The sequence below is a fragment of the Schistocerca piceifrons genome, chromosome X (genome assembly GCF_021461385.2).
Source record: "Schistocerca piceifrons isolate TAMUIC-IGC-003096 chromosome X, iqSchPice1.1, whole genome shotgun sequence".
Classification (NCBI taxonomy): Eukaryota; Metazoa; Arthropoda; class Insecta; order Orthoptera; family Acrididae; genus Schistocerca; species Schistocerca piceifrons.
Window position 1 is genome coordinate 171,027,878 of NC_060149.1, and position 72,089 is coordinate 171,099,966.

At 43.5% G+C, this 72,089-nt stretch overlaps 1 protein-coding gene and 1 pseudogene across 1 annotated transcript; both read left to right on the top strand.

Annotated features, from left to right (window-relative positions):
- The first annotated feature begins 25,506 nt into the window (after positions 1-25,506).
- LOC124723180 (neuropeptide SIFamide) lies at positions 25,507-34,213 on the top strand. Its single transcript, XM_047248374.1, has 4 exons — positions 25,507-25,542; positions 28,342-28,483; positions 33,149-33,225; positions 34,118-34,213. The coding sequence occupies exons 2-4, from the start codon at positions 28,342-28,344 to the stop codon at positions 34,124-34,126; spliced, it is 228 nt and encodes a 75-aa protein (XP_047104330.1). The 5' UTR covers positions 25,507-25,542; the 3' UTR covers positions 34,127-34,213.
- Positions 34,214-39,626: 5,413 nt separating this feature from the next.
- On the top strand, positions 39,627-39,744 carry LOC124724000 (annotated as a pseudogene).
- The last annotated feature ends 32,345 nt before the right edge of the window (positions 39,745-72,089 follow it).

A 72,089-nucleotide genomic window follows, 5' to 3' on the forward strand; every position in this document is an offset into this window, starting at 1 on the left:
GTGGCGTGGAAGAAATGAGACCTCGGTAGGTCGCTGCAGGCAGTTGCCACCACATCTGCACACACAAGCTACTTAATCCCCCTAAATTCCAGGGAGCGGGACGGTGAACCCTGACGCCACGTCCAATCACATTCCAGGTGTGTTCAGATCTGGCGAGTTGGGGGGCCAGCACATCAACTGGAACTCGGCACTGTGTTCCTTGAACTACTCCATTACAATCCTGGCCTTCTGGCAAGCTGAAAAGTGCCACTGCCTTCGGGAAATATGATCGTCATGTAGGGGTGACTCTGGTCTGCAACCAATGTACGAAACTCCTTGGATGTCATGGTGCCTTGTTCGAGCTCCACTCCGCCCATGGACGCGCACGTGAATGTTCCCCAGAGCATACTGGAGCTGCCGGCGGCTTGTCTCCGTCCCGCAGTACAGGTTTCAAGGGGCTGTTCCCCTGGAAGACAACAAATGCGTGCCCTCCCATCGGCATGATTAAGAAGGTATTGGGATTCATCAGACCATGCAACGCTCTGCCACTGCGCCAACGTCCAGTGCCGATGGTTACGTGTCCATTTCAGTCGTAATTGCCGATGTCGTGGTGTTAACATTGATATACGCATGGATCGTCGCCTGCTGCGGCCCATAGGTAGGAGTATTCTGTGCACTGTGTGTTCAGACTCACTTGTACTTTGGGCAGCATTAAAGCCTGATGTTAGTTCCAAAATGTTCAAATGTGTGTGAAATCTTCTGGGACTTAACTGCTAAGGTCATCATTCCCTAAACTTACACACTACTTAACCTAAATTATCCTAAGGACAAACACACACACCCATGCCCGAGGGAGGACTCGAACCTCCGCCGGGACCAGCCTCACAGTCCATGACTGCAGCGCCTAAGAGAGCTCGGCTAATCCCGCGCGGCGATGTTAGTTCCGACACAGTTCGCCGCCTGTCCTGTTTTACCAGTCTGCCCAGCCTACGACGTCCATCTGTAATGACGGGTGGCTGCCTAACCCCACGACGTCTGGATGTGTTTTCCCTTTGGTTTCGCCACGTGTTGCAGATACCACAGCACTATTCTAACACCCGACAAGTTCAAATGGTTCAAATGGCTCTGAGCACTATGGGACTTAACTTATGAGGTCATCAGTCCCCTACAACTTAGAACTACTTAAACCTAACTAACCTAAGGACATCACACACATCCATGCCCGAGGCAGGATTCGAACCTGCGACCGTAGCGGTGGCGCGGTTCCCGACTGTAGCGCCTAGAACCGCTCTGCCACTCCGGCCGGCACCCGACAAGTCGTAGGTTTCCGAAATACTCGTGCCGAGCCTTCGGGCCATCACAATCCCTTGGTCAGACTCAGGTAAATCGCGCGTCTCCCCCATTTTACACACGGACAGCACGTTCACTGGTACTACATGTACCGTGCGTGTGTCTGACTAGCAACTATTCCTCGCCAGGTGACGCTGCTATCGCCTGAACGTGTTTATATCGATAGTATGTCGGTGTCCATAATGTTCTGGCTGATCAGTGTACTTCAAAGTGGTTCAAATGGCTCTGAGCACTATGGGACTTAACATCTATGGTCATCAGTCCCCTAGAACTTAGAACTACTTAAACCTAACTAACCTAAGGACGTCACACAACACCCAGCCATCACGAGGCAGAGAAAATCCCTGACCCCGCCGGGAATCGAACCCGGGATCCCGGGCGCGGGAAGCGAGAACGCTACCGCACGACCACGAGCTGCGGGCGATCAGTGTACTTACAAGATGTCTAATGACGAAGACAGTTTCACAACCCTGGAACAACTCTGTGTTTGTTCTACTTCACAAGGAAAGAGACAGTCATGACCAATCAAAGTATAGGCCTATCTCCCTGCTTTAAAAGACATATACTGTAACGTGTTCGCCAAATTCATCTCCCAGTAAAATATTGGTTTTAGCTCAAACAAAGGAACAACCTGGCTGAAGAAGTGGGTATAGTAAAACTGATAATTTGCATGTCGTGAACGAAATTATAGAGCAGAGCAATGAATATGAGTTACAACTTTGCCTGTGATATAACTGTGGTCCATTTATCTTAAGCAACCCAATTAACTTTCTGTCCATAAGCAAAATAAGGAATGTATCAAGCCAGTGTTGTTTATCTACCAGGGAGACATTAACTAGAATGATTGCCTTTGTTGTAACTGCGAAGACGCGAACAGTAGAACGAGTCTTTTTAAGTAGCACCCTATATTTTTATTCAGTAATTCACTTACTTTCCTCAAGATCTGTTCAACAACGGATCACATTGTAATATTCACTTAAACATGATGTTGCGTTCAATAACTAATGCAACAAATTTTTTCTGAAAGCAAGTTGATTTTATTCAGGATTCCGATACACCATATTATTACTCACTCTTTTGGCTACAAAACCCAATTTTTCAACATTATCTTCGTTCAATGCGACAAACTTACACCGCCTTACTGGGTGGCCCTGTATGCCCGCATGATACCACTCTACTGGTCGACGTCGGAGCCAACATCTTACTGCATCAACAATCTCCCCATCATTCGCGTGCTGCTTCCCGCGCAGTACATCCTTCATTAGGTCAAACAGATGGAAGTCTTCTGTTAGATAGCGAGGAACCCAGCAGGACTTTGAGCACCTCAACTGGTGGATTGGTGTGTCAGCACTACCAACAGAGACATCCAGTTGTGGAGCGAGATGTTTGACTGCGATCAGTCGATCATCTAGATTGAGAGTGTCCGCACTGTCCAACATTGCAGGAATCACAGCTATGTGCGGCCGGCCGGCACGCTGGAGATTGGACAGGTTTGCGCGACTTTGTTTTGTCGTGATGACACGCGCATCGCCCAGAGACTCACCCTGATTTTGTTCACTGACAGGTCACCGTAGACATTCTACAAGCGCCTCTGAATATCTGCGATGCTCTTGTTTTCAATCAAAAGAAACTCAATAACAGGTCTCGGCCTGGAACACACCTCCATTGCAGACGCCATACTGAAGGGTACGAATAGCGCCGCCACATGATGGAACTTCATGAAACTGTAGAGAATTGAAGCGGGGCCGGCCGCTGTGGCCGAGCGGTTCTAGACGCTTCAGTCCGGAACCGCGCGGCTGCTACGGTCGCAGGTTCGAATCCTGCCTCGGGCATGGATGTGTGTGATGTCCTTAGGTTAGTTAGGTTTAAGTAGATCTGAGTCTAGGGGACTGATGATCTGAGATGTTAAGTCCCATAGTGCTTAGAGCCATTTGAACCATTTGAATTGAAGCAGGAATATTCCACGATTTCCCCCAACAAATTCTACCTTTTTCAACCAAAACTGGTCAAGAAAAATAATGTGTTGCATTACCTATTGAACGCCCTTGCTATTAAAAATGTAGCCTAAAATTCTCCTGTAGTAGCACACATTGTAGGTACCCAAGGTGAGGTAACTGATTAACTTGCTGAAGTTGACAGTAAACAAATGGAAACACAAAGAAAATACTCACCAGTCATTCACTCTAATTTATTTTGACCACCCCCAAATGAGTAACATTTCTACCTTCTCTTCGCTGCTGCATATTATACTCACACATACCTTCAGCTGAAGACAGCTGACTAAATGACACGTGTGGATTTTTCTTGTTTCCATTTGTTTACTCTAAACAATCATTTTCCCTCAATGCCAACAAAATCTGTACTGACAGCAACGATAGTGAGAAATTAGGAATTGGAAGGGGAGTCATGTTCCCATAAATATTCTTAGCTGCCTTAGAGAAAGTTTTCGTATCCTTAAAGAGACAAACCGAAATGGGACTGCGTGCCTATGGAACATATCGAGTCTAAGACATAAAGGAATTAAAGACATTGGCTGCGAATGGGCATTGATTTAAATCAATGGGAAAAGTTGAAAATCTGCGGTCCACTGGGATTGGAACCGTGGTCTCCTGCTTACTAGGCAGATGTTCTGAGCAATAAGACATCTTTTTCTTTCTTTTTTAAAGGAACCTTCCTGGCGCACTAAGGGAGGGGTGGAAGCATAGTGGCAGTTGTTGCAAACCGAGGCCTGCCCACCATCTCCCGTTCCCTCCCTCCCCAGGAATCAAGAAAAGTGTAGGGAACGTGGTGTAGAGGTACAAAGATACAAAGAACATCAACGATTTATTTATTTGCCAATTTTCCTTTTTTTAAAATTGTCATTAATAGCACGAGGAAACGTGTGGCAAGGAGGAGGGAGCGGCAAGTCGCCAGATTGGTGGTTAGTGGTTTGGGGAAGGAGATCAGACAGCGTGGACATCGGTCTCATCGGATTAGGGAAGGATGGGGAAGGAAGTCGGCCGTGCCCTTTCAGAGGAACCATCCCGGCATTTGCCTGGAGTGATTTAGGGAAATCACGGAAAACCCAAATCAGGATGGCCGGGCGCGGGATTGAACCGCAAGTCGCCAGACTCGGTGAGACTATCGACGCATTGTTTTTCGGAGAACATCCCGATGACCAGAGTGGAAAAAGCGTGGCTCAACTCCTCAGTGCAGTAACACCCCAACTATGGGGTGGGTTAAGAAAGACACTACAAAGGAAATTGGAAAAAAGTTGTCTATATTTGGGATTGCAGACAATTGCAGAATGGCGTTCATTAAGAAAGTGCCAAAAATCAAGGACATTTTCCTCGCCGTCAGCAAACAAGTACTGAACCTCGTCTCCACAAATGCACTTCACTAAGTTCGTCTTCGTTTATGGGAAGTACCCTGAGTCCGGCAAGAGAAGCAGCTGAGAAGGTGTGTGACAAGGACTCGTACAGGTAATTAGGGCCAGAATCTGTCGCACCAAGAACCAGACACCTATCGCCAATGCACACCAAGCCGTGCTTTTCCATGTCCAAAATATCACAGGTGACAAACAACGGTGTGTCTGCAAAGTGAATCCCTTGGAGGCGTGACCGGCATACTTGCTTCTCATTAACCATAAGGCACCATGCAGACTGAACGTCAGTGAGACGACAAGGAGCGCACACCGATCGCCAGACGGCACGCCAACCGGCGTGGGGATGCTTCTTTCAACCACATTTGGGGACCTGTACTGCGAAAGATAGCCATAGGTCGCCATCGTGAATGTTAGCTGCGTTGGCAGTATCACAGTGTGGATATAACTCAGTTCGAGGAAAAAATGGCGGAAATAAAAGAAGAGCAGCAGGACGTCCGAAAGCTGGGTAGGGGCTGAGAGAGAGCGTGGTGTAAGGGCCACCATCAACAGGCTGGTAAGGCATGTAGGATAAGGGTGCCACAGTACCATTTGAGAGGCGACGAAATGGGCTGTCGCTCTGTCAGGGATATGATGCAAGCCTAAACCGCCTAAACGTCGGAAGGGTGAGGGTTTCGTGCCTTATCTAAAACATCAAGCCATGGGTAACATATGAACCCAATGCCACTAGCATGCGGCGGGCCATGGAGGTGGAATAGGAAATGTCTGAGGAACGTGGGGGATACATGACGCCAGATGTACATTTACATATTGTGTCTGTTGCAGAAGATCGAGGGGTCATTTACGATGATCTAGGAGCCCAACTCGTAATGGAGACAGTAGGTGCCGGCAGTTAAGGGCAATCGTGCGCCACAGATCACATGCAAAATTGAGTCCTAAGTATCGAATAGTAGCAGCTACACGCCATGAAGCAGGGCGCCGAAGGAAGCCCCACACCTGTAGCCATGGTGTTCGATTAGCCAGTGACTCCCTGATCTCAGCACCGCTACGAAGAACGATGATGAGATCGTCTGCACAAGCAGTGTGGTTGAGTTCGTGGCCACCGAGAAACATCCCAGACAGGTGTTGACCGAGGCCGTATAGCAACGGTTCCGTGACGAAAGCATACAACAGTGCAGAGTATAGACAGCCTCGACACACTCAACGACAGATGAAGACACGCATTACGACGTCGATGGTAGTATCACAGTATCCCATATGGTGGAGCACACCTTGTAGGTAACCATGATCAATCCGATCGAACGCCTGGCTGAAGTGAAGAGCTGCAAAAAGTCCAGGCACACGACGATCGTGAACAAGAGAGACTATGTCACGATAGCGACAGAGGGCAGTGCGGATGTTACTAGCACCTCCCGAAGTTTGATCGGGGGACACTAGATACCGGAATGTCTGTTTAAGTCGTGCAGCCAACAGCTGGGTAAAGATGTTCATGCCACTGTTGAGCAATGTCAGTGGGCAATAACAACATATTTGTGAAGTACCCCGACCCTTGTGGATGAGAAAGAAGAGACCATCGAGGAAACCATCTGGGATCTGTATGAGATGCGACGTAAGGTCTCGACAAATTTCCGTACTCACTGGCACCATGGGGGGAAGAAATGTCTGATAAAAATCCAGTTGGAGGCCATCAGGGCCTGCCTGGATAGCATCATGGGCTTCGTCTTCTGTGAAGTCAGTAAGCAGATCCACCATTGCATCCCCAGGAACAGAACCAAAGGAGAGTCGGGGCACCGCGCTAATATTGACAGGGTGGAGAAATTGTGCAGGGTACAGTTTAACACACTGTGCATGGAGGGCAGACCGTATATCGCATTGGGTATCGAAGCGCCGCTTATTATCAGTCGTAGCAACATTAATCAAAGTCCTCCGATGCTAGTGCCATTCCAGATGAGGCATAAATGGACGCTTCTGTGCCAACACGTAGTTTTTGTGAGCTCTGACCATACCTCCTTCAAGGTGATGACGAGACAGTGGTGTGAGCTGTGTCTTGGCACAATTCACCACCGCCTCGCGTTCTGGCGAATACGGCATCATAGTACATTCCAAGAGAATGGTGAAACAGAAATCCTGGGTGCGTCGTCACCATGCTGTGACCTCCCTTTCATAATCAGTCAAGGCCTTGTGGAGGACAGGCTTTGTGCAGATCACTCACCACGACAGGGCCATGTGGTCTCGATGAGCTGGCGGCAGTGTGGTGAAATAAGATAGATTGTGCTCAGTTTCCTTAGTCCCCAGCCATGCCACACCCTTTGGCGGCAGAGTTTGATGGCACAGATGTGTCATGGTCAGAGAGCACAATGGGCCAGAATTCAGCAGCCTGCACTCCACCGACAATACCGCGGGAGATATAAACACAACTGAGACGACTGGAAGAATGGGTAGTGAAATATGTAACCCGGACGATCACCATGAACATACTCCCAAGAGTCCACAAGATTGAGGTGCTGTTGAATTTCCACTAGCACCAGGCATGGAGAATGACGCGGCCGTTGCTCTTTGGGCGCCTTGGTGGGGTTAAAATCGCCTCCCATGACCAATGCGTCCTGCTGATCCAGGAAAAGAAGCGTGACTGCCTCGGAGAAGAAAGCAGAAGGTTCGCGACCGCTACCCAAACCAGATGGTGCATAGACATCGATGATGCTGACGCCCCAAAAGATGAGAGCCATACCTCTGGCACCAGGGGATAGGCAACTGTATCAACGAGGATACCGTCATGTAAGAGGATCGCCACCCCACTACCAGTAGGGGAAGCATGGGAGACATGCGCAATAAAGCCATGGGAGCACAGCAGGTTGCAGCATACACCTTGTAAAGGAAGGCAACGTCAACGTCTGCAACATGCAGCATTTCATGGAGTAAAGCAAAGTTTCAGCGTGGGCGAATGGTATTGACATTGACTGTGAGTATGCGATAAGTTTGAAAAACTGCCATCGCCAGGAAGATGGGCGATCCAAACACAGGGGAAGAACAGGGTGTTAGGTCTCTGTGGAAGGGCCTGTCTCTTTGACGGGGGAGGAGCCGACCCCACTGAGGGGGTTCCATCACTCTGTACACATCCGGAACGTCCATCCTCAGCATCGACGTCACCCGCTAAGGTGACAGATGTCACAATGGGCTCGTTCAGTGGAACACTACCAGACGTGGGCCACAGGTAAAGTCAGACACAGAAAAGGAGGTGACCGCATCAGACACAGGCGGGGGAATATCGGTGTCAGTAGGTGGATGTTGACTAGAGGTGGAGGTGGGGAAAGACGTCGCGTTGTCCGGTGTCAGAGCGTCAGAGGACAGCACATCATCAGTAGGAGGGTCGTCATCCTGTGCACACATCCGATCGAGGCAGTCATCAGAACGGGTACAGCGTTGTCTCTTCCGTTTTCTCGGTGAGTGATGCTTCCTAACATATAGTTCTGTGTCGGATGGCGGGCGGCTGTCGTACGACATGTGTCCAGACGGCAGAAAAGCGGAGGTCGGTGCAGCTCTGTGACCACCAACCATGAGGTCGGGACAGACGACTTTAGTCAGTTGACGGCGATCGTCCACTCCTACGGCAGTATAGGAGAGAAAGGCCGAACGTCCATCGCGTCGTCGTGAGGAGTCGACGCCGGTGGCGACTGATTCAGAGTTTGCGACAGGCAGCTCCGCCACAGACGCGTAAGACAGACGTCACACAGTTGGCGCCGCAGGAAGAGTGACGCCTCGTATCGTATCTTTAGAACATCTTCCACGTTTCAGCAACATGACTGACGACGTTTCCGTAAGGTACAAAGGCGGTCACCACAACATCCGAAGGCGCCTCAAACGGGAGTTCGAATACCCTCAAAGTTCGGAGGCCATAACCCGCGTGATCAACCGCGACAACCCCTATACTCCCGTCAGAGTATCGGAACCTGAAATAGTTAGCATGGCGCCGCACAACATCGGCGCACAGCTTGAAACGCCACAGGTTTACGCTTCATTTAACTAACTGATTAATTTCTACATGTTTAATAATTCATTTTACGCCGAGAGCGTCCTTTCAATGTTTCGTCTAGCTAATTAACCTCTGGATTCAAGAATGCTTCCGTGCATATTTTTTCTTCTATTGGTGTCACACCTCCTCTCTCATCCTTTGATCCCGTGATGTATGTGGATGGATAAACGTAATTTTGCATGGAATATATAATAATCTGGGTTAGTCAAAGGTGGTAGCAGTAGGGTAGTTTAGCACCAACATTACAACGTGAGCAGATTCGGCAGAGAGTTCGTGATTCCAAAGATAGTGGGGATGAGCAGGGCAGAGTTTGTGAGGTTGGTTCTCACTGAGGTCCTACCCCCACCACCAGCTTTTTTGAACGGTTGGCGGTTGGTCCTGGAACGCGCCATGTTAGGACTCTGGGGCCACCGATTGAACGAGATGGTCGCAGGGGTGCGGCGCTCGTCATGGATGGTGAGAAATGTTATTCATAATGTAGGTTTTTTGGGGTAACATTGATTATGAAACATGTTCGGGTGTGAATTAATACCGGGAAACGTTCAGCGACATTTTATTTGTAGAAATTTTTCAGGTTAATGTGTTTCAACTAGCGGATTTGGGCGCGAGGTGATTGAAGGCATGAACCAACGGTTCTTGTTCTTATGTCAATAGCGGATAGGGTCATTAAGGCTTCATTTGTTGCATAGTTTAGTTCTGGATACAAGCAATATAAATTTTTCGTGATTCAACGGTTTATTTTAGTCGTTTCTTTGTTGTCGAACTTGGCTACGTGTTGCCAGCATTCAAAACGGTAGCCACTGGATTTGCCTTTCGTTAATCATAGCATGAATAATGTGGAGTCATGAAGCCTAGGCTGGTTTGCTCACGTTGCATTGCGGTTGCATAATACGCGGTTTCAACATGAACTTATCCATATGGTACTGCATGTGTAGTAACCCAAGTAATGTTTGAGAGAGTGAAAGGTGATATCCTTCCCTTCTCAGCGCGTTAAATAGGTGTGACAATAACTAAATGGTGTCAAGTGGCCACCATTCAGTAACATTCATTATTACCCATTTTAATCATTAGTAGATGTAACTGGCAACGAAGTGTTGTCTATGTTTCCGGTATGACGAGATGCAAGGGATAGTGAGGGCTTCATGAAGGTTTTGTCACTGAGAGTGGTCGTTTTCTTAAATATAATAGATTTCATGTGTGTTTTGTCACAGAGGGTAATAGTTTTCTTAAATATTATCGAAATAAATCAGAATGATAACTGAAATTCCCTCTTAGCGTTATTCAGTATCCTTCATTCACACCACTGAGATAATGACTATATTCTATGAATTTTCAATCCAGGCATATCTATTGTATGCATTATGCACTTTATGCGACTAACTGAATTCATAGTATATATATATAAAAAAAGAAAGTCTTACAGACCCTAATGTGCACGTATTGTTCCATGGCCATTCACCGATGTTGCGTTATCCGTTGCTTCATTTTAAATTAGAATACTATCTTTTCTAGCGGGTTTGATTACCCGTATCTCAATTTATCGGGCCTAATTGAAAGAATTAGACACATAGCGGTAGAAATGGGAACCATGGAGCACTGCGTCCGCTTATATTAAAGGGAGATACTTCTTACAGCCGGCCGAAGTGGCCGCGCGGTTCTGGCGCTGCAGTCTGGAACCGCGAGACCGCTACGGTCGCAGGTTCGAATCCTGCCTCGGGCATGGATGTGTGTGATGTCCTTAGGTTAGTTAGGTTTAACTAGTTCTAAGTTCTAGGGGACTAATGACCTCAGCAGTTGAGTCCCATAGTGCTCAGAGCCATTTGAACCATTTGAACCATACTTCTTACACGAAAAATAATCAGCATAACAAACAAGGGTTTCAAGCTCTTCATTCGCCAGCTTTATGTACACAGTGGTACTAAGAGTCGAAAAATGAATTCCGAGAACATCTTGCAGCGGGAGACGCATTTCGTTCCGTATGAACCGCTCTACTTCGGGTGTGTTTGCCTCACCACCGCCTAAAAGAGACTGAAACGGTGGCCATGGCAACTCCAGGCAGTACCCTAACACGTCCCCCGTCAGACCCATATTCTCATCTCATTCACACATTACTAACGTACTTCCTCTTGCCAATTTTCTCATTACTCATGGCATTTCGACGGTTTCCGTAGAGTTCGAGCCTTGTATGTATCCGTACTAAAAACATCATTAGTGGCCCTCGGTTGAATTGTATGTACTGGGTGATCAAAAAGTCAGTATAAATTTGATAACTGAATAAATCACGGAATAATGTAGATAGAGAGGTACAAATTGACACACATGCTTGGAATGACATGGGGTTTTATTAGAACAAAAAAGAAAAATACCAATTCTGATCAGAATAGCAATAATTAGCATAACAAAGTAAGACAAAGCAAAGATGATGTTCTTTACAGGAAATGCTCAATATGTCCACCATCATTCCTCAACAATAGCTGTAGTTCTGTAGTCGAGGAATAATGTTGTGAACAGCGCTGTAAAGCATGTCCGGAGTTATGGTGAGGCATTGGCGTCGGATGTTGTCTTTCAGCATCCCTAGAGATGTCGGTCGATCACGATACACTTGCGGACTTCAGGTAACCCCAAAGCCAATAATCGCACGGACTGAGGTCTGGGGACCTGGGAGGCCAAGCATGACGAAAGAGTTGGCTGAGCACACGATCATCACCAAACGACGCGCGCAAGAGATCTTACACGCGTCTAGCAATATAGGGTGGAGCGCCATACTGCATAAACATCGTACGTTTCAGCAGGTGTTTATCAGCCAGGCTGGGGATGACGCGAGTCTGTAACATATCGGCGTACCTCTCACCCGTCACGGTAGCAGTTACAAAACCAGAATCACGCATTTCCTCGAAGAAAAAAGGCCCGATAACGGTTGATGTGGTAAATCCAACCCATACCGTGACTTTCTCGTCGTGCAATGGAGTTTCCACGACAGTTCTAGGATTTTCGGTAGCCCAAATTCTGCAGTTGTGGGCGTTGACAGACCCTCGGAGCGTGAAATGAGCTTCGTCGGTCCACAACACGTTACTCAACCAATCGTCATCTTCCGCCATCTTTTGAAACGCCCACACCGCAAATGCCCTCCGCTTCACTAAATCGCCAAGTAACAGTTCATGATGCCGATGGATTTTGTACGGATATCATCGGAGGGTACGCTTCAGTGCCAACCAAACAGTAGTGTATGGAATGCCGGTGCGACTTGAGACTGCACGAGCGCTGACTTCCTCGTGCATAGACGAACCCCCTACAGTCTCCATTTCTTCCTGAACTGTCTCAGCAGCATTACGCCTTGTGCTCGGTCGGCCACTACGGGGTCTATCGTCTAAACAACCCGTGGCTTCGAACTTCGAAATCATTCTCGCCACAGCTGCATTTGTCAACGGACCTTTACCCGTTCGAATCCCTTTCCTATGGCAATAGGGTAGTAACGCTGAACTAGCACATTCCCCATTCTGATAATACAGCTTCACTAAAAGCGCCTACATTATTCCGTGGTTTATTAACCTTTCAAATTTATACTGACTTTTTGATCACCCGGTATATATGGTGTCTGTTCTTTAGGACATAATTCAGACGAGGACGACTAATGGTCTCTTTAGTGCGGATGCACATCTGGCTGGAACTCTTACGGGAATCGACGAAATGCCGCGAATAGTGACAATAATGGATAAGGGGCACTACATTAACACTGTATGCGTAAGTTGAGAATTTTGGTCTAACGGGAGGCATGCTAGGGCAGTCCCTGCAGTTGTAAGGCGATGTCTCGACTCTCCTTTGGTTCTGTTTCTGAGGATGCAATGGAGGATCTGCTGGCCCTGATGGCCTCCGACTGGAGTATTATCAGACGTTTCGTCCCCTAATGGCGTCGGTGTGGACGGAAATTTGTCGTGATCTTACGCTGCCTCTCATACGGGTCCCAGATGGTTTCCTCGATGGGCTCTTCTTTTTCATCCACAAGGCTTGGAGTACTTCACGGATATGCAGTTACTGCCCATTCACATTGCTCAACAGTGACATGAAGATCTTTACCCATCTGTTGGCTGCATGGCTTAAACAGACAGTCCGGTATGTGGTGTTCTCCGATTAAACTTCTTTGAGAGGTTCTAGTAAAGAAAAGTGCTGTGACGAGTGTCTTCAACACGTGGCGAAACCAAAGTGAAACCACCTCCAGACGTCGTGAGGTTTGGCTACCCCCTCTCATTACATATGTTGGGCATCGTAGGTTGGGCAGACTGGTAAAATAGGACAGGTTGCGAACTGTGGCAAATTAGGTGAGTTGTATGTGCAGATGTGGTGTCAACTGCCTCCAGCGACTTTTTAATCCTTCCCGTTATTTTTTGGATTTTTCTATCAGCGTATAAACAGATGTTCGGTCTGTTTATCATCCCCATGAAATGCTTGCTTGGTGTGTGAACAAATTTGTCCACGAACACAGTAATGTATTGGTACACTATCTTATAAACAGGAAATTCGGGAAGTTTCTCTTGTATCACCAATCACTCTATTTTCTCATCTTATCAATAACGAAATCCTCATAAAGCACTCCGTCTTTAGGACACAAGTGGCCCATTGGGACCATCCGACCGCCTGGTCATCCTGAGATGAGGATGCGGATAGGAGGGGCGTGTGGTCAGCACACCGCTCTCCCGGTCGTTATGATGGATTTCTTTGACCGGAGCCGCTACTATTCAGTCGAATAGCTCCTCAGTTTGCATCAGAGGGCAGCCAAATCCTCATACCACGTGTGGTTCCAGTAATCTCCACATACAGTAATAAATTCACTGACTGTCATGTCAGTATTTATGAGCATTTGATAAACATGTTTTAAATTCATATTATCCTGTTTGAAAGCGCTAGTAAGGTCCGCGTTATCCCTTGCCAACTGCTACAGGAACTTATACTATATTTGATTCAAATAAAAGACATCAACTTCCATATGGCATCCGAAACAAAAATATTTCGGTATTTGATCCTGATTTCCCACTGCAACATCGTTAAATATGAATACACTGTCAGGCTTAACTTTTTCAGGTGATGGGATATCACTGCTTTCGCTGAATGTCTGGTAGGTTACACTGGGTAAAATCTCTTGTAATAGCTGATATTTGGACTGAAACAATGTTTTTGGAAATATATACATATGCTGGAAGTGGATCTCTTCACGATGTGTTAGCTATGACATGACAATGTTAGCCCTGGCACAGTCAGATGGGCCAATAATTACAGTCCGTATATTACTGGGAAAAAGTGATCCATTCTTCTTCTTCTTCTTCTTCTTCTTCCAGTTTTCGGTGCCATTTCAGGACCAGTCGGTCACTAAGAGGTCATTACGGTGGGGATGTTTCGTCCACTTGGTAATGCTGATGACCATGCTTTTACATTAGAATACAAAGTATTTTATAGAAGAATAAAAATACATACAGGAAGGTCTTACACTTTTGTCTTTATTTGTAGGCTATTACGTACAGGGTTATTACAAATGATTGAAGCGATTTCACAGCTCTACAATAACTTTGTTATTTGAGATATTTTCACAATGCTTTGCACACACATACAAAAACTCAAAAAGTTTTTTTAGGCATTCACAAATGTTCGATATGTGCCCCTTTAGTGATTCGGCAGACATCAAGCCGATAATCAAGTTCCTCCCACACTCGGCGCAGCATGTCCCCATCAATGAGTTCGAAAGCATCGTTGATGCGAGCTCGCAGTTCTGGCACGTTTCTTGGTAGAGGAGGTTTAAACACTGAATCTTTCACATAACCCCACAGAAAGAAATCGCAGGGGGTTGAGAGCGTTGAGGCCATGACATGAATTGCTGATCATGATTTCCACCACGACCGATCCATCGGTTTTCCAATCTCCTGTTTAAGAAATGCCGAACATCATGATGGAAGTGCGGTGGAGCACCATCCTGTTGAAAGATGAAGTCGGCGCTGTCGGTCTCCAGTTGTGGCATGAGCCAATTTTCCAGCATGTCCAGATACACGTGTCCTGTAACGTTTTTTTCGCAGAAGAAAAATGGGCCGTAAACTTTAAACCTTGAGATTGCACAAAACACGTTAACTTTTGGTGAATTGCGAATTTGCTGCACGAATGCGTGGGGATTCTCTACCGCCCAGATTCGCACATTGTGTCTGTTCGCTTCACCATTAAGAAAAAATGTTGCTTCATCACTGAAAACAAGTTTCGCACTGAACGCACATTCTTCCATGAGCTGTTGCAACCGCGCCGAAAATTCAAAACGTTTGACTTTGTCATCGGGTGTCAGGCTTGTAGCAATTGTAAACGGTAAGGCTTCTGCTTTAGCCTTTTCCGTAAGATTTTCCAAACCGTCGGCTGTGGTACGTTTAGCTCCCTGCTTGCTTTATTCGTCGACTTCCGCGGGCTACGCGTGAAACTTGCCCGCACGCGTTCAACCGTTTCTTCGCTCACTGCAGGCCGACCCGTTGATTTCCCCTTACAGAGGCATCCAGCAGCTTTAAACTGCTCATACCATCGCCGAATGGAGTTAGCAGTTGGTGAATCTTTGTTGAACTTCGTCCTGAAGTGTCGTTGCACTGTTATGACTGACTGATGTGAGGGCATTTCAAGCACGACATACGCTTTCTCGGCTCCTGTCGCCAATTTGTCTCACTGCGCTCTCGAGCGCTCTGGCGGCAGAAACTTGAAGTGCGGCTTCAGCCGAACAAAACTTTATGAGTTTTTCTACGTATCTGTAGTGTGTCGTGACCATATGTCAATGAATGAAGCTACAGTGAATTTATGAAATCGCTTCAATCATTTGTAATAGCCCTGTATAGCAGGATGTATAACATCTATACTAATAACAAATCAATAATACCGTCGTGTCTATATGTTAGTCTTTGAACACTCTAATCCCAAAAACCTAGAGACGAATTTTCATGAGGTTTTCACTGGGAACTTGAGCATAGTTCAAAATCGGGCTGCAGAAAGAAAAGACATTCATATTTACACATATTATAAAAATGTATGTACGTATGTATGTTCCACATTTCCTCCAAAACCACTTGACCGATTACAACCATATGGCTGTAATTTTTCAAAAGAAAAAGAAGATATCGCGATTTAAAATCTACACCAAAGCTTTATTTTCTGTCCGTCTGAACACACTAATCTTGAAAACTACTATATGGATTTTTATGGGGTTCCCACTTGTAGCTTCAGCTTAGCTAGAGACACTGTATAGGCTACATTTCTTCAAAATCGGGCTGCAGAAAGAAAAGACATTCATATTTACACATATTATAAAAATGTATGTACGTATGTATGTTCCACATTTCCTCCAAAACCACTTGACCGATTACAACCAGACTTGGTACACATGTCACTGTCAGGAAAGATTCGCTGTGGGGAAAAAAATGGGTGGGGGTGAAAAATAGGTGTAGGCCATAATGCACAAATACATAGATTTTATTCATCCAGTGTTTAAGAGTGGGAGGATTAGTGAGTTGCAACAAACTTTACACATGATTTCAAATCCTTACGAAATTTTTTCTCGCTGACACTCTCGCCCCTCCCCTCCCCCACCCACATAATGATGAAAGGAAAAAAGTTTATCGCTTACTTCGCTCACACTGTTTATTTTCGGATCAGGCATGACGTTTCAGATTATTACTTCTTTGCTACTAACTGTATTCGTGACATACTTTGCAGGCAGTATCCACATAGAGCACTGAATGTACCTGCTAATAATATCTATCTACGATACATAATTCGGGGTACATAACGTCATAAACAATTATATGCGTGAAAAACTGCCGCATCATGCCTGACGTTTAAATTTACTATAACTAACCCGGTAAACCGATTTTGATGAAATTTTGTAAGGAAAATATGTTGAACCCTGAGGAAAAACATAGCCTACCTTAGAAATGCATAGTACAAGATACTTATTGATTTGAAGAACGTTACGCGAATTAAGGAAAAATATTTACTTTGCGACAAAGCTGTTTGATCTTTGACTTTTGAACTTTAACATACTTGCGAAAATTCTTTTCTTGGTGATTTGTGCTATGTGAAACGTTTCAAAGGAATGAACACAATGTTTATACAATCTTCATTATGTTTATACCATAGTTCCGCACTATTTGTTGCATAATGTACATGTTTAGTAATGTATAGCTACTATGTGCACATCCACTATTTGAGAACGAGAGGATTTAGTGAGTTGCAACAAATTTTTAAACATAATGTCAAATCTTTACGAAACTTTTTACAACTGATAAACTCCGCAAAATGATGAAAAGAGAAAAGTTTTTCACTTACTACATCTTCGCTGTCCATGCAGTAAAACTGTCGCATCACGCAACATGTCATGGCGTTTAGATTTATTGCTTCTTTACCCCTAACTCTATCCGCAACACATTCAGCAGACAGTATCCACATATTCTGCTGAAAGCTGAATGTACGCACAAAATTATATCTCTTTATGACTCGCAGTTCAGGAGATATGAGAGAAGGAGGAGGTGGACAGAAAGAGGGCGTGGATGAGATGGACAGAAAAAGGGAAGAGGAGGAGATGGACAGGGAGAGGGAGGAGAGTAGATGGACAGAGAAAGGAAAGAGGAGGACATGGACCGAGAGAGGGGGAGTAGCAGATGAACAGAGGGAAGGGCAAGAGCAGTTGGATAGAGGGTAGGGGTGAAGGATGTGGACAGAGAGAAGAGAGAGAAGGAAATGGACAGAGTGGATGACAGAGGAGATGGGCAGAGAGAGGGAGAAAGAGGAGATTGACTAACAGAACTGAAATAAATACATACAAGAGGAGCACCAGGTACTCAGCTAATACTTAAGTAAACGCGTATTCTACGCCTACATCTGGCTCAGTTCGTTCATACATTTCTATGTATATTGATGCACAGCATGAATCATGTATTTGAGCGATCCTTTCTTCTGGTGGATGAATGGTTTGGTGTACAAACTCCAACGAATTGCTCCATATTCTCTCATAGAATAAATACTCATATACCTGCCAGCTCAGCCAAATGTGTAGATCATGTTGGATCACTTAACTGGTAAACATTAGATTTTTAAAAGTATGTTCCTGTAGATGAGTTCACTCTCTCTTATTAAACAGTTTAACTGTTAATGGGAGCCGGCCAGAGTGGCCGAGCGGTTCTAGGCGCTACAGTCTGGAACCGTGCGACCGCTACGGTCGCAGGTTCGAATCCTGCCTCGGGCATGGATGTGTGTGATGTCCTTAGGTTAGTTAGGTTTAAGTAGTTCTAAGTTCTATGGGACTGATGACCTCAGAAGTTAAGTCCCATACAGCTCAGAGCCATTTGAACCAATTTGTTAATGGGAAGTTTCTTGCACTGATCGTATTAGCACCTAGTATCACTGAGGGAGATTGAGCATTTCCTTGGAGGATGGAAGCAATTTACACTGAAGTACTGCATAGGTAAATCCACTCGTCCAGGGATAATATGACTCAGTATCACTATATCAAGAATTTTAGAAAGCCACCACTGGGTATAACTCATTATTCAAGATCATTCCCACGCTGATGCATTTACTGCCACTGCTGTTCTTATTCATTATCATCACTAATATTTACATTATGACTAACTTTCAGCAGGGAGTGTTGCTATGCGTTACGACATATTTAGCTTTCGAGAGGTCTTACATGACAGGGTGAATGATTTGTCTATCCAGCAATGTATGGAACTCTAAAAAAATTGATTTATATCGTCTTTGTTTTTTCAGGTATTAAAGAATAAAATATACTAAGCTCTACAATTAGTTCGTTCCTATCGCTCATGCCACAGTGAACGAGGTAATAATCCTTCATGCTAAACCTGATAAATATAGAGTGAGAGTGCTCGTTGTTAGCTTGTGTGAGGGCAGTGAATGTATACTGTAAGTTCTGAGTATTGATGCATCGACCTGTACTTTGAATACATCCATTAACTTACTCCTAAAGGAGAACGATGATTTCACAGCGTTGCTGTGTTCAAGAAACCTGCTTAGCCCATACATCCTAAATATTCTGGAACTAATTATCCATGAATATACCACAGCGCTTAAGCTAGAGGACAACAGATACGACAAGAAGGAAGAGAAAGATGATGTTTATTACCTGTTCAAGTGGCTTAAATTTGAAAACGTTTGCACACTGCTTTTAAACATTTATAAGAAGCTTATACAAATGCGTTGTAGTTTGAGTACAGTTGACTATTATTTGTTTCAGACACAACTTACATCACTTTTGTGTGGTAATTTACACAGATACCTGTATCATCTGTAAGAAGTCTAAAGCTACAACCATGTCATTCATAATATTCACCATTAACAGCAGGGGTACCATCAGACTTCCCTTGGGTACGCCTGAAATTATTCCACATATGTCATTGACTGTACATCCAAGATAACATTCTGCGTACCTCCTAGCAACAAATCCTCAATTCAGCCGTAGATTTCGTTAGATAGCCGATATTCTCGTGATTTTGTTCATAAGCATTGGTGTGGTGCTATGTTAAATGCTTTTCGAAAGTTAAGAAATACTTAATCTATCCGTTAGCTTTAGTCCATGGCTTTCGGAGTTTCATGTAAGGAAAGCGTGAGTTGGATTTCGCATGATCGCTGTTTTCGGAATCCGTACTGCTTGGACGAAGGGATCAAATGGCTCTGAGCACTATGGAACTTAACATCTGAGGTCATCAGTACCCTAGACTTAGAACTACTTAAACATAACTAAACTAAGGACATCACACACATCCATGCCCGAGGCAGGATTGGAACCTGCGACCGTAGCAGCAGCACGGTTCCGGACTGAAGCGCCGAGAACCGCTCGGCCATGACCACCGGCACGATGGGATCATTTTGTTGCAGATACCTAATTACGTTCGAGCTCTGAATATGTTTTCGGATTGTACAACAGATGGATATTAATGATACTGGACGGTAGTTTTGTGGAACACTTCTTGTACCCTAATTATAGACAGATGTGACTTGTGATTTCTTCCAACTGCTGGACACAGTTTTTTCATTGACGGATCTACGGCGTACGATAGTTAAAAGAGAAACTAACTCAGTCGCAAAATCTCTATAGAATGTGATAGATATTTCATCAGGCCTATGAGCCTTGTTCAGTTTTAGGGATTTCACATTTTTCTCACCACTGCTGACACTAATGTCTTTGCAGTGAGGGCTACATTCCTGTATCTTCCATTGTAAAGTTCAGCCTTTCTATTTTAACTTTACTACCCTCAATTTCAGTTACTCTATCATCCATTTGTGTCTGGATACGAACTTTGGTGCAGCTGACAGCCTTTGCATGTGACGAGAATTTCTCTTGGTTTTATAGAAATCTGCTATGGTTTCCGTTAAAGTCTTCTCACATCGCGGTTCTGATAGCCAAACGCTTTTCATTTAGTATCTGTCTACCGATAACCTTATGTTTGTTTTGCATCTATTGTGCAGTGTTGCTCTTTCTAGAGAAGTTTCGTTACAGAAACTCCATACGATGAGCTCTTACACTCTGTACGTTTCTATGCAGTGCTTGGTCAGTTGTTTATCGAAACCAGTGCCACTGTTCCTCCACAAGCTCATGTCCAGAGCTAAAGGTTTCTAGTTGTCCCCTGAGATATGATACTACTGCCTCTTTATTTACTTCACTGAAGATTTACGTTGTGTTACTTGCGCTTTGGACTTTGGCACTCACTGTTGCTACAGCCACCTCATGCTGATTGATACTAGTTTCATTGTGGACTTCCTTAAATGGATCAGATCTATTGTTTGTCATTAACTGTAAAATAGCCGGCCGGTGTGGCCGAGAGGTTCTAGGCGCTTCAGTCTGGAACCGCGCCACCGCTACGGTCGCAGGTTCGATTCCTGCCTCGGGCATGGATGTGTGTGATTCTGTTGGAGGAATAGGCGAGAAACATTTCCCCCCTCTGAAAAAAATTAATTTCTTATTTCTTGAAATAAGGGTAATTTCGTCTCTACTCGCCACTGAGTCCTATGGAGTACTAACTATGACTTCTCACAGTTTCATGGTGCGTTTTCGAGTTCTGGCACAATGAATGGTTCCAGTTTTGAAAAAAAGAAATGGAACTGTGAACTCTAATGGAAACCCGGAAACAATCGGTCAGGCAATGACACAAGAAAATCCTCAGAAATCACTGTTACAAGTTGTTATTTTGTGTACTATCGAACATTGTCGCTGTTTACAATGTACCACAATAGTGAAGAGCAAGTTGAGACGAACAGTTTGATACGGGACACTTGTGGTCTGGCCGGCCGGTGTGACCGAGCGGTTCTAGGCGCTTCAGTCTGGATCCGCGCGACCGCTACGGTCGCAGCTTCGAATCCTGCAACGGGCATGGATGTGTGTGATGTTCTTAGGTTAGTTAGGTTTAAGTAGTTCTAAGTTCTAGGGGACTGATGACCTCAGATGTTAAGTCCCATGGTGCTCAGAGCCATTTTTGAACTTTTGGTCTATAAAGTCGTGAAACTACGTCAGATTGGCCTATAAAAACTACGTACGCTACAGCGCATGCGCGTCGAGCGAGTTTTTCATCATTCTCGCGCTCTCTTTGCACAAACCATTAGTTCTAGAGAAAGAAAATGAATAGGACCTTTTTCGTAGGAAATTTAATATAGTTTAGTTTTGTTCTGCGACACGTATTCCTGTTGTTGTTGTTGTTGTGGTCTTCAGTCCTGAGACTGGTTTGATGCAGCTCTCCATGCTACTCTATCCTGTGCAAGCTTTTTCATCTCCCAGTACCTACTGCAACCTACATCCTTCTGAATCTGCTTAGTGTATTCCTGGAGGGTGCGATTTTCGAGTTATGCAGGAAAAACGTAGAGAAGTGATATTACACGTGTTCTATTTCGGAAACCATTCGGAGTAGGGCATACGTCCATGTGAAGTTTTTTGTTCAGAATCGCTAATACTATCACCCATCAAAGCATGTACCTTTCCTCCTGACTCACCCTGTATAATGTCAAAAAATACGATAGTTCCTTGGAGTTGGTTGTTGACTCCTATAGTGCAGGCGAACTCAAAATGCGTATCTCTGAATAGGCTCCACAAGAATTTTATCTGGAAATGCATACTATGAAAAAAGGGCTTTTTGATGGAGGTCTATGTAAAAGGTGCGAACATATCCTGATCCATGTGACACGTCGTAGCGTGTCATTTGCTGGCACTTATCTAAGTTTAAATCTCAAAATGTTTGCGGCCTACAGCAATCGTATGGAACGATGATTATGCATTTCCCACGTGCCGTATTCTCTTTAAATACAGCAGTCAACCGCTGGACAGAATTCAGCATCAAGTACGCTACATCGGACTTACTTCTTATGTAAACACCCTGTCTCATCAATTTTTATAATTAATTTTATTATTAATAAGGAAACGAAATGGAACTTTACGAGTTAAGGGTGTATGTGATGTTATTTCAGTTATTACAATGTCGAGTAAAGTTTACAAAATACTGATTCGGTTCGGTAGGGTGTCATCAAGCCGTCGACCCTCTCCTGAGGTAAGCTGGTCCACAACGCTTGTAACTGATCCTTGATATCCTGAATAATGACACAGACAGAGATAAAGCTTCACAAATGTTCCATCCGGGGCACATATGGGGATAATGCTGCAATCGGAGGACCTCAACACCACTCAGACAGTTCGTGCCATTAGTGGACGAGCATTGTCATGTTGAAAAATGACAACACGATACTGTCGCCTGAGAGGTGACACATGAGGAATCATGAAGTCTGTGACGTACCGTTGTGTCACCAGAGTTTCCCCAATCATCACCAGCCGTGATCTGAAGTCATACTCGATGACTCACCACACAATTTACCCAGGATTAACATCGCTGTGCCTCTCTAAAACATCGGAAGAATGGGACCTCTTCCCAGGTCGAAGCCACCCTCACCGTCCAGGGAAGTCTGCACTACGGCGATTCATCGCTGACCACACTGCGAAACTATTTATCAGCAGTTGAGGCTTCCAGATCACGGCACCACTCCAAAGGCAGCCGTTTGTATTGTGATGTTGACGGCAACCTACACACGGGACGTTAATTCCCTAGTAGGGCTGCCGCTGGTCTTGACCATTAGTGTAGGATGGCACAGAATGTTGCACACTGTCCATTACTTGTTCTCGAATGGGGGGCGCAGATGTGAAGGGGTTACGATGTGCGTGGTGTACAACACGGCAATCTTCGCTTGTGGTGGTTAAGACGTGGTCGATGAGAACCCTGACGACGAATAATTTGGAAATTTGTGGTGAGTTCCTATGGGACCAAACTGCTGAGGTCATGGGTCCTTAGGCTTACACACTATTTAATCTAACTTAAACTAACTTACGCTAAGGACAACACGCACAACCATGCCCGAGGGAGGACTCGAACCTCCGACGGGGGAGACGACGAATATGCCTGCCTCACGTTGCCACGCAATGCAACGTTGAGCACCTGTCATATCTGAATGCCATACAAATCAGGATATTGTACGATTCGACCAGCCGGCCAACTGAAGACCCACAATGACGTCCCTTTAAAACTGTGTTAGGTGCTGATAACTCGACCTCAGACGAATAGGCGGCATCCCCGTGTCCTTCGTAGTGATGAATCAACATCTGAGGCTGTGCACCCCATTACATACTCTACCAGGCTTAGTAGTAACACTAAAACCGAGAAAAAATAATGCACTCTGGTGGCCGTTTAACATGTCCCAGAGAGTTGTAACTCTAATCATTTACATGCAAGCCGATGGTGTGTATGTGTATAAAGTTAAATTTACATCCAGCCATGTCTTTTGGATGCTCCCCGTTTTTTGTCAGGTTGTGTATGTACGAGGGTTGCCCAGAAAGCAATGCAAACTCATTTCTTTTTTTTCTCAGCCGAAAACAATGCTACGAATGCGAAACGTTACGTATGTATTATTTGAAATGTCCCGATTGAGCGCGCCAAGCTTCCATCACAACCGACAGATAGCGTCGCTGCAGGCAGTTTCAAAATGGCGTCTGTAGGTGATGAATTTCTCACTGCAGAGAAAGTAACTGTGGGGAATATTCACAAACGCTTGTTCAAAGTCATCAGAAGGCTGTTCGACGGAGCTCCACGATTTGCAGCGGTCGGGGAGACCATCCACGGCTATCACACCTGGCCTAACCCCCTCGGACTTCCACTTGTTTGGGCCATTAAGGGACGCTGTTCGTGGAAGAAATTTTGAAGACGATGAGGAGGTGATTCATACAGTGGAGCACTGGCTCCGCCACTAGGGCAAGGGTTCGTACCGACAGGGCATACACGCCCTTGTTTCGCGCTGAAAGAAGGCTGTACAACGGGATGGAGATTATATGGAGACCGCTACAGTCGCAGGTTCGAATCCTGCCTCGGGCATGGATGTGTGTGATGTCCTTAGGTTAGTTAGGTTTAAGTAGTTCTAAGTTCTAGGGGACTGATGACCTCCGATGTTAAGTCCTATAGTGCTCAGAGCCATTTTTAGATTACTTGGAAAAATAGGGTGTGTAAATAAAACATCATTCTTTCGAGTATATAATTCTCATTATGTTCAATAAAGAACTGTTGAAGAAAAAATGCAGTGCATTACTTTCTGGGCAACCGTCGTATAATCTTTAGTGAGAAAGAGAACGGTCTGAAAAAATTTAAAATATGTTGTGAAGAAATGAAAAAGAATACAGCTAAATAAAAAACTCATGATACAAAATTCGCCTAATTCGAGTTAAAAAGAGGAGTGATTTTAGAGGACGGTAAAGCATGTATAATATTTACACCTGAAGATCTTTTACATTACATTCATTCCATTGGTTGCAGTCCATGGGTCCCCGAGAAAGGATTATCTGTGATAAAGAAAGAGGTCAAGAGTGTAAAATTTATTTAAGAGCGATACCTTGAAACAACAGATTATGTAATATTATATTATACTGGTAATATTAATTAAAAAAGAACTCTAAACATTCAGCCGCGCAGGATTAGCCGAGCATTCTAAGGCGCTGCAGCATGGACTGTGCGGCTGGTCCTGGCGGAGGTTCGAGTCCTCCCTCGGGCATGGGTGTGTGTGTTTGTCCTTAGGATAATTTAGGTTAAGAAGTGTGTAAGCTTAGGGACTGATGACCTTAGCAGTTAAGTCCCATAAGATTTCACACACATTTTTTCTAAACATTCATATTAAGAGTTTCTGTGAAGATAGGATAGATAAATTGAGGAAATTACCCAACAGAAAGTCCTTTAATTCTATGTAAAACTCCCTAATATTATCCATAAGGCATTTAATATGCTTTGTCAGGTTACTGAATACGTGTGTAGCCACGTGTCTGTTTCTGTCTATACTTTTGTTAAGTCCTTGAAGTCTTTGTAGAAGTTAGTTTTGGTCATACAGTTATATGCATGCTTTGCGCCATCTGTTGAGCAAAGAAATATTGCTTACGACAAAGGACATGCATGAACATATGTATGAATCTGAAATGAACCTGATGATTTTCGTTTTTCATAGTGTGTGACTTCAGTTTGCTCCAACTTCTGATCACTGTTTTTTTTTTTTTTTTTTTTTTTTTTTTTTTCGCAGCGTGGGAGCTATAATGCTTTATCTGTGCCCGCACCCTGCGGTTGGTCGGCGGGAAAATTGCGCACCCAGGAGGCGCCGAAGGAAATAGTCTCCTATAATCGAATGAAGTGTGCCATCAGCCGGCGTGTATAAAAGCTGGAGGGCTGCGGCCGATGGTCAGTCAACAGCCAGTCGCCGCTGCAAACACCCACCAGCCGACAACTCGCCAGCCGTGGTAAGCAGCAGGTTGTCCGACTTCGCTCGAGTCGAACACATTTCAGGATATCTAACACTTACTGGAAACTTCACCCTTTTCATAGTTTTGTGAGTGTACAGTGATCCAACACCAAGCAGTATTACATTCTCCTGCTACTAGAGTCTCTGAGTAACAAACTCTTACGCCTCCTTTAAAACTTCGTCTGTTGTGCCTGATAAGATACATTCAAAGTTGTTCGCTCAGGATCACCTGTTGATATGAACTTCCTTTTCTCCTTTAGTACAGAAATATACTTCTATATTACGGAAACAGTTAAAAAAAGGAAGATTAGAGTTTAACGTCCCGTCGACCAAGATACTGAGCACAAGCTCTGAGTAGGAAAGGGTGGGGGAGGAAATCGGCCACTCCGGCATTTGCCTTAAACAATTTAGGGAAATCATGCAAAACCTAAATCTGGATAACAGGACGGGGATTTTTAACCGTCAACTCACCTAGTATAAGTCCAGTTGCTAACCATTGCACCACATCGCTCGGTGAAACAGCTAATGTCTTCTTGTTGACTTTTCCGGTTTCACAGAAATTTTCGACGTCTTGAGTTTAATTTCTGAATCTTTGCCAGATGCTACGTAAATATATGAGACAGGGTTCTTCTCTAGCTCTCTGAACAGCTGAAATCATCATACATTTTCAACAGTATAGATTTTGCTCCGTTAGACAGTAGGTACTCTCAACTACATTAAAATTTTGGACGTATTCAGTCGACGGTTGACGGGAACTCTGTTCCGTTAAATTTCGAAGTTAGCTGCCCTAGTGATCTTCAGATTAGCAATCATCTTAGTGAGCAACGAAAACCATCAGTTACTAGCTACGAAAAGATAAAGTCTAACTGAATCATGTGACGCTTCGTGTAGCCTCTAAAGCTTTTTGACTGATCTGGTCTCACGTTAATAAAATACCTTTATGTATATTCTGCAGTATTTGAGATTTACGATCCGTATTTGGCATGGCGCTGTCCTAGATCGCCAAACTTATGAATTTTGGTACAGGAATTGTTACTGCAGTGAAAACAGAAATCTCTCAGTTCGATCAGGCTGATACTTGTCGATGACCCGCGGAGACCCAGTGGACGTATGTCTCAAATCTTCCACGATTCCATTCTGTCGTGCTCATTCAGCAGTTACATGTTGCCTTCTGATGTTGGGACACGCAGCATTACCGAAGGGGAGATCTGTTGCACGTATCACTCAGTACCTGATTCCCTTGCAGTATAGTTATACTTTTCAAACTTAATGTTCAACAGCAAATCGCAACAATGTTTGATTCAACCAGCTAGAAATCAGCTGTATGATTCATGGTCGATTGCATGGGAATGATTGTGCCCAACGACCGTGATGTAATCCATGACGGAAAGATCAGCATCGGTCGTACTATTATATGTCTTTTTTATATAGATCTGTAAATAGCAGCATCAGTTGGATTAATGTTTGTACATGCCTAAGTTATATTGGAGTATGTGTTGTTATAATTACGTCGAGTCTGCATGACTACCTATAACGCACTGACGATAATTGCACTGTTAGCTGAAATCAAGATCTGCAATAAAAAGAAAGATGTTGACCCTCTTTCTGCTCAGCTGCATGATTGTTGAAAGAATGACCTGGGCATGCGAGTGCAGGGCTGACAAGGAATTATGAAGCACGTTAATCGGTTTCACTGAACCGGAAAGTGAAAAAGGCACCAGCCGATTACTATCAGAACACCATTACCTTACTCGGTCTCTAAGATACTAGAAATCTACGTAACACTGCAGTGGACGTTTCTGCCGCGTCAAGATACAACTAAATATTGCGTATTTCCAGCCACAAAAGACCGGTCGAAATGTGTGTACTTTTGGAGTGGCTTTTTATGTCAACCAGGTGACAAAAATGGAAAGATTCTGAAATGTAGAACATTTTGGCCACTGAAATATGTTTGTAACTAAATGACAGTATCATTTTTAATGGTGTGGCTTTGCTAATTGTCTTGTAACCCCGAGACTTTGTAAAACCACTGACGTCATTAGTGTGTCCTTTTAGTAACTAGGGGTTCATTTTTGCAGAAAGTTCCTACATTAACATTAATATCCATAGTGTTCAAGCCACAGCGAATTTCATGGCAGAGGGTACTTCCCGTTGTAGCCCATATTAGAGTTTCTTCCTGCTCCATTAGCGTATCGAGCGTGGGAAGAATGACAACTTAAACGCCTCTGTGCGCACCATGATTAGTCTAATCTTATTTTCGTGGTCCCTGCGGAACCGGTACGCTTGATCTGTAGTATATTCCTAAATTCCTCACGTAACACTGGTACCTGAAACTTTGAAAGCAGGGTTTCGCGGTATACTTGGCGTCTATCTTTATGTGTCTGCCAGTTCAGTTTTCTCAGCATTCCCTGAGGCCAAACAAACCTCTCACCGTTCATGCGCTCTTCTTTGTATATGCTCTTCACATTTGAGCAATATTCTAGGATAAAACACACGAATGCTTTGTAAGCAATCTCCTTTGCCGACTGATTACATTTTCCCATTATGTTGCCAATGAATCGAAGTCAGCCACTTGCTATGAATATGACTGAGCCTATGTGATCATTTCATTTCCCATAAGCAGAAATTGCTAATCAAAAGTATTTGTATGACTCGACTGATGCCAATTGTGACTCTATAGTAAGTTTTAGAGTGCTGCTAAGAAAACTGGGGCGTGCATATTGTTTTTGCGCTCTGTCTTACTTTTATGTTGAATCAAGTACAGAGAGCCGGTAGCTGGAGCCCTGGTGTGTTTCAGATGCAGAGTCCAGTGTGCAGCCGACTGTTGGTGGCCGTTGTGGTGGCGCTTTTGGTGTTTGCGGGCACAGCCTCCGCCGCCGCAGCAACTTTCCGCAGACCACCTTTCAACGGCAGCATATTCGGCAAGAGAAACTCCGTTGGTCAGTAATAATTTCTAACACGTACCTTTCCCCAAACCTGCTAGTCCGTGCGCATAAAGAATCGTTCGCTGGGATCTAACTTCATAACCAGCCAGTGATAACATTCCATTGAAACAAAGGCAATTGATAGTAGCGCAAGGCACGTGAAGTAGGGGGGGGGGGGTAATGAAGTACGAAGGAAAGTTTAGGAGCCTAATAAAGAATAAAATTTATGTAAGCAGTTGTTTTATCTCGAAGTTTGCTTAGCTCGAGGGATTAGCAACATGACTTTGATGAAATGGAGTGGCGTTGGTAGTCGATGGTAAAAGAACGTTTGAGGGTAGAGGTGGGTGCGATTTTCTTGCAAACCAAGCAAATACCTCGAAAGTCATACGTCATTCTAATGGAAAAAATTGCTTGAGATGGTGGTAGCGCTTTGACTGGCGTCAAAATGAAAAGAAAAGCTAGCACCAAAAGTATATGATCGGTCTTTCAGAGTGTGATAACCAACACTGATCGACACCACACGAGCGAGTCGGTATTACAAAAACTCACACAGAAAGGAGAAGACCGTTTGGAGGTTGATTGTAGCGTGTATGACCAGTTTTAGACCACAATGCTCAACGAATTTTCTTTGCTTCACTTCGTCAATTTGATCCGGAGGCAAGTAACGAAGATTAAGTTTTAACGTCCCACCCACTACGAGTCATTACAAACGGAGCAAACGCTCAGATTGGGGAAGGAAATCGGCCGCCTCCTGGTATTTTCCCTAAGCGAGTTAGAGAGACCGAGCGAGGTGGCGCAGTGGTTAGACACTGGACTCGCATTCGGGAGGACGACGGTTCAATTCCGCGTCCGGCCATCCTGATTTAGGTTTTCCGTGATTTCCCTAAATCGCTCCAGGCAAATGCCGGGATGGTTCCTTTCAAAGGGTACGGCCGACATCCTTCCCCGTTCTTCCCTAATCCGATGAGACCGATGACCTTGCTGTCTGGTCTCCTTCCCCAAAACAACCAACCGAGTTAGAGAGAACACGAGAAGCATAAATATGGATGGGGATTCGAATCGACGTCCTAACGAATGCGGATGTAGTGTCGCGCCCATGTGCCACCTCGTTAGATAATTTGAGCCGCAACCTTCTATGTTTGTGTACACATAGTTCAAGAGAAGGCTACTATCTACGTACCATCCTTCTTTAGCCCTCAGAGTCTGTAGGGCGGACGTGAAAGATAGCAGGAATCCAACTCGAATCTGTTCAATTTTTGTAATGGCTGATAACTGTCAGTTGTCAGAATGGAACCCACTTTTATATTTGGTTCTCAGCGATTTAAAAGAAAAGACTGGCTGTTGCAAAATTCTATAGCTACAGAGGACTTGCGGAAAATTTTTAATATGAGTCCAACATTCATACAATGCAATTACTTTCCTGACACGATCGGAAACATGTGTCAGACTACAGGCTTCGAGGATCATAATCTAGAGACGGTTCTTAAACCAGCTGTCAATTGCTGTTGAAGATACTGAGACATTTTTTGCCCCCGCGGAAATTAGTAAACCGTGACATTGTGGAGCAACGTTACAGACGTGTACACTTTACAGTCACATTAAAGTGATCATGCATGAAAAGCCTGAGTAACCAAATTTTGCAGCGCGAGACGTGCATGGAGAGAGTCAGTGAGGCTCTGAAAGGTACCGTTTGGGATGTGTAGCCATATCGACTTCAATGTCGTGGCCAACTGCGCTAGATTTCTCGGTTCAGGAGCCACGGTGTGAACATCCCGATCGAGATGGTCCCACAGATTTTCGATTGAGTTTAAATCCAGGGAGTGTGGTGTGCAGGGGAGTACGATTAACTCATCCCGGTGCTTTTTGAGCCACGTATGTACATCACGTGCTGTGCGAGACGTTGCATGTTATCGTGCCGAGGTAAAACAAACGGAATGTAGGGGTGGACATGGCCCCAAGGATAGATGCATACATGTGTTGACCGAGTCTGCCTTCCAGAATGACAAGATCACCCACGGAATGCCACAAAAACATTCCACAGACAACAACGCTCCGTCCTCCAGTCTGGACCCTTGCGACAATTGTTGCAGGGTGTTTGCTTTCAGACGTTTCACGCCGTACGCGCCAATGGCCATCTATCCGATGGAGCATAAAATTGAATGGACGACCAGTTGCGGTATTCCCGTGCAAATTCCAGCCTTCCTCGCCATTGAACAGCAGTCAGCATGGGTGCTTGAGCCAGGCGCCTACTGCGGAGGCCATTAACAGCAATGTTCGCTGAACGGTCGTTGAGGAGACACGTTTGGTAGCCACTTAGCTTATCTGGGTGGTCAGTTGCACGTCTACACATCTCTGCAGCTGTCGTTCACCACTGTCATCTATGACCCTTGGTGCACCACAGCTGCCTCAGAACGGTTTTGGATAGCACCATTTTGCCATGCACGATATACTTTCACCACTGCGACAACAGAGCAGTTTATAAGTGTGACTAGCCGTTGCGGAAATAAATTAAAAAAAAAAATTGCTCTGAGCACTATGGGACTTAACTTCTAAGGTCATCAGTCCCCTGGAACTTAGAACTACTTAAACCTAACCAACCTAAGGACATCACACACATCCATGCCCGAGGCAGGATTCAAACCTGCTACCGTAGCGGTCGCGCGGTTCCAGACTGAAGCACCTAGAACCGCTCGTCCACCCCGGCCGGCAATAAATTTCACCATTGGCCCGAAATCCAATGATCATGACCTTTTGGACGTCAGATAAATTGCTCCATTCACGCATTACGACAAAAACTGTACTGTTTTCCGCGACCCTCCGACACGGTTTATATACTCTCCACAGATAGTGCTACTATAGCGACTCATAAAGATGTAGAAGATCGTATTTGGTAGTTTAGATAAAAGACAAGTGCTGTCTAGTATTAGAGCAGGACACGATAGGAGAGATAATGCTAAGGTAATTTCTGTAACAAGCTGACAGAATCCAGGCTTGAAGTCAGGTAAGGTAGGTATAGTCATCCTCTCACAAACGCTTTATTTTTGCTTGAATAGTTCTTTGATCTAGTTTTAAAGCTAGGAAGTCCACGCCGGTGGTTTGTTGCTGTAGATTTTACGGAAAATGGGAACGCAGCGAAACAACAATGAAACTTTGTCGAAACTTTCTAGAATTATTCCATAAAAAATCGCTAAATTTTGCAGCGGCCTATGTTGATGAAACTGTTTCACGAAAAGAAGTAGCCGTCTTAGGGACTCAGCAGACGATTATCTGCGCCAACAGATGGTTCTGTACAACATCAAACCAACCGAAATGCTAAACCTTTACTCTAAATGTATTCGTAAAACATCAAGTCTTAGAGTGCCACACTACGCAGGAGGTAGAGTCTAGATGTTTAGTTATCTGAGCTCTGAAAAATTCCTATGCTACCTAAGGTGAAACTTAGGTCGCTGCACAGTTTAAGACAGAAAAAAATAAAAAAGAGAATTTGTTCATTAATGGTAGCATTAGTTTCTAACGCCATTTATCTTCTATTGAAAAAGCGTATGACCTTACATACTATGCAACTGTATAACTGACTTGTAGATCGGCACAGCATGTGGCTTGGTAGATCCATGGAAATGGAAATACCGTGTGGCTAGGGCCTCCCGTCGGGTGGACCGTTCGCCTGGTGCAAGTCTGTCGAGTTGAAGCCACTTCGGCGACTTGCATGTCGATGGGGATGAAATGATTATGATAAGGACACCACAACACCCAGTCCCTGAGCGGAGAAAATCTCCGACCCAGCCGGGAATCGAATATGGGCCGTTAGGTATGCCACTGAGTCGCGCTGACCAGTCAGCTACCAGGGGCGGGCGGTAGATCAATGAGTAAGTGTGACACTACAAAGCTTCAGAATTCAACCTTCAGTCGGTCCTACGATTTTTTCTGGCAGTAATGGATTCTTTTCCCCTAGCGAAGTTCTGCATAGGTGAAAAATGCTAAGTTATATTGTGGTTCCGAGCCCACTTTAAACAGTAATAGTAATTCCGTCAACAACTGCCTGTGTATGTCAGTTCGGACTTGAATAGGATCATGCCTAGTTATGCCACGAGCCGCCCTTTGAGTTGAGGATAGATTTACCTTTTTACAACACTGTATCCCTTCTCGGCCATCCTGATGAATTTCTTCGAAATACTACAGTCCTTTATAAAAGGCTACAATAAGCAGTTACTGCCAAATGAGATGTTAGTGAACATTCGAATCGTAAACAGGCACACTGACGATAAAAAGCAGTTTCCTTTTATTTTTCTAACTTTGGCAGTGATCTCACGTAGTCGCAAGAGTTGGCAGAGTCATATATTTGAGGCGTGCAAAACAGTGAATATTAACTTCTATTGAATTTCAGTACCAACTACAACGATTAAACTTACTTCAGTATAGAGGCTGACAGTTCAGAACGTTTCCTTTGCCTTGTGCGTTGTAACATTCAACCTGCATTTTCTGCTTAGTTCATTACAGGATTTATATTAAGAATTAATGAATGCCGAATCGAGTATCTATGAATAAAGTTCAAAAGGAGCACTTAGTGGGGTTGCAAATTCTCATTCGAAACAAGAGTGTGACGTACATTTAGATCGGCGCTCTTTTTTTTGCCACCGTAATTGACAGAGTGAACTGATAATACGTGTCTGTCTTTTGCAGAATACACTGGCAGTTCAACAGCCGTGTCTGCCGTATGTGAGATCGCAGCAGAAGCCTGCGCAGCTTGGCTGAACAACGTAAGTAAATCAGATAACACACCATTCTTAACAAAGTTCGATATGACATAGTAAAACTCAATATATTTTTCTCTGCAATTATTAGTATTTGTTGAAGCTCTGTGCGACACTATAGTTTTAGACATTCCGTCGTATCATAGCTTGTAGTATTCAGACATAAATTTTTGAAAACATTCGTAGCAGTTTTAATTTTTCACTGTGATTTTATGTTATCATGGCAGTTTATAAAAATAGCCTCATAATTCTCTCAAGGACAATTGCGCCCTATGGTCAAATAGAAGCCAACAAGTTGCCACTAGCTACGTAGTTAGAAATACTTTTGTATTGTCAGATATTAGACGTTCTTCTTTACTATGTATCCCACTAGTTAACGGACACTATAAAAATGTTTTTTAAGTCTTCAAATTTTACATAGTACATTTATTGTCTTTTGTGTAATACCTCTGTTACTTGTAATCTACACGTATTGCACATATATGGGCAGATAAATTGGTATTGTCATTATTATTGTTTTTTTGCCGATTTATTTTCGGTATAGTTGGTTGGTTGGTTTGGGGAAGGAGACCAGACAGCGTGGTCATCGGTCTCATCGGATTGGGGAAGGATGGGGAAGGAAGTCGGCCGTGCCCTTTCAGAGGAACCATCCCGGCATTTGCCTGGAGTGATTTAGGGAAATCACGGAAAACCTAAATCAGGATGGCCGGACGCGGGATTGAACCGTCGTCCTTCCGAATGCGAGTCCAGTGTTTTTCGGTATAGACCAACAGATGTAACATACATTCGGTGTATAAGTGCAGTTTCATAAAACATGTTTTTCTCTTCGACAAACACTACTATAATGATTAAGAGAAAAAGTGTGCTATTTTAACATTTAATTTTTTTTCTATTTCAGGAAAAGTGAGGATGCCACACCGGACTGCGTGACTAATGTTTAGCTATGTAATCTGAACTTATAGTACTTCAAATAAACTGCTTTCTGCATAGTGAAGATAAGTGTTTTTTAACTACCCTGATGAAATACATCTTTCCCTTGTTCTCCTATCATACCCACGTACAGGTTTTAAACAGCGTTTTAGAAGTAACTGGATGAGATTAAAACACAAAGTTCACATGAGAACTGCAGGCAGTTGCCGTGGTTTTATGATGAAAAATAATGGATGTTAAAGAACTATAGGCAAAGCTACAGAATATCTGTAGTACACACACACACACACACACACACACACACAGAGTGACACAACAGAGGTAAGGCGATTTATGTATCAAAAAGCGTTTATGTTATAGTTTTACTGAATTCCTTGGGAATGCAGTTATTGTTCATGTACTAGAAACACATCCCATGCTATTCTTCTTGTCCATTGGCAGGACTGTATCATAAAAAACCAGCAGTCCTCTCTCAACCACAACACGAGTGAGATATGATGATGTTTGGTTTGTGGGGCGCTCAACTCCGAGGTCATCAGCACCCGTACAAAGTCCCAATTTTTTCACAGTCCAGTTTTGTACACAGTCCAATATATTCACTGCCACGAATGATGATGATGTGAAATGAAGAGGACAACACAAACACCCAGTGCCCGGGCAGAGAAAATCCCCAACTCGGCCGGGAATCGAACACAGGACTCCGTGATCAATATCCTCCGTTATTCCTATTTGATCAACACGACTGAATGACTGGGGGGGGGGTCTGTTCTCAAATGGTACATTATTATAGATATCTGCCTCATACACAAAAAGTCTGAGATTATTATTAATATAAACCACAACGTCATTAAGGGCGAAGTAATTTGATGGAGCTACATACATAATTTGAAGTGTCAAACAATGATGATGTTTCTAAGCGCCGAACACCATGTATGAGCAGCAATTAGTGCACCTAGGGGTACAACAGACCTTTACTACCACTTAACCCGCCCCTACATTCTAGAAAATCTCTTGTTCTCGTACTTGTTTCTTAAAAGGTACTGTTTTAAGCCAGCTGCCTATTGGCAAGAATTTTGTGTTATGCAGGGACTACTGCTGCTGTTAAGATCTTAAGACCATAGACCGGTTTGATGCATCTCTCTGTGTTAGTCTACACTGTGCTGTCCTCTTCACCCTTGCATAACTACTACAACCTGTATACATTTGAACTTGCTTACTGTAGTCAAACTTGGTCTCCATTTACAACTTTTATTCCCATCCTTCCGTCCATTACCGAATTGATGACTGCTTCATGGCTCGGGATACGTCTTAGCAACCGATCAATTTAATCAAGTTGCATACGAAGTTTTTTCTTCCCGGCCCGATTCAGTACCTCGTCTTTAGTTTCACATCCAATGTTCAACAGCCATCTGTATCACCACGTTTCAAAAGTTTCTGTAATCTTCTTGCCTGATTTGTTTTGTCACCCACGTCTCACTGACGCAAATTGCTACACTCCAGACAAAAAATCTTCAGAAAATACCCCCAATTCTTCAATTTACACTCAGTTTCAACAAATTCCTTTGTTTTCAGAAATACTTAAGTTTCTACACCAGGCTGCATTTTACGTCCTCTCTACTTCGGCCATCATCAGTTCTTTTGGTGCTCAAATACGGAAACACTCTACTAGTTTTAGTGTCTCATTGTCTCTACTAATACTGTTAGCATCGCCAGATTTAATTCGAATACATTCCAATGTTCTTGTTTTCCTTTGTTGATATTTATCTTATAATTTCTTTTTGAAGGCAGTGTCTACTCAGTTCATCTGCTCTTCCACGTCTTTTGCCGCCTCTGGCAGAATTACAGTGTCATCGAGAAAGCTCAAAGTTTTCATTTCTTCTCCCTGAACTTGAATTCCTTTCCCAATTATTTGCTTGGTTTCCTTTAATTCTTGCCCCAGTTTTTATAACTGCAGTCTGGTTTCTATATAAGTTGTACACAGACTTTCACTCCCTGTGTTTTAACTTGCTGCGTTAAGAATTTCAAAGAACGTATTCCAGACAACATTTACTTAACCTGAAAACGCTATAGATACAGGTTTCCCTTTCTTCAACCTATCTTCTAACACAAGTCACAGGGTCAGTTTTGCCTTGCGTAATCCTGCCATTTCTCCGGAGCCAAAAACGATTTTCTATCAGTTTTTGCAACCTATAAATAATTTGTGTCATTATAGTGCAAATGTGACTTACTAAACTGACATTTCAGTAATATTCCCATCGGTCAGCACTTTCCTTCTTTGGAAATGGAATTATTACATTCTTCTTTGAGTCTGAGGCTACTTCGTCTGTCTTATATATCTTGCACATGAGGTGCAATAGTTTTGTCATGATTGACTCTCCCAAGGATCTCAATAATTTGAGAGAATGTCGTCTATACCTTGTTTTGAATTTCGTCTTTCAGTGTCATGTCAAATTTTTGTCGCAGTATTATATCTTCCATCTCATCTTCATCAACTTCCAATTCCCCTAATACACACCTGGAAATTGAAATAAGAACACCGTGAATTCATTGTCCCAGGAAGGGGAAACTTTATTGACACATTCCTGGGGTCAGATACATCACATGATCACACTGACAGAACCACAGGCATATACACACAGGCAACAGAGCATGCACAATGTCGGCACTAGTACAGTGTATATCCACCTTTCGCAGCAATGCAGGCTGCTATTCTCCCATGGAGACGATCGTAGAGATGCTGGATGTAGTCCTGTGGAACGGCTTGCCATGCCATTTCCAGCTGGCGCCTCAGTTGGACCAGCGTTCGTGCTGGACGTGCAGACCGCGTGAGACGACGCTTCATCCAGTCCCAAACATGCTCAATGGGGGACAGATCCGGATATCTTGCTGGCCAGGGTAGTTGACTTACACCTTCTAGAGCACGTTGGGTGGCACGGGATACATGCGGACGTGTATTGTCCTGTTGGAACAGCAAGTTCCCTTGCCGGTCTAGGAATGGTAGAACGATGGGTTCGATGACGGTTTGGATGTACCGTGCACTATTCAGTGTCCCCTCGACGATCACCATGATGCCGGGTGTTGGCCCTGTGTGGCTCGGTCGTATGCAGTCCTGATTGTGGCGCTCACCTGCACGGCGCCAAACACGCATACGACCATCATTGGCACCAAGGCAGAAGCGACTCTCATCGCTGAAGACGACACGTCTCCATTCGTCCCTCCATTCACGCCTGTCGCGACACCACTGGAGGCGGGCTGCACGATATTGGGGCGTGAGCGGAAGACGGCCTAACGGCGTGCGGGACCGTGGCCCAGCTTCATGGAGACGGTTGAGAATGGTCCTCGCCGATACCCCAGGAGCAACAGTGTCCCTAATTTGCTGGGAAGTGGCGGTGCGGTCCCCTACGGCACTGCGTAGGATCCTACGGTCTTGGCGTGCATCCGTGCGTCGCTGCGGTCCGGTCCCAGGTCGACGGGCACGTGCACCTTCCGCCGACCACTGGCGACAACATCGATGTACTGTGGAGACCTCACGCCCCACGTGTTGAGCAATTCGGCGGTACGTCCACCCGGCCTCCCGCATGCCCACTATACGCCCTCGCTCAAAGTCCGTCAACTGCACATGCGGTTCACGTCCACGCTGTCGCGGCATGGTACCAGTGTTAAAGACTGCGATGGAGCTCCGTATGCCACGGCAAACTGGCTGACACTGACGGCGGCGGTGCACAAATGCTGCGCAGCTAGCGCCATTCGACGGCCAACACCGCGGTTCCTGGTGTGTCCGCTGTGCCGTGCGTGTGATCATTGCTTGTACAGCCCTCTCGCCGTGTCCGGAGCAAGTATGGTGGGTCTGACACACCGGTGTCAATGTGTTCTTTTTTCCATTTCCAGGAGTGTATTTGTAAGTCCCGAACTGGTGCACATCGAAATATTTCTAAGTTCCGAATAGCACTTAAGCCCAGGCGGCTCTCTGGTAGCACAAAATCTTGCCAAAACCATCCTCACCAACCAAGATACGAAGAACGAAAGACCCTCTGTCTGCCTATTTAAAAACTTGGTCATGTGACCCACTATCTTACTCAATTAAGCATCTTAAAAGTTGACCACCACTAGTAAGATTACGCATAACATTTACGCATTTTAAATGTATACAACACATACTCTCGATTAATTAGCAATCTCATATCATTGTTTAACCAATCTTGTTCTAAAATTTCTGAGTGAACTTTGCCCCCTTGCCCTCTATAGGTAGGGATTCTGTATCTGTGATGTGTTTGTGGTTTTCGTTCGTTTACGCAATGTTCGGCGAAGGGAGAATCTGCACAGACTGGGACGAAAACATGCACTAGGCTCAGAGAACACCATAGAAGTTGGAGGGTGTAGAAGCCAGACGTCTTTTGCTGAACATTGCATTAATGAAAACCACAAACACATCATAGATACAGAAGTCCTACACATACAACGAAAGCGGGCAAAGGTCACTCAGTTATAAATTTTAGAAATTAAAAAACGGATTTTTGGATACTCACATTTATTACTCAATCAACAATTTCAGTTCAGTTATTCACCCCTTTTGGACTATGTTTCTTCCCTTACATAGAAGAAGAACCTTGGTGCCTTCATTCACAGAATAAAATTCCATTCCATTCCATTTTTTACGCGTATTTAAAGTTGGTCACGTTAAAACAGGGCAGTTTATAGTTGTACCGAATATGAGATTACAAGTTTCGTAAGTTAATTGCCGTCTTTACAACTGCAGTTTATGTATTATTTAGAGCAGACACGTTTCGCGTTGTTTTAAAGCGTCTGGTCTAAATAAGACTTTTATTAAAGTCGCTAAAGATGGCAATTTACCTACATAACTTGTTTATGTGAAAGTGTGGGAAAAAGAGAAAAAAAAACAAATAAGACAATATGGATATGAGATTACGATTTGCTTGTTGAACACGCACAATGACTGCAGTAAGTGTTAGACTGCATGGTTTGGCAATAGTGGGAAGTGTCACGATGTCTGTTAAATTGCAACGTTGAGCTTCGGCGCTCTAGTTGTTGGTACATTTCGTGTCGACTGTCTTTCTGTGTTGGCTGCTTCCAATTCCAGTGATCTAAAAACAGTAGCACTGTAGTAGCGTAGCGACCTCGTGTTGTGTGTGTCAACTGAAAATTAAATAGCGTAACGAGTGTGTTTGAATACTAACAACTCTATGATATGCTTTCATAAAACTTGTTACTTCCTTGTGTAAATAATACCATAGCCACTGATTGTCTGCGTGCATGCATGCCTAAAGCCGTATAATTTTATGGCAGACAGATAACAGTCTACATCTACATCTACATCAACACCTACATACTCGTAGACACTCCGCAAGCCACTGCAGGGTGCGCGGCGGTAGGTACGTTGTACCACTACTAGTCATTTCCTTTCCTTTTCCAGTCGCAAACAGAACGAGGGAAAAACGACTATCTATATGCCTCCGTATGCCAACGGCCTTGCCTCAGTGATAACACCGGTTCCCGTCAGATCACCGAAGTTAAGCGCCGTCGGGCTGGGCTACCACTTGGACGGGTGACCATCCGGTCTGCCGAGCGCTGTTGGCAAGCGGGGTGCGCTCAGCCGTTGTGAGGCAAACGGAGGAGCTACTTGATTGAGAAGTAGCGGCTCCGGTCTCGGAAACTGACCTACGGCTGGAAGAGCGGTGTGGTGATCACATGCCCCTCCATATCCTCTTCTAGTGACGCCTGTGGGATGAGGATGACTCGGCGGCCAGTCGGTACCTTTGAAGCTTCATGGCCTGTGCGGGAAGAGTTTAGTTTGTTTGAAATGCCTCCGTATGAAGCCCTAATTTCTCGAATTCTATCCTCGTGGTCCTCATGCGCGATGTATATTGGCGGCAGTAGAATCGTTCGGTAGTCAACTTCAAATGCTGGTTCTCTAAATTTTCTGAATGGTGTTTCTCGAAAATGATGTCGCCTTCCCTCCAGGGATTCCCATTTGAGTTCCCGAAGCACCTCCTCAACACTCACGTGTTGTTAGAACATACTGGTAACAAATCTAGCAGCCCGCCTCTGAATTGCATCAATGTCTTCCTTCAATCCGACCTGGAACGGATGCCAAACACTCGAGCAGTAGTCAAGAATAGGTCCCACCCGCGTCCTATATGAGGTCTCCTTTCCTAAAATTCTCGCAATTAACCGAAGTCGACCATTCGCCTTCCCTACCATAGTTCTCACATGATTGCTCCATTTCATATAGCTTTTCAGTTACGCCCAGATATTTAAACGACTCGATTGTGTCAAGCAGAACACTACTAACGCTGTACTCGACACGTTCTTCCTGCTCATCCGGATTGATTTACATTTCTCCACATTTAGAGCGAGCTGCCATTCATCACACATACTATAAATTTTGATAAATCGTCTTGCATCTTCCTAATGTCACTCGACTTCGACTCCTTACCGTACGCCACAATATCATCAGTAAACAACCGCAGACTGCTGCTCACCCTGTTGTCCGCTAAATCATTTATGTATATAGTAAACAAGGGCGGTCCTGTTACACTTCCCTGGTGCACTCTTGACGTTACCCTTGTCTCTCAGCCGGCCGCGGTGGTCTCGCGGTTCTAGGCGCGCAGTCCGGAACCGTGCGACTGCTGCGGTCGCAGTTTCCAATCCTGCCTCGGGCATGGATGTGTGTGATGTCCTTAGGTTAGTTAGGTTTAAGTAGTTCTAAGTTCTAGGGGACTTATGACCACAGCAGTTGAGTCCCATAGTGCTCAGAGCCATTTGAACCATTTGAACCTTGTCTCTCATGACTACTAGCCTTCGAGGACAACATACTGGGTCCTATTACTGAAGAAATATTCGAGCCACTCACGTATCTGTGACTTATTCCATATATTCGTAACTTCGTTAACAGCCTGCAGTGGGGCACAGTGTCAAATGCTTTTCGGAAATCTAGAAATATGGTATCTGCCTGTTGCCCTTCATCCGTTGTTCGCAGTACGTTACGTGAGAAAAAGGCAAACTTGAGTTTCGTACGAGCGATGCTTTCGAAAACCATGCTGATTCGTGAACATAAGCTTCTCAGCCTCAAGAAAGTTTATTATATACATATTGAGAATATTTTCAAGGACTTTGCCGTAAACCGAAGTTACAGATATTGGTCTGTAATTTTGCGGGTTCGTTCTTTTACCCTTCTTATATACTGGAGTCACTTGCGCTTTTTGCCAGTCACCTGGGACTTCGTGCTGGGCGAGAGATTCACCATATATGCAGGCTATGTAACGCCAATGTCATAGAGTACTCTTTGCGAAATCGAATTGCGATTCCATCCGGACCTGGCGATTTATTTGCTTTCAGAGCTTTCAATTGTTTCTCTACGTCAGGGATGCTTATTACTCTGTCGTCCGACGGTCCACTGTCAAATGACGGTATATTTGTACGATTCTTCCGTGTGAACGATTTATTGAACGTGAAATTTAGAACTTCCGCCTCTTACCTCCTTCGTCAATGTGGGAACAAAATTCTCCTTCCTGTTTTCTCCACACCTCACTCTCCACTGAAGTTGAAGCGTAACTTACAGGGGAAGCTCTCCATTGCAAACCATTCAGATTTGGTGGTAAGAAGGCCCAGTAGACAACCCGTCAAAAAGTGAACACGAATCAAGCATGAAAACAGGAAGAAGGTGTACTGAACTGTACAAAAAAACGCAAAATAGAAACAGTAAACGGGCCAAGCACATGACATGCAGTAAAGGGAAGACTGGTTCCACTATGGTGTCGTGAGTGAGTGGCCACGGTGTTGGACTGGCAGTCGGGTAAAGGGGCGAGTTGTGTTCAAATCTCGCTGGTACTATTTTTTTTTCTGTTCGCTGTATTCAAATGTGTGTCTGTGACGTAGTTGGGGTTGGGTTGTTTGGGGAAGGAAACCAGACAGCGAGGTCATCGGTCTCATCGGATTAGGGAAGGACGGGGAAGGAAGTAGGCCGTGCTCTTTGAAAGGAACCATCCCGGCATTTGCCTGCAGCGATTTAGGGAAATCACGGAAAACCTAAATCAGGATGGCCGGACGCGGGATTGAACAGTCGTCCTCCCGAATGCGAGTCCAGTGTCTAACCACTGCGTCACCTCGCTCGGTGCGTGACGTAGTGTAACGTCCGTTTGCAACAGTGAGGTGTAAGGAGGGGACCTATAATGAAAGTTGATTATGTACAACTACTTTATTAGCACTCGAAAGAAGTGCCTTTCGAATGGGAACCGCAAACGTTTCATGACAAGGCGACATGTCAACGGAATCCTCCACCAGAAAACACGTCTGGTGTGTCATACACGGCATTTGTGACAGTACGTGTGTCATACGATAGGAATCTCTTGTCGGCGCGCCTGATTTGTACGCCTGGTGAGTGAGCGAGATATGCCTCCTTGCCCGATATAGATGTTCATATGAATGTGAATGTGATCACTCTCAAGGAAATGATGAAAACGTAATAATTTGCCACACAAGCTGCAACAAATGAACGCAACAGTTTGACACTCACACAGTTTCTCTGTGTTCTGTCAAAACATATGTTTTTAACGTTTGTGAAGTTGCGTTCCGTGTTGGAAGTTTTGACTCTTGGGTTCCTTTGTTGTAACATAGTTCACAGCCGTTTATTTGTTGTTTTCATGTATGTGAGAAGTCTGTGTTGTATCTCTCCTGCTCTCACCATTCATCACATTTACTTGCGACGGTAACGTATTCTTATCACATGACTGTTATCCTGTAACCAGTGTATAGTATGACAACTGCCAAGAATATAGAAAGAGAACAAACATTTCAATGGCCGGATGGACAGGTCGTAACATTGTGAAAAAAAAGAATAAATGGCACAATGGAGTTTTGAACTCGGATCGTCAGTTTTGCAGTCCAATACCGGGACCACTTCACCACTTCCCTCGATGTTGCCCGTATTGAGCTTGGACCATTCACTGTTTCTATTTTGCATTTTTCTCACAATTCAGCACACCTTCTTCCTGTTTTCATGTTTAATCTGTGCTCAGTTTTTGACGAAATGTCCACTGGGCCATCTTACCACTAAATCCGATGCAGTCCTGCGTTACTCAAATTACTGTCTTACAGACATTAAGTTACCAAAATATCATTAAAAAATATACAGGGTGTTACAAAAAGGTACGGCCAAACTTTCAGGAAACATTCCTCACACACAAAGAAAGAAAATATGTGTCCGGAAACGCTTACTTTCCATGTTAGAGCTCATTTTATTACTTCTCTTCAAATCACATTAATCATGGAATGGAAACACACAGCAACAGAACGTACCAGCGTGACTTCAAACACTTTGTTACAGACAATGTTCAAAATGTCCTCCGTTAGCGAGGATACATGCATCCACCCTCCGCCACATGGAATCCCTGATGCGTTGATGCAGCCCTGGAGAATGGCGTATTGTATCACAGTCGTCCACAATACGAGCACGAAGAGTCTCTACATTTGGTACCGGGGTTGCGTAGACAAGAGCTTTCAAATGCCCCCATAAATGAAAGTCAAGAGGGTTGAGGTCAGGAGAGCGTGGAGGCCATGGAATTGGTCCGCCTCTACCAATCCATCGGTCACCAAATCAGTTGTTGAGAAGCGTACGAACACTTCGACTGAAATGTGCAGGAGCTCCATCTCGCATGAACCACATGTTGTGTCGTACTTGTAAAGGCACATGTTCTAGCAGCACAGGTAGAGTATCCCGTATGAAATCATGATAACGTGCTCCATTGAGCGTAGGTGGAAGAACATGGGGCCCAATCAAGACATCACCAACAATGCCTGCCCAAACGTTCACAGAAAATCTGTGTTGATGACGTGATTGCACAATTGCGTGCGCATTTTCGTCAGCCCACACATGTTGATTGTGAAAATTTACAATTTGATCACGTTGGAATGAAGCCTCATCCGTAAAGAGACCATTTGCACTGAAATGAGGATTGACACATGGTTGGATGAACCATTCGCAGAAGTGTACCCGTGGAGGCCAATCAGCTGCTGATAGTGCCTGCACACGCTGTACATGGTACGGAAACAACTGGTTCTCCCGTAGCACTCTCCATACAGTGACGTGGTCAACGTTACCTTGTACAGCAGCAACTTCTCTGACGCTGACATTAGGGTTATCGTGAACTGCACGAAGAATTGCCTCGTCCATTGCAGGTGTCCTCGTCGTTCTAGGTCTTCCCCAGTCGCAAGTCATAGGCTGGAATGTTCCGTGCTCCCTAAGACGCCGATCAATTGCTTCGAACGTCTTCCTGTCGGGACACCTTCGTTCTGGAAATCTGTCTCGATACAAACGTACCGCGCCACGGCTATTGCCCCGTGCTAATCCATACATCAAATGGGCATCTGCCAACTCCGCATTTGTAAACATTGCGCTGACTGCAAAACCACGTTCGTGATGAGCACTAACCTGTTGATGCTACGTACTGATGTGCTTGATGCTAGTACTGTAGAGCAATGAGTCGCATGTCAACACAAGCACCGAAGTCAACATTACCTTCCTTCAGTTGGGCCAACTGGCGGTGAATCGAGGAAGTACAGTACATACTGACGAAACTAAAATGAGCTCTAACATGGAAATTAAGCCTTTCCGGACACATGTCCACATAAGATCTTTTCTTTATTTGTGTGTGAGGAATGTTTCCTGAAAGTTTGGCCGTACCTTTTTGTAACACCATGCATACAGGTCTTAGAGGTATAAGTGCAGATCTTTTGATTGGTGACTGAGGACAGTGTACTGAACAACATTACATCAATATTTATTTCATTTGCGGACTAATAATTATAGGTTTAGGAGCAGTGTGTTTTTAAGTTGGTTGTACCTCCCAGTAGATGTGGCAAGAGCAAGCCATTAATGCTTATTTTCCCTATGCAGCAGGTCAGCTGTTGAAGTGTGGATGCGTAGACGCAAAACGGTTAGTTTAGTCCACTTGGTGGAGCAGGTACGACAGTGCGGAAAATATAAGGTAGTAAATTATGTGACGTGTTGGCGGGAAAACGGTTAGACCCAGAGAAAAAACAACTAACACACTGAAGTGGGTACATATTAAGGCACCAATGATTACAATATCTGTACTTATACCCTAAGACCCTATATAATGCTTAGCAGTCTCGCTGCTCGTAATGTCAGGAGTTTTTGATGTTATACAGACGCTTCTCTTCACTCTAATAGGCGGCATTCGTCTTTCACATAGTTATGCATGTTTCTACAGTTTTTCATTTATCCTCTAGCCATTTCTGTTTTGCCGTTTTGCGCTTTCTGGCAGTCTCAATGTGTAGACGTCCGTATTCCCATTTGCCTGTTTCGTTTGCTCCATTTTTACGTTTTCTGCTTTCAGCAATTAGATTCAGCATCTGTTGCATTATCCAGCGATTTTTAATACGCCTTGTCTTTTTGCCCATTTGATGTTTTGTTGCCTTTACTATTTTACCTCTTAAAGCTACTCATTCACGTTCTATTGTTTTTATTTCCTTTGTTTCAGTGGATCATTACCTAATACTCCTTCAAAAGCTCTGAAATCTCTGCTACGTTTAACTTATTCACGTCGCAGCTCCTTAATTTCTTCCCTCTTCGCAATTTCTTCAATATTAAACTGTAGTTCGTAAGTAATGATTTATGCTAGGAGTTTGCCTCTTCTCCTGGATATGTTTTACAGTTTAAAATCTGGTCTCTAAATCTTTTTCTTACCATTACATAATCTGTCTGAACCCTTGTGATGTGTCCAGGTCTCTTCCATGTATACACCTTTCTTTCATGAGTCTTAAGCCAAGTGTTGGCAATGATTAAATCGTGTTCAGAGGAAAAAACTCCGCCAGGCAGCTTCTCCTTTCATTCCTTTCCCACAGTCGAATATCAGTCCCCAATCACAAATTTTCGTCTCCCTTAACGATATGAATAATTTCTTTTTTCTCATCATACATTCCTTCAGTCTCTTCATCAGTCGTGGAGATAGTCGGTGTGAAAACTCGTACTGCTGTATTGCGGTGTTGACTACAGTGTTTATAATAATTCCTTCACATTCCTGTTTTCTTATTCATTTTTAGACCCACTCGTGCTCTTTACCACTTCTCACTATATCTACATTCAACCTATTTATTTCTGATTATAAATTCTCTAAGATGCCTACGAGATTAAGGGATCCGTGTTTCCACGTTCCGAGGACCAAAGAATGTGAGTGTCTAGCTATTAAGAACTCATCTGAAAATTTTGTTTTCCGATCCAGTGACGTAGTCTTATGTGTTTACTCCGTACGAAGACATCTCTGGAAATGTTCTGAATTGCCAGTTTGTCACAACACACCGAGGAGCAGTTGTATTAGAGATTAGAAACAGTGCACGATTCTCATCGAGCGGCATTGAATGATGTGGGACATAGCTTCCGAAATAATTCATTTTAGTTGTCGAGTATTTTGAGTCAACTGTCTGACTGAGACCTATCATGTTGAAGGTCAATTTCTAAACATATATAGTAACTTTCTAGTTGCTTGTTACCATAGCATGGGTGTAAGGTAATATTTTTCAGCGTTTCAGTCTTTGTATACTCTACCTCTACTACAAAAAGTCCGAAGACCTTTCGATGAAACTGCACTTCAGATCTCGCTGAGTCTCAGTTCACAGAAGGGAAATGGCGTTCCTTCTCATTAAAAAAGCATATAATTACAAATGCATTAGGTCAGGAAATCTCTCTAGTTTCCTCTATCTATTCGATAACAGAGAATCTTTGCACGGGAGGGGTTTACGTGAGTTGAGCGAATTACTTAGACTACGATCTGCAGCCTTTGCATCTATTTTGTATGACGCCAGGCTGCGCATCTGAGAGTATGTGACTGCAGTGAAGACCGTTTGATGTCTCCCGTTAAACTGAGTCAAAGAAGGAAATTGATTGAGTTGAAACGGGAATTTGTATGTGTCTACAGTTCACACATCCTGTCGGCGAAATTCCACAGGAAGCACATCCACAATGACTCACAGTTAATTATGTTCCTGTGAAGCACAGATTCTGTAGGGCAAGAACCTAATTGACAGGTATCACCGAACTGATAATCGCGCGGTTACCCAGAAGCTAATGATTACAAGAGCGACTGAGCGACGTTAGTGATCCAAACACAGCCATCAGTATCTCGTTGACCAGAAGAAGAACATTCAAGTAAGTGATTAACCACGCTACATAGTGAGGCTCTTTGTTGGGCTTGTGCAGACTCGGTGCAGGAAATTTACCTAAATGTGTTGTGATGACAGTGAAATACAGCTGAGGTGATGTGATGGTATGAAGTTACGTTTCCTGGTTTGAAGTCGGATCAGTATTTACGGTCAACGATTAAAAACTAGCAGGCGTTTATGAAAGTATTTGGACTATAGGATACCTCCCATTCTGTAGCAACAATTGCAAACAAGGCCGATTCTACATAAGCACAATACTGCTCTTGTGAACCTGCCCCGACAGCCCCGCGCGTTCGGATGGCGATCCGGCATTTGCGGCCCCGGCTCGGATCCACCCGGCAAATTAAAGACAGAAGCCGGTGTCCTGTCCAGCAAGTATGTGGTTTTTAGACTGTTTACCACATCCGACCAGGTGAATACCGGGCTGGTACCCAAGTCCCACCTCACGTACACGATTCACAAACATTTGGAAACCGTTCGCACACTGTCACATGGAATAACACTAGATACTAGGTGCAGACAACTGGTGAACTGGGGTAGTACAATTATGCCAGGTCCAATAATTAACATGCCGATCCCGTAATGATACGGGATAAAGGCCAGGAAAAAGAAGAAGGCCATAATGCAGTTGTGCACTTTCTAAGGGCCATTACATCATGTTTTCAAGAGTGTTAGATGTAAGAGCTGCACTGAGAAGTAGGAGGAGGAGGAGGAGATTAGTGTTTAACGTCCCGTCGACAACGAGGTCATTAGAGACGGAGCGCAAGCTCGGGTGAGGGAAGGATAGGGAAGGAAATCGGCCGTGCCCTTTCAAAGGAACCATCCCGGCATTTGCCTGAAGCGATTTAGGGAAATCACGGAAAACCTAAATCAGGATGACCGGAGACGGGATTGAACCGTCGTCCTCCCGAATGCGAGTCCAGTGTGCTAACCACTGCGCCACCTCGCCTGGTCACTGAGAAGTAGCAAGTCCCGATACGAACATCATCAAACAGACCTGGAATGCACTTGAACGTCGGTTGCGTGTCGAATCATTTCCATCGAAAACACAATAATAAACAGTTTCAGTCCCCAGAAGCAGGCCTTTCCGTTCTTTTCTTATACTAGTCTATGTTCCGTATCGTATGCTCTCCACTTCGAAATGACGTTAGTTACTAACCTTTCGCCATCCCTTCAATTAATGTACAAGGTGCTTCCTTTCAACGTGATGGACCACGAACCTTTTGGTTCTAGGCGCTTTAGTCCGGAACCGCGCTGCTGCTACGGTCGCATATTCGAATCCTGCCTCGGGCAAGGATTTGTGTGATGTCCTTAGGTTAGTTAGGTTTAAGTAGTTCTAAGTGTAAGGGACTGATGACCTCATATGTTAAGTCCCACAGTGCTCAGAGCCATTTTTTGAACCTTTTGGTGCTCATCTGCCTAGCTCTTCGCCAGGTGCACCAACCTGTTTGCAGGGTTGCCTACTCTCAGTCTGGCTGCGTGACAAGTGTTATTTACTCCAGTGGGCAGTAGACAAATCTTTTGGCTTATACCATTGGAGCGATTCTATTCCCACGTTCCCTACCTTACTTTGATATTTTGGTACTTCACCATCATCTCTGTATTCAAAAAAATCCAGATATCTGCATGTATTTTCTTTTTATGCCAAATACGACTTTTAGGCTGGAAACCTCCAACATGTTCCAATTAGGTGAACTCTTACGCTATCTAAGTGATCTCCTTTATGAAAGATCTAATCGCCATTTGACTGTACAACAGGTTTGATTTCAAAATCTAGATTTCAGCCTTAGACCATTTTCAAGTGTTACAAGCATCGAAAATCATAAGACTCGAGTAAAACACAAATCGTCGTCAGACATATATCTTCGGTTATATAAACCAATTTTGTCGAAAGTAAATGCGAGTACATTTGTGTAATAGGCTAATTTACTGACAATTAGCATGACTTATTCACTTGGTATGGTTGTGGAATGAAATAACTGTCCAAATCACACATTTAAACTTCACTACACTGTGTCGAAGCAGCCACTGACATAAACATAAGTGAAACAATCGTCAAAGACCATCATAAAGACATTCCAGTTGGTATACCACAGATCGCATGGTGCAAACTGGGATACTGAGGAGACATATTTGTGTTCTACTCAAACCTAACGATTTTTTTCTTTTGTATTTGTAACACTTGAAAATGACTTAAGGCCGAAATCTAGATTTTAGAATAACACCTGTTGTACAGTCAAACGGCCGTTATATCTTTCAAAACGTTTTATCTAATTGTGGCTCCATAACAAAGTAAAACCATTAAGTGAACTCCGCTGGACCTGTGCCTTTGAAGCACACAGATCTTCATTGTAGGTCTACTAATAATCCAACAAACTACACTGGGGGAATGACTTCGTTTCCCACGAATTGTACTTCGCGCAACACTCGACAAAAAACATTCATTGTGCAACTTTGTGTTGCGTTCAACTGGTCAATAAGCACGTCCGTTCGTCTCTCGCTCTCAAACGTAAAGATACAGCGAAATACTTGGGACAGAGCATGCTGGAGATGCACATAAGCGGACAGGTGACAGAAGTCGAATGGTGCATCGAAATCACCGTTTGAGCATTTTATGTGATGATATTTGCAATGAATTGGCTTTCGGGTTGTACACACGCAGCCAACAAGGGAAAAACGATACGACTGTGTGTTGTGACAATTCCAAACTTTCACCTGTTGCGAGGTGTACCATGGCTCGAAGTCATGTGAAGCCAGGTAGGCGACTCTAGTTTCTTTAATGATGATACGAAGATAAGGACAACACAGCAGCCAGTCTCCAACCGGGGAAAATCTTCGACTCGGCCGGGAATCGATCCCGGACGCCTCTGTTTAGCCAACCACTGCGCTGACAAAGCAGTTACATAGACGCACACGTGATGGGCAGTTCTCCTGTTAAACTTCCTGGCAGATTAAAACAGTGTGCCTGACCGAGACTCGAACTCGGGACCTTTGCCTATCGCGGGCAAGTGCTCTACCGACTGAGCTACCCAAGCACGACTCACGCCCCGTCCTCACAGCTTTAATTCCGCCAGTACCTCGTCTCCTACCTTCAAAACTTCACAGAGGCTCTTCTGCGAACCTTGCAGAACTAGCACTCCTGGAAGAAAGGATATTGCGGAGACATGGCTTAGCCACAGCCAGGGGGATGTTTCTAGACTTAAATTTTCACTCTACAGCGGAGTGTGCGCTGATATGAAACTTCCTGGCAGATTAAACTGTGTACCGGACCGAGACTCGAACTCGGGACCGTTGCCTTTCGCGGGCGGTAGAGCACTTACCCGCGAAAGGCAAAGGTCCCGAGTTCGAGTCTCGGTCCGGCACACAGTTTTAATCTGCCAGGAAATTTCATATCAGCGCACACTCCGCTGTAGAGTGAAAATTTCATTCTAGTTCTCCTGGTTATTAGCAAGGTTCAATTCCGCGTCAGTTTTATAAATATTTTCCAGTACACATTTATTTCTTCCAACGCCTATAACTTACGGCACCGTCTAGAAGAGCAATAAATATAATAACCTATTCAGTCAGGGTGATAAAATAAGTGAAGAAAAATATTTTCATCGTGCTTTTTTTGTTGTTTCACATAGTTAAATGATAAAGTAGATAGTTTTAATTATTATTTTTTATATTTTTCAAAATATTTTAAGTACACACGTGTGTATCTCGGGTCTTAACCCGTAGAAGAAAGAATATTTTATAACACGTGGATTTTTCCACTGTCTTTATGGCCTGGTTTCACTACTGACAGCCTTGGGAGAGACAGCCATGACAAAACTCTACCATCTGGTGAGCAAGATGTATGAGACAGGCGAAATACCCTCAGACTTGAAGAAGAATATAATAATTCCAATCCCAAAGAAAGCAGGTGTTGACAGATGTGAAAATTACCGAACTATCAGTTTAATAAGTCACAGCTGCAAAACACTAACGCGAATTCTTTACAGACGAATGGAAAAACTGATAGAAGCCGACCTCGGGGAAGATCAGTTTGGATTCCGTAGAAATGTTGGAACACGTGAGGCAATACTGACCCTACGACTTATCTTAGAAGAAAGATTAAGGAAAGGCAAACCTACGTTTCTAGCATTTGTAGACTTAGAGAAAGCTTTTGACAATGTTGACTGGAATACTCTTTTTCAAATTCTGAAGGTGGGAGGGGTAAAATACAGGGAGCGAAAGGCTATTTACAATTTGTACAGAAAGCAGATGGCAGTTATAAGAGTCGAGGGACATGAAAGGGAAGCAGTGGTTGGGCAGGGAGTGAGACAGGGTTGTAGCCTATCCCCGATGTTATTCAATCTGTACATTGAGCAAGCAATAAAGGAAACAAAAGAAAAGTTCGGAGTAGGTATTAAAATCCATGGAGAAGAAATAAAAACTTTGAGGTTCGCTGATGACATCGTAATTCTGTCAGAGACAGCAAAGGACTTGGAAGAGCAGTTGAACGGAATGGACAGTGTCTTGAAAGGAGGATATAAGATGAACATCAACAAAAGCAAAACGATGATAATGGAATGAAGTCGAATAGTCGAATTAAGTCGGGTGATGATGAGGGAATTAGATTAGGAAATGAGACACTTAAAGTTGTAAAGGAGTTTTGCTATTTGCGGAGCAAAATAACTGATGATGGTCGAAGTAGAGAGGATACAAAATGTAGACTGGCAATGGCAAGGAAAGCGTTTCTGAAGAAGAAAAATTTTTTAACATCGAGTATTGATTTAAGTGTCAGGAAGTCGTTTCTGAAAGTATTCGTATGGAGTGTAGCCATGTATGGAAGTGAAACGTGGACGATAAATAGTTTAGACAAGAAGATAATAGAAGCTTTCGAAATGTGGTGCTACAGAAGAATGCTGAAGATTAGATGGGTAGATCACATAACTAATGGGGAGGTATTGAATAGAATTGGGGAGAAGAGGAGCTTGTGGCACAACTTGACTAGAAGAAGGGATCGGTTGGTAGGACATGTTCTGAGACACCGAGGGATCACCAATTTGGTATTGGAGGGCAGCGTGGAGGGTAAAAATGGTAGAGGGAGACCAAGAGATGGATACACTAAGCAGATTCAGAAGGATGTAGGCTGCAGTACGTACTGGGAGATGAAGAAGCTTGCACAGGATAGAGTAGCATGGAGAGCTGCATAAAAACCGGTCTCAGGACTGAAGACCACAACAACTTATGGCCTCCGCCAGGTGGGAAATTGGAGGTTATGTCCATCCGAGGGACTTTTTCTCCAGCTGACGCTATATGGCACGTAGAGCTTCCGCGAGGGCAAACCGTCAAATGAAAAAGAAATTATGACGCATTTGACTTCTAATGCAGCTATTCTTACGTCTTTTGGTCTACTTCAGAGAAGGCAGTCTGTTGGTGTAGCGAAGTGCGTCACTCCACAGACATGGAAAAGCGACCGAACTGCGAAAGTTCATATGCACAACAACAGCAGATAGCCTCATTGCCACTTCGATCGAGATGATAGAGGTACGGGAGGCAAATAAACAGAGCAAGAAGAGATCATGGAGAGAGCCCCTAATTCTCCTAACTTTAAACATAACACAGGATGGGTGATCATCAGAAATGACGTAGATGGCTACCATGCAGGGGACTCGGGTCCGATTTCTGGAACTGCCAAGGATTTTTCATTGGTGGGAGGACTGGTACGGGGTGCACTCAGCCTTGCGATGCCGACTGTGGAACTACGAGTAGTAGTACCTCCACCGTCTGGAATGTCTGCAAAATGGCCGGGGGAGTGGTGTGCCCCTCCGCCCTGCATCTGCATGACACCGCTAGGCATGGGATGACACAGCGGCTGCTAGATATCTCTTGAGTCTTCAAGACCTGGACGAGGAACTCGTTTCTTCTCACTATACGATATACACTGATGTACAGGGTGTCCATAACTGAAGTTCAAATGGTTCAAATGGCTCTGAGCACTATGGGACTTAACTTCTGAGGTCATTAGTCCCCTAGAACTTAGAACTACTTAAACCTAACTAACCTAAGGACATCACACGCATCCAAATCCGAGGCAGGATTCGAACCTTCAACCGTAACGGTCGCGCGGTTCCAGACTGTAGCGCCTAGAACCGCTCGGCCACCCCGGCCGGCTAACTGAAGTCCCAGTTTCAATACGCGGTAGAAAGAGAACCACTGCTTAGAATGACGTCAAATTGGAACATCATATTATTGACGAAGGGGAAATCATCATGGAACAAATAAGAAATTAACGAAAAATTTACTAATAGATGGCGCTGTAAGCATCTTAACGAAAACGGTGTCGGTTACAAATCACAGATGAATAGCAGTACGACGGATATAGGTTTCCACCTCTCAAACCTGTGGAAAAGAAAAGGAATACGAATTAACGGAACATACCTGAATCCTTCGGTTTTCCCCATGACGTTTTTACTGTTTTGTTTCTAGTGCAGACAAACGTCACCGGCTAATGAAAGAATTTAACAGAGAAAGTTTGAAAGTCGGTCTGAAAAGTAAATGTAATAAGACTAGAATAATCATGTATAATCAACCCTTCGAAAACAAAAGTTAAAAACTAGAGGTGAAAGCTCAGAGCCTGTTCTTGATTTTTTTATTTAGAATAACTGAAGAACATTTCCTGGCAGATGTCAAAATTAGTAAACAGAAGAGTAGAAAAGACATGGGGTGCTTTTGGTTAAATAAATATCGTTTTGGAAACTAACGTCAGAAGTTTCTGAGAAAAAGAGTTTACAATAAGTGTATATTAACGGTACTGACTTACGGCAGTGCCCCACGGACTTTTAGTGTGAACATTATTCATAAACTGAGGGTGATTCGGCTACCAATGGAAAGACGTGTGTCGTGAATTATTACGCGAGATTTCAAAAAGAGACAAATACATGAGGGGCAGACAGGAGTTAAGGACGTGATTATAACTGAAATGTAGATGGGCTGGACATGTGGCTAAAAGAATGTATTGTAGATAGATCGAGAAAGTCATTTGCTGCATTCCAAGAGGAAGTCCATATGGCAGGACAGTGGATGATATTAGAAAACATATAGAAGCCACATGACCAGTATATCTGTAGACTGTAATGCATGGGCAAATCTAGAGGACGTCAAGTGGTTAATGATAAGTTCGACGTCTTTCGAATAAACAACCTGTTCCACTTACTGTTCTACTTACACACAATAAATACAGGCTGGGCTAATTATTGTTGTTGTTGTGGTCTTCAGTCCGAAGACTGGTTTGATGCAGCTCTCCATGCTGCTCTATCCTCTGCAAGCCTCTTCATCTCCGAATAACTGGTGCAGCCTACGTCCTTCTGAATCTGCTTACTGTATTCATCTCTTTGTCTCAGTCTACGATTTTTACCCCACAGAATCCCTTGCGGTACTGGTGATTCCCTGAAGTCTCAGAATGTGTCCTATCACCCGATCCCTTCTTCTGGTCGGGTTGTAGCACAAATTTCTTTTCACCCCAATTCTACTCACTATCTTCTCATTAGTTACGTGATCTGCTGACCTAATTATCAGCATTCTTCCGTAGCACCACATTTCAAAAGCTTCTATTCTCTTCTTGTCTAAACTGTTTATTGTTCGTGTTTGACTTCCATATATGGCTACATTTCAGACAAATATCTTCAGAGAAGACTTGCTAACACCTGAGTCTATATCTGATGTTAACAAATCTATCTTATTCAGAAACGTTTTGCTTGCAATTGCCAGGCAACGTTTAATACCCTCTCTAGTTTTGCCGTCGTCAGTTATTTAGCTGCCCAAATATCAAAACTCATCTACTAATTTAAATGTGTCGTTTCTTAAGCTGATTTCCTCACCACCACCAGATTTAATTCGACTATATTCCATTATCCTCGTTTTCCTTTTGTTGATGTTGATCTTATATCCCCCTTTCAAGTCACTGTTCATTCCGTCCAACTGTTGTTCCTAGTTCTTTTCTGTATCTGACAGAATTACAGTGTCATCGGCAAACCAAAAAGGTTTTATGTGTTATCCCTGGATTTTAATTCCTGTTCCAAACTTTTCTTTGATTTTCTTTACTGATTGCTCGATGTGCAAATTGAATAACATCAGGGATAGGCTACAATCCTGTCCCACTCTCTTTTTAGCCACTGCTTCCCTTTCATGCCCGTAGACTCTTATGACTGCCGTCTGGCTGCAAAACGAGTTGTCATTAGCGTTTCATTCCCTGTATTTTACCCCTGCTAACTTCGGAATTTCAAAGGCAGTATTCCAGTCAAAATTTTCAAGAGCTTCCTCTAAGTCTAGAAATGCTATAAACATAGGTTTGTCTTTCCTTAACCTAGCTTCTAAGATAAGTCGTAGGGCCAGTATTGCCTCGTGTGTCCCTACATTTCTCTGAAATCCAAACTGATCTCCCCTGAGGTCGGCTTCTGCTAGTTTTCCCATTCTTCTGTAAATAATTCTTGTTAATATTTTCCAACCATGACTTATTACACTGACTGTTCGGTAATTTCCACACCTGTAAACAACTACTTTCTTTGAAATTGGAATTATTACATATTTCTTGAAGCATGGGGATAGTTCGCCTGTCTCACATATCTTGTACGCCGTATGGAAGAGTTTTGTCATTGCTGGTTCTCCCAAGCCATCAGTGGTTCTGACGGAATGTCGTCTCCCGGGGCCCTGTTTCGACTTAAGTCTTTCAGTGTTCTGTCAAAATCTTCTCACAGTATCATATATTCTATCTCATCTTTATGTACTTCCTCTTCCATTTCTGTAACATTGCCTTCAAGTTCATCTCTTTTGTATAGACCCTCTACATACTCCTTCCACCTTTCAGCTTTCTCTTCTTTACTTAGGACAGGTTTTCCATGTGAATTCGATATATTCATACAGCTGGTTCTCTTTTCCCAAAGACCTCTTAAATTTACTATATGTGGTATCTATCTTTCCCTGGTGAAATATACTTCTGAATCCTTACACTTGCCCTCTAACTACTCCTGTTTAGCTATTTTGCACTCCCTGTCGATCTCATTTTTTAGATGTTTATATTCCCTTTCACCTGCGTCATTTGCTGATTTTTTTCTCCTTTCATCAATTAAATTCAGTTTCTCCTGTATTGTCCAAGGATTTCTTCTATGCCTTGCCCTTGATCCTCTGCCCTCTGCTGCCTTCACTATTTCATCTCTTAAAGCTACCCATTCATCTTCTACTGTATCCCTTTTCCTTGTTCTTGGCAGCCGTTGCCTAATGCTCCCTCTGAAACTCTCAAAAACCTGTGGTTCTTTCAACTTATCCAGGTCCCATCTCCTTAATTTCCTACCTTTTTGAAAGTTCTTCTGTTTTAATCTACAGTTCATCACCAATAAATTGTGGCCAGAGTCCGTATATGCCTCTGGAAATATCTTACAATTTAAAATCTGTACCCGTTTCCCTTTTTAAATTTTCTAACCTAACATTCCACGCTCCTATCCGCAGAACGCCAGTTTTGTTTCTCCTGAGGACGACATCCTCCTGAGTAGTCTCCGCCCGGAGACTCTGAAGGGTGATATTTTACCTCCGGAATACTTTACCCAAGAGGACACCATCACCATTTAACCACACAGCAGAGCTAGATGCATCAGTCAACTATCCAGACTGTTGCCCCTGTAACTACTGAAAAGGCTGCTGCCTCTCTTCAGGAACCACACGTTTGTCTGACCTCTCAACGGATACCTCTCCGTTGTAGTTGCATCTATGGTACGGCAAGCAACTCCACCGACGGCAGGGTCAGTGGTTCATGGGGAGGGGTGCTAATTATTACCAAACGAAAATGTGAAGGTGTTTATCGGGGGCATCGTATGGCCTGAAGAATGAAACACTATATTTAACGCCAAATGGGTGGAAGATTTTGTCAAAAGTGTGGGTATTCAGCACTCATCAACCTACTCCGTCCCGTGTGTTCTGTCATTACTGAAGTAAAGATAGTATCACACACCACGGATGACGGAGTGGACGTCAAAGAACTGTTAAATTTAAATTTTTAGATAACGTTATTGACGCTCTGTTCACTCAAAATGAACTCAAGTAATCAATTGTGACATATGGTGGAAAGATCTGTTCATGTCTAAGATCCCTCCCCAAATACCTTTAAAAATATCAACGGGTCTGTAGGGAGTTACAGAATTGTTTTGTTTAGCATTTCTGTCGAGGCCTCCTGCTATCTGGATAAGTACACGCCACATAAACAAATTGCTACTGTACGCACCTCTCGTAGCTATAGAAACACAGAGATGCTTCATCTACTGACCGGTGAGGCTGTCGATATGACCAGCATAGGACAGACCTGCGAAGAGCATTAGTGGAGTTCTAAAAATTACTCGATTATATGAAATACCTTTGGCGGGACCAAAGAGCGTTCTACAACGAAGCTGACGTAGTTAATATATAACAATGTTTTCTTCAGCACTCAGTGGATGGATGAGGGCCTCCATTGTACACATACCATCGCAAATCAATAAGGCAGCGACGGCTTCAGTTAAACACCATTCCTCCAAGACTCTGGAAACAGACTCAGTCTGGAGTAAGCAGTGCAGAAGGTCGAGTCCCGAGCGTCATGAGAAGCATAAATGTAAATACTGCCCACACATATTTAGAGCAGTACGCCATGCTTACAGCAAGAGTGTGCCCATGGTTGCCATCTGTATGGTACGCTGCACGGCATCACCAGTGTCCAGTAGGTAATCATTACATTGGACATTACCGCCAAAATAGTGGCGTTTCAGGTTGACACGGAAATTGCACCTGCCAACAAAGTGACGAATGGATTCATACTCTGTCCTTCATCCATTTGGAAGTATTGTGTCAACTGTGTCAACAATATAAGCAAATGTTTGAATCCGAACTGGGTTGGGTAAAAGCTTTTACAGCTTATATATCGCTCAAACCCTCGTCTCAGCCGCGGTTTCACAGAGCTCCTCCAGTTATCGCTCTTTTATCTAAAACTGACATTTTCAGAACCGTGGCTGCGGTACTATAAGTTTTATAACTGCAACAGCAACCAGCCACAAATATTGTTTAAAAATGTTTACATGAATCAAACCATGACCGGTTTCGTATTTCTTGTAAGTCCGTCTTTAGGAGGTTGTTACAAGTTTCGTTGTTTTCTTGCAGGCGTATCGTTTTGTATTCATTATTTATTTGCTGCAGTGCTGTATGATTGTGTGTGATGAAATCACCCTATGTTTTTGTTAAGAATTTTAGAATCATGTCAACAAATACGTTGGTTTTCAAATTCATAATAAAAACACAGGGCGATTTCGTCACACAGAATCGTACACCACTGCAGAAAACCGTTAACGAATATAAAACGAGACCCAAACAAGAAAACATCGAAACCTGCAACAAGCCGGCCGCTGTATCCAAGAGGTTCTAGGCGCAGCAGTCCGGAACCGCGTGGCAGCTGCGGTCGCAGGTTCGAATCCTGCCTCGGGCATGGATGTGTGTCATGTCCTTAGGTTAGTTAGGGTTAAGTAGTTCTAAGTTCTAGGGGACTAATGACCTCAGATGTTAAGTCCCATAGTGCTTAGAGCCATTTGAACCATCTAAACCTACAACAAACATCAAAACATGGATTTGTGAGAAATCCGAAACTGGTCGTGGTTTGATTGGAATAAATATTTTCAAACCATACTTGTAGCTGATTGCTGTTTCAATTATAAAACTGATCCAGTTATGTTCACTATTTGCGGGCTCGTAAACGCAGAACTAAAGAGGTTGCAAGGAATGGGATTGTTACATCAATTACTTCGAGCCAGAGCATGTCGTCCCTGTTAGTTATTGAGAAACCTAGGGAATCTACAAACATTCGTGTCTATGTCTAGGCTACCAGCAACACCCAGAAAAATACTGACCTCTACCATTTTCCAAAACCAGAGGAGTTATTAGCAAAGCTAGCAGGGGGCCAATATTTCTACAAAATAGATTTATCAGTGCATTCGTACAGATACACAGAAATGACTAGTAATAAGTATACCATATGTAGTTTATTGGTATAATAGACTACCTTTTGGTGTCGCAAGTGTGCTGACCGTATTTCAAAGGTACTTGGAACAACTATCCAGATGATTCCTCAATGCATTAATTACCTGGATCACATTATCAGCATGGAGCCAAGAAAGGGTAACATCTTCAAAACCTACAAGTCCTCTTTGATAGTCTTCAGTGAAATGGGTTACCGCTTCATTTGGGCATCTGTAGTTTTGTCAAACTTATTGTCACGTACACTGCCGGAAAAAAAATTAGTGCACCCTTTCAGAGGGTTCCAATCCACTCAAGATTTATTGTTACAACATACGGAGTACATGAAATGATTACATTTACAGGTCAACAGCACAAGCGGTTCTGAGATACCCGGTCTCAGTTCATGCTGAAACAACCTTATCAGTATGTGGTGTAGCATCCACGGGCGGCAATGTAAGTACTGACTCTGGCATCCAGTCAATCGTACAGATGGCATATACTGTCCAGGAATACTTTAGGCCACGCCTGCTCGACCTGTTCACGTAATTCTGAAAAAGTTGTTGGTTGACGAGTTACACAAATCACTTCTCATAGGACCATATGCCACACATGCTCGATCGGAGACAAGTCCAGAGATAGTGCTGGCCAAGGGAGTTGCTGCACCTCTTGCAGAGCACGTTGAGTTTCAAGGGCAGTGAGTGGGCGAGCATTATGCTGCTGGAGCAACACATCACCTTCTTGTTGCAAGAATGTCAAAAGAATGGATCTAACAATATTCTGCACGTACCAAGCGCCGGTTAGCGTCCCTTCCAGAAAAAAACAAGGGTGAAGGAGAGTTGTAGCTCATCACACACCAGACCACAAGGCCTGTGATGGGATCAGTGTGTCTGGATGCACTCTACAAGACAGTGCTCACCAGGCGTAGGTCGTTCGTGCAAACGACCATCACTTGCGCACAGTAAAATCTGCTCTCCTCGCTGAAGACCACGGCGAGCCATTCCACCTCCCAAGTGATACTCTGACGGCAACAGTCGAACTGTGCACGTCGATGCTGTGGCGTCAGTGGAAGACAGGCTACAGGCGTGCCTGTAGTCGCACGGCTAAGAACTGGTTTGCAACAATTCTTGTTGACACGTCTGGGTTCACAAGCCCTCTTATCTGTTCTGTAGTACCTGTTGATCTACCACTGCTGTCCTTACAATACGATGATCCGAGTGGGCGTCTATGCTGGGTGGATGTCCAGAAACCTGTCTACAGGCACGAGAATGTCCACGTGACAACTGACACAAGCATTGTTGCGCAAATGACGTAGTACATCCAACTTATGTGGCAGTTCTCCGAAAGGATCATCCCACCAAACGGAAGGCCACAATTTGATCCCTTTCAAACTCGCTCAGTTGGCTGCAGGAAGCACGAGTGCGTCTCTGTGGCACGGTTGTCTGCTTGCTTCACTCATTTGTTCCAAACTGAGCCTTCTGGCTGTGAGAATTCTCTATTAAAGAGTAGACACAGATGGCGCTCTGGTAGCGATGCCACTGCGCTAGATGTTGGCGGACGACATTGAAACCATTATCATACTATCCCCCAGGTAGCATATGCCGTTGCGGCGGCGCGGTTCTTTCCGTTCCTTTACGACGGACCTGCATTTACCTGTGAACATTGTCTCAGCAGATCATCAGTAGGAAAGCCGAGTGAAACCTACTGTACTTCGACGTGAACCAGGCTGCAATTTAAGTCACTAATCTACGTTTCGGGAGAAAGTTTTCACACAAATGAAAGTTTGGAAATTTTGTCCTCAATTAATATATTCTGAAACTTAGGTGAAGAAGTATCACTGCCAAGCCCGTGCTAGTCTTAACACAGTCACTCACAATCCCTTTCACTCACGTTAGCAAGTTTATGGTGTTGCATTTCACGAAAACGTAATAGCTACAAAAATACTGATTGTTTTTGATTGATAATGCTCGCCAAATATTAAGTCTGTCGGTACCAAATGCAATCAGGTTTTAGCCACCGACCTGCTCAATACGCCACGCGGAATATATGTCTTATCTCGTCACAAAATTCACTTAAGACTTCCGAAATTTCTACACACACATCGGAATAATTATGCCATCACTTTCCAACACTTTTGATGTATGAAACACTGCTAGATCCGGCAACTTATCATTTCCATCGGAACTACTACTGCACACGTCCGATCTCTAGGCTTCGACTCCTCTCTAGAACACTCTTAAGTTTTCTCTACCAGCAGGGAAAAGCGCGCGAAGAATATTGCTTTACCATTGGTCAGTTTACTCAACAGCCAATAGCAAAACAACATTCTTCCGCGTCAGTCCGCGCTTTTCATCAATAACCAATGGCAAAATAGTAAACCTAACGACTGCACCTTTTACCGACGTAATTATTTAATATGCTGAAGTTTTGTTCTACATCTACATCTACGTCCATACTCCGCAAGCCACCTGACGGTGTGTGGCGGAGGGTACCTTCAGTACCTCTATCGGTTCTCCCTTCTATTCCAGTCTCGTATTGTTCGTGGAAAGAAGGACTGTCGGTATGCCTCTGTGTGGGCTCTAATCTCTCTGGTTTTATCCTCATGGTCTCTTCGCGAGATATACGTAGGAGGGAGCAATATACTGCTTGACTCTTCGGTGAAGGTATGTTCTCGAAACTTCAATAAAAGCCCGTACCGAGCTACTGAGCGTCTCTCCTGCAGAGTCTTCCACTGGAGTTTATCTATCATCTGCGTAACGCTTTCGCGATTACTAAATGATCCTGTAACGAAGCGCGCTGCTCTCCGTTGGATCTTCTCTATCTCTTCTATCAACCCTATCTGGTACGGATCCCACACTGCTGAGCAGTATTCAAGCAGTGGGCGAACAAGCGTACTGTAACCTACTTCCTTTGTTTTCGGATTGTATTTCCTTAGGATTCTTCCAATGAATCTCAGTCTGGCATCTGCTTTACCGACGATCAACATTATAATATCATTCCATTTTAAATCACTCCTAATGCGTACTCCCAGATAATTTATGGTATTAACTGCTTCCAGTTGCTGACCTGCTATTTTGTAGCTAAATGATAAAGGATCTATCTTTCTGTATATTCGCAGCACATTACACTTGTCTACATTGAGATTCAATTGCCATTCCCTGCACCATGCGTCAATTCGCTGCAGATCCTCCTGCATTAAGTTATTTACTATTGTTATTTATACTTTCCCTTTCCCATAAACTTACTTTACAAATGTATTCTACAAAAATCCCCTTTGTTCATATCCATACTTCTTCGAAATGTTCCCACACTAAATCCTACTACATAACTCGTTAAACAATTATCTTCATATTAACATTAATCCACTCACGCATCATTCATACTGCTAAAACACATTTATAACATTTTACGTACACAAAAAGACATAATAACACTTTATGAAAATACTAGAACAGTTTATGAAAAACATTCTATTACTTTAGTGCACTCTACTGGGCGCAATCGAAACTAAATCAGTCCCCTATCCAATACTGTCCCCTATCGGCTGATACATAAACTACGTGCGCATCCAGTCTCGCCGTCACCATCTGTCACTATCCAGCTCTGAGATACATCTCCCACTTAACCGCCTCCAAGGCAGGATCGTTATATGGCGCTACGCCTCCCCGTCATCAGAACAAAGTCGACGTAGTCTCTCCTTGTGTACTAATTTTTTTTCGGCAGTGTATTTAGAGCACGTACGTATTAAGTAAATATGGGGTAAAAATCAACGGTTGAGAGTATGGATGCAATTGATAAGCTGCCTGCCTCCACAGAACTGAAAGAACTACAATTATACGCTGGGAAAATAACATATTAGGGAAAGTTCAAACAGCATATTGTTCATAAATATCACCTGTTAAGCCAGGTATGTAAAACGATATTAATTTTAAGGGATCTGCACCCTGCCACAAGCCTTTTCTTCAGTAAGAGGTGCCTGTAATTTGCTCTCTGGCCTCCAACCTACACACCCAGAAAAAACTGATCATAGCCACCGATGTGTCAAAATATGGAATTTGGACAGTATTGCTGGACAAAAGTACGAACGGTAGGAAACAACTAATAGTGTACACGTCCAAAACATTGTCAGCGATGTAAATGAAATATTCGCAGGTAGAAAAGGAAACACTGCACAATATTTATGGTGTCAAGATGATCCACATTACATATACAGGACAAAATTTCATTTAATCACACAACAAAAGCTGGTGAATTCCATGCTAGGAGGAAAATCGTTAAAGGCTAATGTGGTTGACTGTCTCACCTCCCCGTGGGACCAGACCAAGTGTTGTTTTCGACTCAACGATACTATATGTCAAAAGGCACATGATTTCTCCATAATGGGTCTTGGAGCAGCCCAGCCCACAGTGTTGCTTCACAGTGTAACATCATCTGTTCAACAAGGGTGGCCAGAGCAGTTGCCAAAAGTAGCAGACGCAGCGTATTAAACCTACTTCTCCCTCTGACACTATCCCAATTCCTAGGATAATATCCGTAAGTTGGTCAAGGACCATGCAGAATGTCACGTAGTCATTTTTTTCACACGCTGGTCAAGAATTCTCAAGTTGCTCAGTCAGTCATACTGGACCTTGGTCTGCAAGAAATCATTAATGCAATTGTGTGGAAATCACAAGAATGTGCAACGCTTTTCAGACGTATGTCTTGAATAAATCAGTCGCTGCACATCATTTTTTCCTTGGCCGTAACCAGAGCACCCATGAGATAGGGTGTGAACTGATTACACCAAACCATTCAAAGATGCATTGTGATTTGTTACTGGATGATCTCTTCACTTTCCCTGATGTCGTCAACGACTACCCTTGCAATGACGTGGGCCCTCACAAACATATTCCCATAAGAGGAAGCAGCCTGCAATTACATCTGACAACTGCCCACTGCTTATGTCTTCTGACCATACTTACAGTAGTGGCTGAAGTTTCACACTAACAGTGCCTTTAGTGGTGTGCAAAAAGTATACAAAATCCCTTCCCTCTATAACTGGCCTGTAGGGATGTAAATAACTGGGATGGAATGTGGACTGGTAACAAGGAGAAACAGTATCTGAGATATGCACCAGAGGCTCCAATATGGAAAGTGTCACCGAAGGTATGGCAGCAAGCTTTCAGAGGATCCCATACAGCCAATTTCTGGCGCACTGGAGGGTGCTGCCAGGGGCAGTTCTGTCGCCTTCAGAGTTCTCACTGTCGGGAGTTGTCATGGTCCCCAGGCAGCAGCAGATGAGGTGGCAATGGTGGGCATTGATTTTAAGTGCACCAGTCGTACTGGCTAACGGCCAAAGGCCAACGGCCTCGCCACAGTGGTAACACAGGTTCCCGTCAGATCACCGAAGTTAAGCGTCGTCGGGCTGGGCTAGCACAGGGATGGGTGAAAAACCGGTCTGTCGAGCGCTGTTGGCAAGCGGGGTGCACTCAGCCCTTGTGAGGCAAACTAAGGAGCTACTTGATGGAGAAGTAGCGGCTCCAGTCTCGCAAACTGACATACGGCCGCGAGAGCGGTGTGCTGACCACATACCCTTCCGTATCCGCCTGTGGGCTGAGGCTGACACTGCGGCCGGTCGGGACCGTTGGGTCTTCTAAGGCCTTTTTGGACGGAATTTAGTTTAGTTTTAATCGTACTCGTTCTGTGCCAGACCAGTAGCAGAATGACATGGAGTGTAGGTCACCTGTGGTGCTGTGTGTGGCGTAGAGGCGACTTCTGATGGTCACGGCCTCAGCTGATTATGGTGGTGCATCATGATTTCGCCCGAGGCGTTGCCTGTGAGTCTCAGTGAGAGCGGTGCTTACGGCGGTCCCTATGTCTCGCAATGGCAGACCACCCGGAATAGTACACGTACAGTCGTCAGCTCCATATCACAGAATGATGCAGTCACCGCACACTGTGTTAGAGGAGAGCCATTGTGATTGCTTCGTCTCTTTCTGAGGTATCAGACAGACGGAAAAATAGCCAGCTCCAGTACTATACCACACAGATAAGGATTACAAGGCTCTTATTACTGTGTTTCCTCGATTTAGTATCAAAATTGTTTCTCTTAAACTTGATATCAGTGTGAGTTAAAAATTTGTATTTACTTAATGCATGCCTACTGATATTTGTTAATCAACTATTTATTTTAATTTTAACTCAGTGTTGTTGTTGTTGTGGTCTTCCTCAGTGTTGTTGTTGTTGTGGTCTTCCTCAGTGTTGTTGTTGTCGTGGTCTTCAGTCCTGAGACTGGTTTGATGCAGCTCTCCATGCTATTCTATCCTGTGCAAGCTTCTTCATCTCTCAGTACCTACTACAACCCACATCCTTCTGCATCTGTTTAGAGTATTCATCCCTTGGTCTCCCTCTACGATTTTTACCCTCCACGCTCCCCTCCAATACTAAATTGGTGATCCCTTGATGCCTCAGAATATGCCCCACCAACCAATCCCTTCTCCTAATCAAGTTGTGCCACAAATTTCTCCTCTCTCCAATGCTATTCAATACCTCCTCATTAGTTGTGTGATCTACCCATCTAATCTTCAGCATTCTTCTGTAGCACCACATCTCGAAAGCTTCTATTCTCTTCTTGTCTAAACTATTTATCGTCCACCTTTCACTTCCATCCATGGCTACACTCCATACAAGTACTTTCAGAAACCATTTCCTGACACTTAAATCTATACTCGATGTTAACAAATTTCTCTTCCTCAGAAACGCTTTCCTTTCCATTGCCAGTCTACATATTATATCCTCTCTACTTCGACCATCATCAGTTAATTTGCTCCTCAAATAACAAAACTAATTTACTACGTTAAGCTTCTCATTTCCTAATCTAATTCCCGCAGCATCAACCGATTTAATTCGACTACATGGGACTAGTGTAACATTACATGATCATGAAACATGTCAGTTCATGTAGTGAATACTAGTTAAGTACTTTAAATAACTGCTTTAATAATTGTGTCTGCAGAAGATTTTTAAATAACGAATAATGAAGGTTGAATTGGATGGTTATGGCAATAGGCTACTGTTAGCAACCACACTGATATTAACCAATAATAATAATGAAAGTAATGGAAAACACAAAACAAGATGGCTCTAATTGTGTACAGTTTTGGATTATCATTAAACGATCAATATTTTCGAGATTCCATTTTTTTTTACTGAGCTACAGTAAGATCTATATGAATTACATAAACATTTGGTACTCACGTAGAGAAAAATGAATTTTCCAACAGAAAATCCTACAATAGAGGCTGAAAAACGCATTTGGCCGTAGCCTGTTCTTCCACCTTCGCTATTCCCTTGTATGAGATGTTATGTGTGTATCTGCTTTTTCATCTTTTGACGCAATGTTTCTTTACAGTTGCACACGAATGTATCAATAACCTCTAGAGCCAAGTGACTGCTTGGAGGGTGTCTCACATGTATTTATCCAACTAATTAAGTGTCCAGACTTATTCATGTCAATGTATTTTAAATGTCAAATCCTAACAACCACAAATTCATAGAACTTTATTTAACTGTACCGATTTAATCCACAGAAGAGAAGGTAAATGACGAGAATAACTGAACAAAATTTGAAGCTTTAGCGATCTATATCTGACATAAAATGCTACAGGGAGAAATATAAACAAGCAGTAGAAATATTAACAAGTTTTATGAATTTTTATTAACTTATATTCGTCAAAAATTTCCAAATAATCTATTTTGTGAATCATGTATTTAGTTTTACTTTCATACATAATACATGTGTATGTATAATAAGTTATGCTGCTCTCAAAGACACAAGTCACTACAGTTTTTTGTGTGGACAGAGGATATAGTCTACTTGTCATGTTTGTCGTACAAATTGGCTAAAAGAAAAGTTAAAAAGAAGCTTCTTTGATGGACTGATGGTGAAGATCAAAGTTCGTAAATAATTTAAAAATGAATTATTCTAACAGATAAAGAGAATTTTAAAAGACACAACTTCAGTAAATTTTAATTTATTTATATATTTTCTAATTTGGAATGAGTATTCAAGTTAAGGATAAAACTGATGAAAACATTACTATAGCCGTAAGAAAGAATCTAACAATTTAATCTCCAAGAAATGTCAAGTAGCTAATGAATATATTTTTCCAATAGTAAGTTAAAAGAATAAACAATAAATAGTTTCAGTACTTTTCTGCTTTTAAGAAGATGGATGCTTCAGTTGTAAAATGATTTTTAGATCTTTAAAGGTAATACCGTCCAAGAAATTGGAACTTAAAAGTAATAGTGAATGAGCAGAAATAGAAATTGAACTGGTAGATGATCATAAGTCTCATAAGAAAAACGTAAGGAATATTATCAAGTACCAACTTTTAACTCACAAGAAAGTGAAACTTAGAGTAGTCTTAGCAAACTGAAAGGAAGTTTTGCAAAGAAATATATGCTGTTAACCAAGCTACTGAAATATTTGGAAATATTTGAAATGACTGAAGTTCTTAAATACAACTGCATACAGACTGAAACATATTTACAATTTATAGATAACAAGGTATCGTGATGTGTAAATTTCAGAATTTTTTAAAAATGTTGAAGTTCCTTTTAAATCATTAGAAAACGCAGTTTTATGTAACGTAGGGTGCACTTTCTGTACGTTAATCTGGAGTTTAAATTAAAATAATTTCTGGAAAAAATATTGTACTATCTTTCAGTTCGTCAGTGATCCAATTATACTGACTTTTTCACAAGTGCTTTCACAAACTGATGCTTGAGTCACCAGTATTTTGACTGTTTCGATGTGGCCCACCACAAATTCGTCTTTTGTGCCCATCTCTTCATCACAGAGTGGCAATTACACTCTACGTCCTCAATTACTTGTTGAATGTGTTCAAATCTCTGTTTTCTCCAACAGTTTTTACCCTCTGCAGCTCTATCTAGTACTATGGAAGTTACGGCTTGATATCTTAACACATCTCCTCATCATCTTCTCCTTTCTCTTTGTCAGCGTTTTCCGATGCCCTTGATTTTAATTTCACCGGGAGTCCTTCCAATGAGCATTTCTTCACATTATTCCTGCACACAGTATTTTTACCTTCCCTGTAATTCCTATTTATTTTATTCTTAAGTGACTTATATTTCGGTATTCCTGATTTTATCTAAATACTTTTGTACTTGTATCTGTCGTTGATAAGCTGAAGTATTTCTTCTGCTACTTAGGGTTTCTTGGCAGTCACCTTCCTTGTACCTACGTTTATCCGTCCAGCTTCTGTCACTGCCCATTCTAAAGGTGTCGAATCCTCTTCAACTGAAGTACCTACTGAGGTAGCCACTGTCGCAGTATCCATAGCGTCAAAGAACTTATAACGTATCTCGTCATTTCTCAGTACTTCAGTATCCCAATTCGTTGCACATTGATTCTTCTGTGGAAGTCTCTTAAATTCACCCTACTCTTCGTCATAACTAAATTTTGATGCGAGTCTATATCTCCTTCTGGGTGCACCCTACAATCCAATATCAGACTTCGGTTTCTCTGTCTCGCCAGGACGTAATCCATCTGGAATCTTCCCGTATCTCCAGGCTTTTTCTATATATACCTCCTTTTCCTGTGATTTTTGAACAATGGATTCGCTATAACTACCTGAAATTTATTACAGAATTTAATTAGTCTTTCTCCTCTCTCATTCGTTCTATCGAGCCCATATTCTCCCTTAACTCTTTCTACTATTACCTCCGCTACTATGATTGTTAGATTATCATTTCCTTTTACATACTGAATTACCTTTCCAATATCCTCACATACTTTCTCCCTCTCTTCATCTCATTTTGTAACGTCGGCATGTATACCTGACCTATTGTTGTTGGCATTGGTTTGCTGTCGATTCTGATGAGAAGATCCCTGTCACTGAACGTTTCACAGTAACTCACACTCTGCCCTACTTCCGTACTCATAACGGATCCTACTACTCTCTTTCTATCATTTTCTGCTACTGTTGCTATTACCCTAAATTCATCTGAGCAGAAATTGTCATCTTGTTTCCATTTGCACTTCACTGACACCCACTGCATCTTGACTGAGCCTTTGAATTCCCCCTTTCCAGACTTTCTAGCTATCTTACCACATTCAAATTTCTGACATTTTACGCTACGATTCGTAGTATGTTACTCTTTCGTTGATCATGCCGTCATTTTCATATGGTTACCACCTTCTTGGCAGTCCCCTACCAGAGATCCGAGTTAGGACTAATACGGTATCTTTTGGTGAAGGAGAGATCAACATGACACTTTTTCAATTACAGGCAACATGTCCTGCGGATACAATTTGTGTGTCTTTAACGCAGTTCTTTGCATTGCCTTGTGCGTCCTAATGTCCTTGACCGTTGCTGATTCTTGCACCTTTCAGGGTCGTCCTGAAACTATGTCCGCTTCTCTGCCCTCTCTGACAATGCCGTTGGCAGAACAAGGGTGAATCCTTACACTAGAAGTCTTCGGCTGCCATTGCTGATGCCGTTTACTCAAAATTAGCAGTGATTGGTTTCGAACCCGTGATCCAGGATGCTACCGCTATAATGCGGTTCCATTATTTTTACCTGGTACCAAATGCAAAAATGTGTTATTAAACATGGGCCCGTAAGTGAACTGTGAGGTGATAATAGAGATGTCGTTCGCGGCCGCCACTTACTTAAATGTTTGTAAATGTTCTCCTAGTTAGGAAAATCGGAATGGTTGAGAAATATTAATGGTATATTGGTAGAAGTACAGTTACTTCTAATGAGAAAAGAATATGATCCTATTGTAATATGTTACAGTTGTATCTCATCATCACGATACACTTGTACCTGATAAGGTTTTCAAAGTGTTATCTTTGGACATGCAGTTCTATATTCGTCTCTGCATTTAGTTTCAAATTCATACGATCCCCAGTAAATAATTTTCAAATTGTTGACAAACATTTACAATTATTTGCTGCATTTAGTCAACTGTATTAACAGTAATGAAGTCAAATCGGAGCCAGTCAGATTCTGAAAAGTGATTTTGGATACCAACATGGAGGTTTATTTCAACCTATCTGTCATTAACCACACGAAAATTTTAGTTGTCATGTCACAGTAGCAGAAAAATTGTCTACTGCTTCGTCATGCATGTACTACATAATCTGACATTGCTCAAGGGAAACATCACCCACTAATCGTGAAAGACTATGTAATAGAAACCGAAGGTAGTTCAGCCCGTTGGTTCTTATAGAATATTACGCAATTCATTCGTATTCTGCAACTATGAACTGACGTCATCGGTTTGCGACACAAAAAAATTTGTGCTGGGTAGTGAGTCGAATCCGGATCTCCTGTTTATCGGGAGCAGTCGCCTTAACGACTTCGGCTATCCGGGCGCGCGTGCAGGACCATTACAAACTTCCAGATGTCACGAAGTCACAACCCCTATGCTCGCACAGCTCGTGATTCCCGCACAGGGAGACAAACACATCGTCATTTTAGCCCGTCAAAGTGTCGATGGATCACTGATGGTTACAACGTCTTTGTTTATAAGGTGTCCATGTAACCTCACAATACAGTGTCCTTCAGACACTTGTTGTTTCTAGTGAAATAGTTCAGTACAGTTTTCATTCCTGTTTTAACGTCGTCGAGTGTTTCAGTGGCCGCTTGAATTTTTGGTTTTAACTAATATATTTTGTGAAGTTTTGTTGGTTTGATATTAGTTGTTGTTTAGTAGTATTAATAAAATTTGTTGCTTTCTTAGTAGAGAGAGAATTTCGAGATCACTATTGTTAGTTCTGTAAATAGTTCTACTGGTGTAATTGAACATAGGTAACGTAGATGTTTAGTTTTTTTCAGTAACTGTAAAATTTCACCATGAATGAGAAATGTGGGCTTTGTCGTAGGATTGTGAGTAGTGGGTTACGGTGTGGGATTTGTTCAAAGTATTTTCACTGGAGGGGGAGGGGGGGGGGGGGTGCAGTGGGGAAGCCAGTGTGCAGTCTAGTGAGGTCCTCTCCTGGGAATGCAGAATCTATAGTAGAAATAAGTTGATAGACGAGCAGGAGCGTAAGATCTGTGCCTTTCAGATGCAGTTACAAGACGCAAAGGAGGAACTAGATAGGTTGAGAAGGGTGAAAGACGCTGAGGAATGGGAACTGGCAGTTGGCAAGAAGGCAGCTAGGAGGTAAAGGTATTCAGACAGATGTACTTTGCGTATATGCAGTAGGTTTGACCAATTGTGAGAGTTGAGTGGGGAGGGGCCTCTTGTAGCTGTAGGTGTAGGAAACATGCGGCAGCCCTCAGCAGTCAGGAGACCTAAGTCAGTTGCAACGTCCAACAGAAAGAAGAAGGTTCTGTTGTTAGGTCGTTTGCACGGTCGAGGTGTGGGCCAGCAGTTGTAGGAGCGTTGGGTACTGAGTACCAGGTCGCCAACATTGTGAAGCCTAGTGTAGGGTTGGCTTGTCAACATAGGGGAGTTATTTAGAAATTTTATAAAAGAGGATCAACTAGTGATAGTGGATGGGGCAGGGAATAGTCTTGATAGGGGCGGGGAATATGATGTAGGAGGTGACCTGGTAAAGATAGCTACTCAAACTGGTGGCACTACTGTGCATTTCGTGCAACGGGGCTCGAGAGGGCGCTGATGGCAGAGGACATTGGTCACATTGCAGTGGTGCCAGTTGAGTCTATCAGTAGATCGGGTTTCACTAGGCATGGCCTGCACCTCAATAGGTATGGGAACGGGAGGCTGGCAAAACGTAT

Excerpts from the sequence above, each read along its gene's own strand:
- LOC124723180 (XM_047248374.1), top strand. The coding sequence starts at position 28,342 with ATGCAGAGTCCAGTGTGCAGCCGACTGTTGGTGGCCGTTGTGGTGGCG. Across the intron at positions 28,484-33,148 it reads CGGCAAGAGAAACTCCGTTG|AATACACTGGCAGTTCAACA; the intron begins GTCAGTAATAAT and ends TGTCTTTTGCAG.